Raw genomic sequence first — 72,089 nt, 5'->3', positions numbered from 1 at the left:
TCTTGCCTGACTTAGGGCATTGTAAATGGCCCTTAGTTCCAGAATATTTATGTGTAGGGAAGCTTCCTGACTCGACCATTGTCCTTGGAAGTTTCTTCCCTGAGTGACTGCCCCCCAACCTCGGAGGCTTGCATCCGTGGTCACCAGGACCCAGTCCTGTATGCCAAATTTGCGGCCCTCGAGTAGATGAGCACTCTGCAGCCACCACAGCAGAGACACCCTGGCCCTCGGGGACAGGGTGATCAGCCGATGCATCTGAAGATGCGATCCGGACCACTTGTCTAACAGATCCCACTGAAAGATCCGTGCATGGAATCTGCCGAATGGAATTGCCTCGTAAGAAGCTGCCATCTTTCCCAGGACTCGCGTGCAGTGATGCACCGACACCTGTTTTGGTTTTAGGAGGTCTCTGACCAGAGATGACAACTCCTTGGCCTTCTCCTCCGGGAGAAACACCTTCTTCTGTTCTGTGTCCAGAATCATACCCAGGAACAGCAGACGCGTCGTAGGAACCAGCTGCGACTTCGGGATATTCAGAATCCAGCCGTGCTGTTGTAGCACTTCCTGAGATAGTGCTACTCCGACAACAACTGCTCCCTGGACCTCGCCTTTATAAGGAGATCGTCCAAGTACGGGATAATTATAACTCCCTTCTTTCGAAGGAGTATCATCATTTCGGCCATTACTTTGGTAAATACCCTCGGTGCCGTGGACAGACCAAACGGCAACGTCTGGAATTGGTAATGGCAGTCCTGTACCACAAAACGGAGGTACACCTGGTGAGGTGGGTAAATGGGGACATGTAGGTAAGCATCCTTGATGTCCAGTTATACCATGTAATCCCCCTCTTCCAGGCTTGCAATAACCGCCCTGAGCGATTCCATTTTGAACTTGAACTTCCTTATATAAGTGTTCAAGGATTTCAAATTTAGAATGGGTCTCACCGAACCGTCTGGTTTCGGTACCACAAACATTGTGGAATAGTAACCCCGTCCCTGTTGAAGGAGGGGAACTTTTATTATCACCTGCTGGAGGTACAGCTTGTGAATTGCCGCCAGTACTACCTCCCTGTCCTGGGGAGTAGCTGGCAAGGCTGATTTGAGGTAACGGCGAGGGGGAGACGTCTCGAATTCCAGCTTGTATCCCTGAGATACCACTTGTAGAACCCAGAGATCCACCCGTGAGCGAACCCACTGGTCGCTGAATTTCCGGAGACGGGCACCCACCGCACCTGGCTCCACCAGTGGAGCCCCAGCGGCATGCGGTGGACTTAGTGGAAGCAGGGGAGGATTTTTGTTCTTGGGAACTGGCTGTATGGTGCAGCGTTTTCCCTCTACCCCTGCCTCTGGGCAGAAAGGACGCTCCTTTAACCCGCTTGCCTTTCTGGGGCCGAAAGGACTGTACCTAATAATACGGTGCTTTCTTAGGCTGTGAGGGAACCTGAGGTAAAAATGTCGACTTCCCAGCTGTTGCTGTGGAAACGAGGTCCGAGAGACCATCCCCAAACAATTCCTCACCCTTGTAAGGCAAGTCCTCCATGTGCCTTTTAGAATCCGCATCACCTGTCCACTGCCGAGTCCATAATACTCTCCTGGCAGAAATGGATATTGAATTAATTCTAGATGCCAGCCGGCAAATATCCCTCTGTGCATCTCTCATATATAAGACGACGTCTTTAATATGCTCTATGGTTAGCAAAATCGTATCCCTGTCGAGGGTATCAATATTTTCCGACAGGGTATCGGACCAAGCTGCTGCAGCACTACACATCCAAGCTGAAGCAATTGCAGGTCTCAGTATAGTACCTGAGTGTGTATATACAGACTTCAGGATAGCCTCCTGCTTTCTATCCGCAGGCTCCTTTAAGGCGGCCGTATCCTGAGACGGCAGTGCCACCTTTTTTGACAAGCGTGTGAGCGCCTTATCCACCCTCGGGGATGTCTCCCAACGGGAAAGGGTACGCCATCAGTAACTTTTTAGAAATCACTAGTTTCTTATCGGGGGAAGCCCACGCTTCTTCACACACTTCATTCAACTCATCTGATGGGGGAAAAACCACTGGTTGCTTTTTCTCCCCAAACATAATACCCTTTTTTGTGGTACCTGGGTTAATGTCAGAAATGTGCAACACATTTTTCATTGCCGTAATCATGCAACGGATGGCCCTAGTGGAATGTACATTAGTCTCGTCCTCGTCGACACTGGAGTCAGACTCTGTGTCGACATTTGTGTCTGCCATCTGAGGTAGCGGGCGTTTTTGAGCCCCTGATGGCCTTTGAGACGCCTGGGCAGGCACTGGCTGAGAAGCCGGCTGTCCCACAGCTGTTATGTCATCGAACCTTTTATGCAAGGAGTTGACACTGTCGTGTAAAACCTTCCACACATCCATCCACTCATGTGTCGCCCCGCAGGGGGTGACATCACATTTATCGGCACCTGCTCCGCCTCCACATAAGCCTCCTCATAAAAAATGTCGACACAGCCGTACCGACACACCGCACACACACAGGGAATGCTCTGACTGAGGACAGGACCCCACAAAGTCCTTTGGGGAGACAGAGAGAGAGTATGCCAGCACACACCACAGCGCTATATAATCAGGGATTTATACTAACACAAAGTGATTTTTCCCTATAGCTGCTTTACATGTACAGTTTGCGCCTAAATTTAGTGCCCCCCCTCTCTTTTTTACCCTTTGAGCCTGGAAACTGCAGGGGAGAGCCTGGGGAGCTGTCTTCCAGCGGAGCTGTGAAGAGGAAATGGCGCCAGTGTGCTGAGGGAGATAGCCCTGCCCCCTTCTTGGCGGACTTCTCCCGCTCTTATATTAATATTATGGCAGGGGATTTTTGCACATATATAGTTGTTTAGACTATATTATGTGCTGTTTGCCAATGTAAGGTACTCTAATTGCAGCCCAGGGCGCCCCCCCCCCCCCTCCCAGCGCCCTGCACCCATCAGTGACCGGAGTATGTGGTGTGCATAGGGAGCAATGGCGCACAGCTGCAGTGCTGTGCGCTACCTTAATGAAGACCGGAGTCTTCAGCCGCCGATTTCCAGGATGATCTTCTTGCTTCTGGCTCTGCAAGGGGGACGACGGCGCAGCTCCGGGACCGGACGACCGAGGCTGGGCCTGTGTTCGATCCCTCTGGAGCTAATGGTGTCCAGTAGCCTAGAAGCCCAAGCTAGCTGCAAGCAGGTAGGTTCGCTTCTCTCCCCTAAGTCCCTCGTAGCAGTGAGTCTGTTGCCAGCAGATCTCACTAAAAATGAAAAACCTAACAAATACTTTCTTTACTAGAAGCTCAGGAGAGCCCCTAGTGTGCAACCAGCTCGAGCCGGGCACAGATTCTAACTGAGGTCTGGAGGAGGGGCATAGAGGGAGGAGCCAGTGCACACCAGATAGGACCTAATCTTTCTTTTAGAGTGCCCAGTCTCCTGCGGAGCCCGTCTATTCCCCATGGTCCTTACGGAGTACCCAGCATCCACTAGGACGTCAGAGAAATTAGCATTCTGGTCCACATCACGCAAAATGAGAGATATCCAATGGGAGGGTAACAAGCTTTTCATATTCCAGGACTATTCAGTGGAATTGACCCGGGCCCGCAAAGCTTTTTCCCCCATTTGCACTCAACTTGTTTCAGAGGGTCGCAAGTTTGGCCTGCTCTACCCCGCTCGCTTGCGCATTTATGAGGGTACCTCCCACAAAGATTTTCTGTCGCCTGCTGACGCGATGGCCTACCTCCGTAATGTATCCAGAGAAGACAACGCGGACATTTCTGATCTCCCCTCAGCGGCAACTTGACCTTGTACTACTGATTATCCCCCTGCAGACTAGTCATTCCTTTCGCATGGACTGCCCTGGTTCGTTTTGTTATGGCAACAATTACGCACGGACACTACTGTAGCCGCCGCTACTCCGCAATTGCTCTGCCTGTTCTTAGATTCTGTTTTGACCGATTTTCTATTTCTTTTTTAAATGTTCTCACATACGTGCTTATTTTACAGATGCTCATTGGGTTATTTTTTTTTTTTTTACGTTGGCTGGGATATACCCCATTATGCTGAATTTTAATGGTTATATCGCCTTATCCATTACATTAGACACAGGCCTTCTACTACATGCTGCTCACTGCATCTCGCTTATAATATGATGTTTTTTGGAGCATTTGGTTATATAGCTTATTTACTAGGAGTTTCTGGGTGGGATTTGTTTACGTACATCGCGGTGGGGGGGGGCTCCTCCTTTACTGTTGGTGCACACCACTTAATGCCAGGGTGCGGGACCGCTACCGCTGGTGTGCGCCCATGCTCGTTGACCGGAGGTCACTGGTCACAGAAGTATTGGCTATTTATTGAAGTATCACCTTTTCAATTGTATGGCCTGTTATTTACTACTGCTTTCTATTTCTTCTTTTCTCCTCTTGTTTTATCTCTTCCCTCCTCCCTCTTTCCCACCCCCCCTCCTCAGGAAGGTGATTATGTTCATGCCTCTTATGCGGATAGCATACAATTCCTCTGTTTTGCCTTTTCCTCTGAATTATGCCTGATCTGATGGTGGGATCTTGGAATGTCGGGTGCTTTAATTCCCCAGCAAAGAGACTGAAAATACTCCTGTATCTGGGTAAACAGCGAATAGACCTGGCATTCCTCCAAGAAACGCACCTAACTCCAGAGGAAACGGCAAAATTGAATGCTCTGAACTGGCGGGTTTTGGGTTTCAGCTCTTTCAATTCTAAGGCTAGAGGGGTTGTTATATTGATGAAACGTTCTATACCCACTGAAGTCCTGTCCACTGTTATTGATCCTGAGGGTCGTTACGTGATAATGTCTGTTAAGATTAATGGTAGAGTTTATACACTATGTAACGTATATGCACCCAATGTTTATTCCAAGAGATTCTTTCAATCTTTACTCGCCAAATTGACCCCCCTTCTCACAGACCCCTTAATACTCTGCGGAGATTTGAACCTGATCTCCTCCTCCTATTTAGACCGATCCCATACACCGACAAGACCTCTCTCACTGCCCAAATTTGGGGTCCCTCTATTAGCGGACAGCCTACGGTAGATATTTGGATATTTGGTAGATAGACGGTAGATATTTGGAGAGCCTTACATCCCACAGAGAAGGAATACACGTGCCTCTCTGCGGCCCACCACACGCTATCTAGGATAGACTATATTTTATTATCCCATTCTCTATTACCGAATGTATCAGATTCGCAAATTGAGGCAATTTCCTTATCGGATCATGCCCTAGTTACTGCAACACTTCATTTTCCAGACATATCCCCCTCTCCTAGACTGTGGAGATTCCCCTCCTATCTCGCACACTCCCTGAAATTTCAACAAAGATTGGAATCCTCTTGGGAGGCCTTTAAAACTTACAATGCATCCCACTTGGATGAAGATCCAATTTTATTCTGGATGACTGCAAAATCGGTCCTCCGGGGAGACATCATATCCTATGTCTCAGCCACCAATAAGAAATATGCCTCTCAGTATTTAGAGTTTCAGAGACCCCTGTCGGCAGCCTATCAGCAATACAAGTCTTTTCCGACTCCTCAAAATCGCCTCATATACATTGAAGCCAAAGCACACTTTGATGAATTCATGTCTTCCATGGGTAATAGATATTCCTTCTCGGTGAACTATCGGTTTTACAAATTTGGCAATAAAACGGGCAAGTTGTTGACGACGCTCCTCACTGGTACCCGTCCTCCCATGGTAACTCATCCTTTGCATACCCCCGCTGGCACTTTAACTACTAATAATCAGGAGATCTCTGATGTTATGAAATCCTTTTACGAGGACTTATATTCTTCTTCCTCAGGATCCTCCCTCTCCACTCCTCCCACCCAGTCGCCATGGCCCAATGACTTTTGGGATAATCTTTCTGTTCCCCAGCTTCATTCTTCCATGGTTTCATCATTGCTAGTTCCTATCTCGTTAGAGGAAGTCCGGAGTGTCATTGGACAGTTTGGCAGGGACAAGGCACCGGGCCCTGATGGCTTTAGTGCCGATTTTTATAAAATTCTTCTATCCCGAATAGGAGATACCCTGGTGTCTGTCCTTAATGCGATTTTGTCTTCTGACACTCTTCCCAAACATTTCAACACTGCCATTCTCAAAGTCCTCCCCAAACCTGCTAGAGACTTATCCCAACCGGGATCATATCGTCCAATTTCGCTGTTAAATCTTGATTACAAGCTACTCACTAAAATCTTAGCTAACCGGATTAAATTATTACTCCCTCATATCATACATAAGGATCAAACTGGGTTCATCTGGGGCAGACACTCGGAGATCAATGTACGGAGAGAACTATCTGCCATTTATGCTTCCTCTTCCTCTTCAACTACCCTTTCCTCTCATCCAGTTATTCTCTCACTCGACGCAGAAAAAGCGTTCGATATGGTGGACTGGGACCATCTTTTTTCCACGCTCCTACACTTTGGCTTCCCTGCAGATTTTGTAAATCTTTTAAAACTTCTCTACACGGCTCCACAAACCCAGATATCCTGTAATGGAGTTCTCCCTTTGAGATCCAGAGGGGTACCAGACAGGGCTGCCCTTTATCGCCCTTACTATTTGCAATAGCACTGGAGCCCCTGGCGATAGCCTTACGCCAATCGAGTGTAATTAAGGGAATTAAAATTGGAGATGTTGACCTCCGCCTTGCCCTCTTTGCCGATATGTTATTATTTGTTTCAGATCCGTCGACCTCTATCCCAGAGTTCCTTGGATTGATACAGGCATTCGGAATTAGGGCAGGGTATAGGATTGTGGCCAAGTCAGAACTTTTACACTTAGGTCCCTCCTCCCGTACCATTCCCACACTTCTCCCATCTCTTTCATTCAAAATTGCCCACACAAAGATTACATACCAAGGGATTCAAATCCCAGCGAACCTTTCCAGACTATATGAGGAAAATTTCACTCCTGTCCTGGCACGTATCACCACACTATTGGATGGTTGGAAATTGTTGCCCCTGTCCCTGTTAGGGAGAATAGCTGTGTTACAGAGTAAAGTTTTTCCAAAAATATTTTATCTCATGCAGATGCTCCCAGTCCACCTTACTAAGCATGACATTCAATATTTACGGAAGGTTATGTCGAGGTTCTTATGGAAAGGCAAAAAAGCATTCATCGCTTTAGATAAATTGATGGCCCCTAAGTCCGCAGTGGATTCGGTGTTCCTGATTACGCGTCCTACTCAATGGCGTCTTTATTTAGATGTGCTGCTGACTGGCTGTTTGACAGGGAACTCTTTACAGACTCTGCTTTAGATGAGGCCCTATTCACTCCTTACTCCCCGGGGCATTGCTCCTGTCCAAACCCTCACTGGTCCCGAACCACATCCTCACCAACCCCCTTTTTCGTGATATCTATTATAACTGGCGCTCTTTACACAAGAAATTTAAATGTAATCCCGAGAAATCCATATGCACTCCGCTATGGGGTAATCCTGCTTTTCCCCCATCTCTCATTAACTCAAATTACCGGCTCTGGAAAGAGAAAGGACTCTCAAACTCTTCCAAAGTATTTGACCCAGGAGGCTCTATGTATTCCTTCTCATCACTCCAAGAGAAATTTGACCTACCTCATTCTCATTTTTTCATGTACCTCCAGACACGACACTATTTAGGCTCAGTCAATCACATGTTTACTAATCCACATGAAGCCCCTCCTTCTTCTAACCCACTACTGCTCTCGCTTAATACACATAGAACGGGCCCGACACGCATTAGACAAATATATTTTATTCTGACATCTAGTACAACAGAGTGTAGATGGGATAGACTACTTACCCAATGGCGTAAGGATATACCTAGCCTGACTAGTCATCACCAACTCAGTGATCATTATGTTTCTACCCTTAAAGCCCTGGCTTCACCTTACTTACAGGAGGTTCACCTCCGTACCCTACAGAGAGCCTATATTTCCCCGAGTCAACATGCTAGGTTCCACCCCACGGAAACTGGGGAATGCCCCAAATGTCATGTACGTACGGCTTCCTTCTACCATATGTTTTGGGAGTGTGGTCTGATCAGACGTTTTTGGAACAAACTTCTGGCCTACATTAATAACCTCCTGAATATATGTGTAACAGCAACCCCCTATCTTGTTTGTGTGCAAATTTTTCTGACTGGAATTTAGGACCTGGGAAACGGCGAATTATACCGTTTCTCACTATTTTGGTAACGGTCTCAAAGAAAATTATCCTCTCTCACTGGTTATTGTCCTCTTCCCCTACACTGGTGGAAGTTCATGGTAAACTTTTACAGATACTATATTACGACAGGAAATCAGTTCAAGTCAATATAGAGGTGGGGGTTAAAACTTTCTACAAGAAGCGGGGTCTCTATATAGAGTCGCGGGATCAGTCCACACAGGCCCAGATATTTAAGGTCTTTGAACATACCGAATGGTTCCTCCATAGGAAAATGTTAGAAGCGCCTACTTCATGATCATCCGTGTCGTTTTATGCTGTTAAGACCTAAAGTTGAACTCCTCCACACCCTGCCCGGAGAATGATACATTTACTGCTATCTTTCCTCACTTTTATTGTTAGGAGCATCTTTACCCTCCTTCCCTATTTACCCTAGTGTACGTCCCTGCCCTCCTCTTCTTCTTTCTCTTTCTAAACTCTCCTTTCTCTTATTTTATTATTAAAATTGGTTTTCGATGATGTTTCTAATGTTTAGTTTCAGGGAATACCTTCTTGTGGGTTACTATTGTACAAATATTGAGTACCTGAACTGTGGGTATATGTGCCTTCTTCTACCTCCATATTCCTGTAACTTCGAGTGTTGTTCTTATTAATATTACCCTATGCTTTATGACTTGTTCTTGGAGTACAGGATTTAACGATTTTCATATCATTAATGACTACAGGATTTTAGAGTATGATGTAGTTACTGGAGTATTACCTCTGTTCCCATACTCAGATGAGATCGAATGTTCACTTTCTGATATAGCTTGATGTACCCACCTATATGATCTAATTGTTTACTTCATCAAATGCTGACGATTTGTTCATGTTTTGCCTTATATTCTATGAAAATCAAAATAAACAGATTTAAAAAAAAAAAAAAAGAGAAGGCTTCATCTGTATATCGTGGATTTGGAGTTAGATTTTAAATATATTTATTATATAGAGGTCACTATTATGCTAGTAGGTTTATGTTTATAGCTTTTTGACAAAGGATTTTTTTTATATATTTAAATGTTTTCTTAAACCACACCCACATTAGATAAACCATTGTTGCAAACGTTTTGTTGCACAAATTTTTCCATTGCAGTTTACTGGTAGAAAAGCAGGGGCCACATGCTTGTGTTTGCCCCCTCCCCCCAAGCTAAAAGTTTCCAGCCCCTGACTTTCAGGGCATGTGATAGCCACCATGGCTTTTTTGTTGTCCAGAAATTCCATTAACTTAATAGCGCCGCACCCACGGCTAACCCTACACATTTTGTACACACACCAGCCAGTGTCTCACCAGCCACTGACCTCACCGCATGCCACTGATAGAAAAGTATATATTATATACTGGTAGTCCCCACAATGCAGCACACTGATCCGATATTTGCAGCACACTGAGCACAGATATGGAGCGTTTTCAGGCAGAGAACGTAGATATTTTCAGCACACTGAGCACAGATTATTTGCAGCAGACTGAGCACAGATATTTTCAGCACACTGAGCACAGATTCTGAGCTTTTCAGGGAGAGATCGCAGCCACGTCCTCTCCGTTCAATCTCCAAAGCACGAGTGAAAATGTGGGCGACGCGCGGCTCCTTATATAGAATACGAATCTCGCGAGAATCCGACAGCGGGATGATGACGTTCGGGCACGTTCTGATTAACCGAGCAAGGCGGGAAGATCCGAGGCTGCCTCGGAACCGTGTAAAATAGGTGAAGTTCGGGGGGGTTCGGGTCCCGAGGAACCGAACCCGCTCATCTCTAGTTTAAATACAGTATAGGGCAACATTTTTATTATATTGTATCTAAGCAAGTAAAAACACACACAGTAATCAAGTTATGGAAACAGCAACGTTTTTCTGCTGGGAAATGTCTAAATGTAACAATAATAACTTAATAGTAATTTTTTATTAGATGAAAATATTTATTGTTTAATACAGAATTATGGGTGGCTGGTTTGCATTTAAAATTCCACAGAGAAAGATTTTAACAGTGAAAATAGCCAAAGTTATTGGAAGACTTCCAACAAAACCCAACAAAACACATTGCTGTCATTTGTATTAGACTTCAGGGTTTACAGAGCAATTCTGTGGACACAGTTTTCCAATAAGCACCTCACAAAAAACGTAAGACTTTGATTCACAGTTGGCACAAGATGGAGGATAAAGGGTATATTTGTATGTGCTCACTAACTTTACAGTGGAACAGGTGAAGAGACGTAGTATTACTACATTTATATGACGTCTGAGTGGGCACACACCTGCTGGTCTATGAGGGATTTGTTCCCAATGCTGCCACAATTTAATTTATTAATATTTATGTTTTAAATTATGAGTCTTTACTGTGTTGGACTATTTTCAACAAGTGACTCTACACTCCCTCTGTATTAAAGACTTGACTGAAGGCTTAGTATTGTAGCTGCACATAGGGGGTCATTCCGAGTTGATCGCTAGCTGCTTTCGGTCGCTGCGCAGTGATCAGGCAAAAAATCGACACTTCTGCGCATGCGTATGTGGCGCAATGCGCCCGCGCGAAGTACTTTTACAAAGGCCAATGTAGTTTCACACAGGGTCTAGCGAAGCTTTTCAGTCGCACTGCTGACCGCAGAGTGATTGACATGAAGTGGGCATTTCTGGGCGTCAACTGACCGTTTTCAGGGAGTGTCCGAAAAAACGCAGGCGTGCCAGGAAAGACACAGGCATGGCTGGGCGAATGCAGGGCTTGTTCGTGACGTCAAAACAGGAACTGAATAGTCTGAAGTGATCGCAAGCGCTGAGTAGGTCTGAAGCTACTCTGAAACTGCACAAAATTATTTTGTAACCGCTCTGCGATCCTTTCGTTCGCACTTCTGCTAAGCTAAAATACACTCCCAGTGGGAGGCGGCATAGCGTTTGCACGGCTGCAAAAAAACTGCTAGCAAGCGAACAACTCGGAATGACCACCATAGTCTATACATAAACCCCACCCTTGACCCTGACGTGGTCTTTAACTTATGCCCCTTTTATCTCCTACCCTTTGATTCCAAGTTCTTTAACCACTTAACGGACAATTTCCCTCCCCCAAGAAAACCCCAGAAATTGTTGGGTTTTTTAATGAGTGAATTAGGTGAAGAACATGAATCTTATCCAAAATAATTTTAGTTAAAAAAAAATTCTGGTGGCTTCCGCCATCGCCACTCTGCTCCTAGTGCCGCCTTGGCGGTTTACATGAGCCACTGCGGTGATGTTGTCTGACTGAATCAGAACCGGTTGGTCGCGAAGCAGGGTCTCCGCTTGACGTAGGGCGTTGTATATGGCCCTTAATTCCAGGATGTTGATGTGAAGGCAAGTCTCTTGACTTGACCACAGATCTTGGAAATTTCTTCCCTGTGTGACTGCACCCCAACCTCGGAGGCTTGCGTCCGTGGTCACCAGGACCCAGTCCTGAATGCCGAATCTGCGGCCCTCGAGAAGGTGAGCGCTCTGCAGCCACCACAGGAGTGACACCCTGGCCCTGGGGGATAGGGTGATTAACCGATGCATCTGAAGATGTGATCCGGACCACTTGTCCAGTAAGTACCATTGAAAAGTCCTCGCATGGAACCTGCCGAAGGGAATGGCCTCGTATGATGCCACCATCTTTCCCAGGACACGAGTGCAGTGATGCACTGACACCTGTTTTGGTTTTAATAGGTTCCTGACCAGTGTCATGAGTTCCTGAGCTTTCTCCATCGGGAGATAAACCCTTTTCTGGTCTGTGTCCAGAATCATGCCCAGGAAAGGCAGACGAGTCGTAGGAACCAACTGCGACTTTGGAATATTTAGAATCCAGCCGTGTTGCCGTAACACTTCCAGAGAAAGTGCTACGCTGATCAGCAACTGCTCTCTTGATCTCGCTTTTATGAGGAGATCGTCCAAGTATGGGATAATTGTGACTCCTTGCTTCCGCAGGAGCACCATAATTTCCGCCATTACCTTGGTAAATATTCTCGGTGCCGTGGAGAGACCAAACGGCAACGTCTGAAATTGGTAATGACAATCCTGTACCACAAATCTGAGGTACGCCTGATGAGGTGGATAAATGGGGACATGAAGGTATGCATCCTTTATGTCCAGAGACACCATAAAATCCCCCCCTTCCAGGCTTGCGATGACCGCTCTCAGCGATTCCATCTTGAACTTGAACCTTTTCAGGTATATGTTCAGGGATTTTAAATTCAATATGGGTCTGACCGAACCGTTCGGTTTCGGGACTACAAACATGGTCGAATAATAACCCCTTCCTTGTTGAAGGAGGGGAACCTTGACCACCACCTGTTGAAGATACAATTTGTGAATTGCAGTTAACACTATTTCCCTCTCGTGGGGGGAAGCTGGCAGGGCCGATTTGAGGTATCGGTGAGGGGGCATCTCCTCGAATTCCAGCTTGTATCCCTGAGACACAATCTCTATTGCCCAGAGATCCAACTGGGAGTGAACCCACTTGTGGCTGAAATTTCGAAGACGTGCCCCCACCGGGCCTAGCTCCGCTTGCGGAGCCCCAGCGTCATGCGGTGGATTTTGTAGAGGCTGCGGAGGACTTCTGTTCCTGGGAACTAGCTGTGTTGTGCAGCTTCTTTCCTCTGCCCCTGCCTCTGGCAAGAAAGGACACACCTTGGACTTTCTTGTTTTTCTGTGATCGAAAGGACTGCATTTGATAATACGGTGCTCTCTTAGGCTGTGAGGAAACATATGGCAAAAAAATTGACTTTCCAGCAGTAGCTGTGGAGACCAGGTCCGAGAGACCCTCCCCAAACAATTCCTCACCCTTGTAAGGTATAACCTCCATATGCCTTTTTGAGTCGGCATCACCTGTCCATTGCAGAGTCCACAGGACCCTTCTGGCAGAAATTGACTTAGCATTTATTCTAGAACCCAGTAGACTAATGTCTCTTTGAGCATCTCTCATATATAGGGCAGCGTCTTTAATATGCCCCAAGGTTAACAATATAGTATCCTTGTCTAAGGTATCAATTTCCTCAGACACGGTATCCGCCCATGCTGCTACAGCACTACACACCCAGGCCGACGCGATCGCCAGCCTCAGTAAGGTACCTGAATGTGTATAAATGGACTTCAGGGTAACCTCCTGTTTGCGATCCGCAGCATCTTTGAGGGTAGCCGTATCCTGTGACGGCAGGGCTACCTTCTTGGATAAGCGTGTTAAAGCTTTGTCCACCTTAGGGGAGGATTTCCCAGCGTAACCTGTCCGTTGGCGGGAAAGGATACGCCATAAGAATCCTTTTGGAAATCTGCAGTTTTTTATCTGGAGATTCCCAAGCCTTTTCGCATAACTCATTTAGCTCGTGTGAGGGGGGAAAGGTTACCTCCGGTATCTTTTCCCCATACATATGTACCCTCTTGTCAGGGACTGGGATTTCCTCTGTGATGCGCAACACATCCTTAATTGCTATAATCATATAACGGATGGATTTAGCCAATTTTGGCTGTAACTTTGCATCATCGTAATCGACACTGGAGTCAGAATCCATGTCGGTATCTGTGTCAACAATTTGGGATAGTGGGCGCTTCTGAGACCCTGACGGCCTCTGTGACATAGGACCAGGCACGGGTTGGGACCCTGACTGTCCTGAGGCTTCAGCTTTTTCTAACCTTTTATGCAAGGAATTAACATTATCATTTAAAACTTTCCACATATCCATCCAATCAGGTGTCGGCGCCGTCGGCGGAGACACCACATTCACTTGCTCCCGCTCTGTTTTCCACATAGCCTTCCTCATCAGACATGTCGACACAAGCGTACCGACACCCCACACACACAGGGAATGCCCTTTTTGAGGACAGTTCCCCCACAAGGCCCTTAGGAGAGACAGAGAGAGAGTATGCCAGCACACACCCCAGCGCTATCAACCCAGGAATAACACAGTAACTTAATGTTAACCCAGTAGCTGCTGTTTTATATTGATTTTTGCGCCTAATTATGTGCCCCCCCATCTTTTTACCCTCTTCTACCGTGTATCTGCAGGGGAGAGCCTGGGGAGCTTCCTCTCAGCGGAGCTGTGGAGAAAAAAATAAGAATTTACTTACCGATAATTCTATTTCTCATAGTCCGTAGTGGATGCTGGGGACTCCGAAAGGACCATGGGGAATAGCGGCTCCGCAGGAGACTGGGCACATCTAAAGAAAGCTTTAGGACTAACTGGTGTGCACTGGATCCTCCCCCTATGACCCTCCTCCAAGCCTCAGTTAGGATACTGTGCCCGGACGAGCGTACACAATAAGGAAGGATTTTGAATCCCGGGTAAGACTCATACCAGCCACACCAATCACACCGTACAACTTGTGATCTGAACCCAGTTAACAGCATGATAACAGAAGGAGCCTCTGAAAAGATGGCTCACAACAACAATAACCCGATTTTTGTAACAATAACTATGTACAAGTAATGCAGACAATCCGCACTTGGGATGGGCGCCCAGCATCCACTACGGACTATGAGAAATAGAATTATCGGTAAGTAAATTCTTATTTTCTCTAACGTCCTAGTGGATGCTGGGGACTCCGAAAGGACCATGGGGATTATACCAAAGCTCCCAAACGGGCGGGAGAGTGCGGATGACTCTGCAGCACCGAATGAGAGAACTCCAGGTCCTCCTCAGCCAGGGTATCAAATTTGTAGAATTTAGCAAACGTGTTTGCCCCTGACCAAGTAGCTGCTCGGCAAAGTTGTAAAGCCGAGACCCCTCGGGCAGCCGCTCAAGATGAGCCCACTTTCCGTGTGGAATGGGCTTTTACAGATTTTGGCTGTGGCAGGCCTGCCACAGAATGTGCAAGCTGAATTGTACTACAAATCCAACGAGCAATCGTCTGCTTAGAAGCAGGAGCACCCAGCTTGTTGGGTGCATACAGGATAAACAGCGAGTCAGATTTTCTGACTCCAGCCGTCCTGGAAACATATTTTCAGGACCCTGACAACATCCAGCAACTTGGATTCCTCCAAGTCCCTAGTAGCCGCAGGCACCACAATAGGTTGGTTCAGGTGAAAACGCTGGAACCACCTTAGGGAGAAACTGAGGACGAGTACTCAATTCCCCCTGTCCGAATGGAAGATCAGATAAGGGCTTTTACAGGATAAAGCCGCCAATTCTGACACGCGCCTGGCCCAGGCCAGGGCCAACAGCATGACCACTTTCCATGTGAGATATTTTAACTCCACAGATTTAAGTGGTTCAAACCAATGTGACTTTTGGAACCCAAACTACATTGAGATCCCAAATTGCCACTGGAGGCACAAAAGGAGGCTGTATATGCAGTACCCCTTTTACAAACGTCTAAACTTCAGGGACTGAAGCTAGTTCTTTTTTTGGAAGAAAATTGACAGGGCCGAAATCTGAACCTTAATGGACCCCAATTTCAGGCCCATAGACTCTCCTGTTTGCAGGAAATGTAGGAATCGACCCAGTTGAATTTCCTCCGTCGGGCCTTACTGGCCTCGCACTACGCAACATATTTTCGCCAATTGCGGTGATAATGTTTTTGTGGTTACATCCTTCCTGGCTTTGATCAGGATAGGGATGACTTCATCCGGAATGCCTTTTTTCCTTCAGGATCCGGTGTTCAACCGCCATGCCGTCAAACGCAGCCGCGGTAAGTCTTGGAACAGACAGGGTCCTTGCTGGAGCAGGTCCCTTCTTAGAGGTAGAGGCCACGGATCCTCCGTGAGCCTCTCTTGAAGTTCCGGTTACCAAGTCCTTCTTGGCCAATCCGGAGCCACGAATATAGTGCTTTCTCCTCTCCATCTTATCAATCTCAGTACCTTGGGTATGAGAGGCAGAGGAGGGAACACATACACTGACTGGTACACCCACTGTGTTACCAGAGCGTCTACAACTATTGCCTGAGGGTCTCTTGACCTGGCGCAATACCTGTCGAGTTTTTTAATCATGTGGACGACTTCTGGGTGAAGTCCCCACTCTCCCGGGTGGAGGTCGTGCTGAGGAAGTCTGCTTCCCAGTTGTCCACTCCCGGAATGAATACTGTTGACAGTGCTATCACATGATTTTCCGCCCAGCGAAGAATCCTTGCAGCTTCTGCCATTGCCCTCCTGCTTCTTGTGCCACCCTGTCTGTTTACGTGGGTGACTGCCATGATGTTGTCCGACTGGATCAACACCGGCTGACCTTGAAGCAGAGGTCTCGCTAAGCTTAGAGCATTGTAAATGGCCCTTAGCTTCAGGATATTTATGTGAAGTGATGTATCCAGGCTTGACCCTAAGCCCTAGATATTCCTTCCCTGTGTGACTGCTCCCCAGCCTCGCAGGCTGGCATCCGTGGTCACCAGGACCCAGTCCTGAATGCCGAATCTGCGGCCCTCTAGAAGATGAGCACTCTGCAACCACTACAGGATGGATACCCTTGTCCTTGGCGACAGGGTTATCCGCTGATGCATCTGAAAATGCGACCCGGACCATTTGTCCAGTAGGTTCCACTGGAAAGTTCTTGCGTGGAATCTAACGAATGGGATTGCTTCGTAGGAAGCCACCATTTTTACCCAGAACCCTTGTGCATTGATGCACTGAGACTTGGTTCGGTTTTAGGAGGTTCCTGATTAGCTCGGATAACTCCCTGGCTTTCTCTTCCGGGAGAAACACCTTTTTTCTGGACTGTGTCCAGGATCATCCCTAGGAAACAGAAGACAAGTCGTCGGAACCAGCTGCGATTTTGGAATATTGAGAATCCAATCGTGCTGCCGCAACACTACCTGAGATAGTGCTACACCGACCTCCAACTGTTCCCTGGATCTTACCCGTATCAGGGAATCGTCCAAGTAAGGGATAACTAAAATTCCCTTCCTTCGAAGGGATATCATTTCGTCCATTACCTTGGTAAATAAAGACCCGGGGTGCCGTGGACCATCCCTACGGCAGCGTCTGAACTGATAGTGACAGTTCTGTACCATAACCTGAGATACCCTTGGTGAGAAGGGTAAATTTTGACATGAAGGTAAGCATCCTTGATGTCCCGAGACATCATGTAGTCCCCTTCTTCCAGGTTCGCAATCACTGCTCTGAGTGACTCAATCTTGAATTTGAACCTCTGTATGTAAGTGTTCAAAGATTTTAGATTTTAGATTTAGAATCGGTCTCACCGAGCCGTCTGGCTTCGGTACCACAATAGTGTGGAATAATACCCCGTTCCCTGTTGCAGGAGGGGTACCTCGATTATCACCTGCTGGGAATACAGCTTGTGAATGGCTTCCAAAACTGCCTCCCTGTCAGAGGGAGACGTCGGTAAAGCCGACTTTTGGAAACGGCGAGGGGGAGACGTCTCGAATTCCAATATGTACCCCTGAGATATTACCTGAAGGATCCAGGGGTCTACTTGCGAGTGAGCCCACTGCGCACTGAAATTCATTGAGAACGGGCCCCCACCGTGCCTGGGAACTGGCTGATCTCTACAGCCTTTTTCCTCTCCCTCTGTCACGAGCAGAAAAGAGGAACCTTTTGTCCGCTTGCCAAAAAAGGACTGCGCCTGATAATACGGCGTCTTATTTTGAGAGGCGACCTGGGGTACCAACGTGGATTTCCCAGCTGTTGCCGTGGCCACCAGGTCTAAAAGACCGACCCCAAATGTCCCCTTTCAAAGGCAATACTTCCAAATGCCGTTTGGAATCCGCATCACCTGACCATTTTACTGATAGACTTGGACAACGCACTTATACTTGATGCCAGTCGGCAATTATTCCGCTGTGCATCATGCATATATAGAAATGCATCTTTTAAATGCTCTATAGGCAATAATATACTATCCTTATCTAGGATATCAATATTTCCAGTCAGGGAATCCGACCATGCCAACCCAGCACTGCACCTCCAGGCTGAGGCGATAGCTGGTCGCAGTATAACACCAGTATGTGTGTAAATACCTTTTTGGATACCCTCCTGCTTTCTATCAGCAGGATCCTTAAGGGCGGCCATCTCATGAGAGGGTAGAGCCCTTGTTCTTACAAGCGTGTGAGCGCCTTATCCCCCCTAGGGGGTGTTTCCCAACGCACCCTAACCTCTGACGGGAAAGGGTATGCAGCCAATACTTTTTAAGAAATTTGTTATCGGGGGGAAACCCACGCATCATCACACACCTCATTTTATTTCTCAGATTTAGGAAAACTACAGGTAGTTTTTCCCTCACCGAACATAATACCCCTTTTTGGTGGTACTCGTATTATCGGAAATGTATAAAAAAATTTCCATTGTCTCAATCATGTAACGTGTGGCCCTACTGGAAATCACGGTTGTCTCTTCACCGTCGACACAGGAGTCAGTATCCGTGTCGGCGTCTGTATCTGCCATCTGAGGTAACGGCCGCTTTAGAGCCCCTGACGGCCTATGAGACGTCTGGACAGGCACAAGCTGAGTAGCCGGCTGTCTCATGTCAACCACTGTTTTTTTTTTTATATAGAGCTGACACTGTCACGTAATTTTCAACAGTACATCCACTCAGGTGTCGACCCCCTAGGGGGTGACATCACTGTTACAGACACTCTGCTCCGTCTCCACATCATTTTTCTCCTCATACATGTCGACACAAACGTACCGACACACAGCACACACACAGGGAATGCTCTGATAGAGGACAGGACCCCACTAGCCCTTTGGGGAGACAGAGGGAGAGTATGCCAGCACACACCAGAGCGCTATATATATACAGGGATAACATTATATAAGTGTTTTTCCCCTTATAGCTGCTGTATGTTTTAATACTGCGCCTAATTAGTGCCCCCCTCTCTTTTTTCTGTAGTGTAGTGACTGCAGGGAAGAGCAGGGAGCTTCCCTCCAACTGAGCTGTGAGGGAAAATGGCGCCAGTGTGCTGAGATAGGCTCCGCCCCCTTTACGGCGGCCTTATCTCCTGGTTTTTTGTATATTCTGGCAGGGGTTAAATGCATCCATATAGCCCAGGAGCTATATGTGATGTATTTTTTTTTCATGTAAGGTATGTTTTATTGCGTCTCAGGGCGCCCCCCCCAGCGCCCTGCACCCTCAGTGACCGGAGTGTGAAGTGTGCTGAGAGCAATGGCGCACAGCTGCAGTGCTGTGCGCTACCTTATGAAGACAGGAAAGTCTTCTGCCGCCGATTTATGGACCTCTTCTTGCTTCAGCATCTGTAAGGGGGCCGGCGGCGCGGCTCCGGGACCCATCCATGGCTGGGCCTGTGATCGTCCCTCTGGAGCTAATGTCCAGTAGCCAAGAAGCCCAATCCACTCTGCACGCAGGTGAGTTCGCTTCTTCTCCCCTTAGTCCCTCGATGCAGTGAACCTGTTGCCAGCAGGTCTCACTGAAAATAACAAACCTAAACTAAAACTTTCACTAAGAAGCTCGGGAGAGCCCCTAGTGTGCACCCTTCTCGTCGGGCACAGAAATCTAACTGAGGCTTGGAGGAGGGTCATAGGGGGAGGAGCCAGTGCACACCAGTTAGTCCTAAAGCTTTCTTTAGATGTGCCCAGTCTCCTGCGGAGCCGCTATTCCCCATGGTCCTTTCGGAGTCCCCAGCATCCACTAGGACGTTAGAGAAATGGTGCTGGTGAGTGCTGAGGAAGAAGCTCCGCCCCCTCGGCGGCGGGCTTCTGTCCCGCTTGAATATGCAATTTTTGGTGGGGGCTCATACATATATACAGTGCCCAGCTGTATATATGTTAAACTTTTGCCAAAAGAGGTCCCAAATGCTGCCCAGGGCGCCCCCCCCTGCGCCCTGCACCCTTTCAGTGACCGGAGTATGTGAGGTGTGTGGGAGCAATGGCGCACAGCTGCAGTGCTGTGCGCTACCTCAGTGAAGACTGGAGTCTTCTGCCGCCGATTTTGAAGTCTTCTTGCTTCTTTCACCCGGCTTCTGTCTTCCGGCTCTGCGAGGGGGACGGCGGCGCGGCTCTGGGATCGGACGACGAGGGTGAGATCCTGTGTACGATCCCTCTGGAGCTAATGGTGTCCAGTAGCCTAAGAAGCAGGACCTATCTTCAGAGAGTAGGGCTGCTTCTCTCCCCTCAGTCCCACGCTGCAGGGAGTCTGTTGCCAGCAGATCTCTCTGAAAATAAAAAACCTAACAAAACACTTTCTAATAGCAAGCTCAGGAGAGCTCACTAAGTAGCACCCAGCTCGTCCGGGCACAGATTCAAACTGAGGTCTGGAGGAGGGACATAGAGGGAGGAGCCAGAGCACACCAGAATCTAAATTCTTTCTTAAAGTGCCCATGTCTCATGCGGCGCCCGTCTATTCCCCATGGTCCTTACGGAGTCCCCAGCATCCACTAGGACGTTAGAGAAAGAGTATTTGTTTACAATCGTGTAAAGTGGGCGTTACTTTTTACACCCAAGACAGCTGCCAGGTACACATGGGGGGGGGCTGGGGGTGCCTTTGGGGCTTGTTTTACACTTTCTCAGCGGCTGCCATTGTCTGCAGCCGCTGGGTGGTGGGGGGGGTCATGCCATGCTGACTGATCAGCAATGATCGGCAGCACTGCAACACTGGAGGAGGGTGCAGGGAGGCAGAGGGGGTGTGGTTCATCAAATCGACAGTGTCTAGGTCAACAATGTTTAGGTCGACCACTATAGGTCGACAGTCACTAGGTCGACATGGATGGAAGGTCGACAGGGTTTCTAGGTCGACAGGTCTAAAGGTCGACATGAGGATTTTTTCTTATTTTTTTTGGTGTCGTTTTCTTTGTAGAGTGACCGGGATCCCAAATTAGTGCACCGCGTTCGCTCGCCATGCTTCGGGCATGGTGCCTTCGCTCCGCTACCGCTTCGCTCGGCACACTTAACCGTTCCAATCGTAGTCCACGTGGATCGTTAAGTATGAAAAAATGTAAAAAAATAAAAAATGTGAAAAACTCATGTCGACCTTTAGACCTGTCGACCTAGCACATGTCGACCTAGAAACCCTGTCGACCTTCCATCCATGTCGACCTTCCATCCATGTCGACCTAGTGACTGTCGACCTAAACATTGTCGACCTAGACACTGTCGATCTTCAGACCGGATCCCGGCAGAGGGACCTCCCGGTCCCTCTGTCAGCAGCAGCGGAGGGAAGTTTTTCTTCCCTGCCGCTGCTAACACTCTCTATCTGACTGGTCGCATGCTGTGTGACCAGGTCAGATAGAGCACTTGCTGGTATGGTCGTATCTGATGCAACCATGTCAGGCAAGTGGTTAAACAGATTGACTACAAAGAGCTTACCAGCTTTCTTTCCTCCCTCCTTGACCTACAGGTAAAGCCATGCTAATCGTGGCTCAGTCTGTGCACGCCTATTGCTGGGTCCGGGGCGCACGCGTGTCCGTGATGCACACGTACCCCATTCACTAGAATGGGAGTGTCTCAGTGCGCTCCCGGCATGACGTGAACACTAGGCAGGGGCAAACGCAGGATTTTCGTGGGGGGGTTTCCGTACATATATGTATGTGTATGTGTGTGTGTCTGTGTGTGTCTGTGTGTGTCTGTGTGTGTCTGTGTCTGTGTGTGTCTGTGTGTGTCTGTGTGTGTCTGTGTGTGTCTGTGTGTGTCTGTGTATATATATATATATATATATATATATATATATACACATACACACACACCTCTGTACATGTACATACATACATATACACAGCATGCATATATACATACACGCATAGCATCCTTACAAAAAATAAGATTTTACTTACCGATAAATCTATTTCTCGTAGTCCGTAGTGGATGCTGGGGACTCCGTCAGGACCATGGGGATTAGCGGCTCCGCAGGAGACAGGGCACAAAAATAAAGCTTTAGGATCAGGTGGTGTGCACTGGATCCTCCCCCTATGACCCTCCTCCAAGCCTCAGTTAGGATACTGTGCCCGGACGAGCGTACACAATAAGGAAGGATTTTGAATCCCGGGTAAGACTCATACCAGCCACACCAATCACACCGTACAACTTGTGATCAGAACCCAGTTAACAGTATGACAACGTAGGAGCCTCTGAACAGACGGCTCACAACAAGAACAACCCGATTTTTTTGTAACAATAACTATGTACAAGTATTGCAGACAATCCGCACTTGGGATGGGCGCCCAGCATCCACTACGGACTACGAGAAATAGATTTATCGGTAAGTAAAATCTTATTTTCTCTAACGTCCTAGTGGATGCTGGGGACTCCGTCAGGACCATGGGGATTATACCAAAGCTCCCAAACGGGCGGGAGAGTGCGGATGACTCTGCAGCACCGAATGAGAGAACTCCAGGTCCTCTTTAGCCAGGGTATCAAATTTGTAGAATTTTACAAACGTGTTCTCCCCCGACCACGTAGCTGCTCGGCAGAGTTGTAATGCCGAGACCCCTCGGGCAGCCGCCCAAGATGAGCCCACCTTCCTTGTGGAATGGGCCTTGACAGATTTAGGCTGTGGCAGGCCTGCCACAGAATGTGCAAGTTGAATTGTGCTACAAATCCAACGAGCAATCGTCTGCTTAGAAGCAGGAGCACCCAGCTTGTTGGGTGCATACAGTATAAACAGCGAGTCAGATTTTCTGACTCCAGCCGTCCTTGAAATATATATTTTCAATGCCCTGACAACGTCCAGCAACTTGGAATCCTCCAAATCGCTAGTAGCCGCAGGCACCACAATAGGCTGGTTCAGGTGAAAAGCTGACACCACCTTAGGCAGAAAATGAGGACGCGTCCGCAGTTCTGCCCTGTCCGAATGGAAAATCAGATATGGGCTTTTATACGATAAAGCCGCCAATTCTGACACTCTCCTGGCTGAAGCCAGGGCCAGTAGCATGGTTACTTTCCATGTAAGATATTTCAAATCCGCCGATTTGAGTGGCTCAAACCAATGGGATTTGAGAAAATCCAAAACTACATTAAGGTCCCACGGAGCCACTGGGGGCACAACCGGGGGCTGTATATGTAGTACTCCTTTTACAAAAGTCTGGACTTCAGGAACTGAAGCCAATTCTTTCTGGAAGAAAATCGACAGGGCCGAAATTTGAACCTTAATGGACCCCAACTTGAGGCCCATAGACAATCCTGTTTGCAGGAAATGTAGGAATCGACCCAATTGAAATTCCTCCGTGGGGGCCTTCCTGGCCTCACACCACGCAACATATTTTCTCCAAATGCGGTGATAATGTTGTGCAGTCACCTCCTTCCTGGCTTTAACCAGTGTAGGAATGACCTCTTCTGGAATGCCTTTTTCCCTTAGAATTCGGCGTTCAACCGCCACGCCGTCAAACGCAGCCGCGGTAAGTCTTGGAATAGACACGGTCCCTGCTGAATCAGGTCCCGTCTTAGAGGTAGAGGCCACGGATTTTCCGTGAGCATCTCCTGAAGTTCCGGGTACCAAGTTTTTCTTGGCCAATCCGGAGCCACGAGTATCGTTCTTACTCCCCTTTGCCGTATAATTCTCAGTACTTTGGGTATGAGAGGCAGAGGAGGAAACACATACACTGACTGGAACACCCACGGTGTTACCAGAGCGTCCACAGCTATTGCCTGAGGGTCTCTTGACCTGGCGCAATACCTGTCCAGTTTTTTGTTGAGGCGAGACGCCATCATATCCACCTTTGGTTTTTCCCAACGGTTCACAATCATGTGGAAGACTTCTGGATGAAGTCCCCACTCTCCCGGGTGTAGATCGTGTCTGCTGAGGAAGTCTGCTTCCCAGTTGTTCACTCCCGGAATGAACACTGCTGACAGTGCTATCACATGATCTTCCGCCCAGCGAAGAATCCTTGCAGCTTCTGCCATTGCTCTCCTGCTTCTTGTGCCGCCCTGTCTGTTTACGTGGGCGACTGCCGTGATGTTGTCCGACTGGATCAACACCGGCTGACCCTGAAGCAGGGGTTTTGCCAGGCTTAGAGCATTGTAAATCGCTCTTAGCTCCAGTATATTTATGTGAAGAGACATCTCCAGGCTTGACCATACTCCCTGGAAGTTTCTTCCCTGTGTGACCGCTCCCCAGCCTCTCAGACTGGCATCCGTGGTCACCAGGACCCAGTCCTGTATGCCGAATCTGCGGCCTTCTAACAGATGAGCACTCTGCAACCACCACAGAAGAGACACCCTTGTCCGTGGCGATAAGGTTATCCGCTGATGCATCTGCAGATGCGATCCGGACCATTTGTCCAGCAGATCCCACTGAAAAGTTCGTGCGTGGAATCTGCCGAATGGGATTGCTTCGTAAGAAGCCACCATCTTTCCCAGGACTCTTGTGCATTGATGCACAGACACTTTTCCTGGTTTTAGGAGGTTCCTGACAAGTTCGGATAACTCCTTGGCTTTCTCCTCCGGAAGAAACACCTTTTTCTGAACCGTGTCCAGAATCATTCCCAGGAACAGCAGACGTGTTGTCGGGGTCAACTGAGATTTTGGAAAATTCAGAATCCACCCGTGTTGTTGCAGCACTACTTGGGTTAGTGCTACTCCGTCCTCCAGCTGTTCTCTGGACCTTGCCCTTATCAGGAGATCGTCCAAGTAAGGGATAATTAATACGCCTCTTCTTCGCAGAAGAATCATCATTTCGGCCATTACCTTGGTAAAGACCCGAGGTGCCGTGGACAATCCAAACGGCAGCGTCTGAAACTGATAATGACAGTTTTGCACCACGAACCTGAGGTACCCTTGATGTGAAGGGCAAATTGGGACATGCAGGTAAGCATCTTTTATGTCCAGGGACACCATAAAGTCCCCTTCTTCCAGATTCGCTATCACTGCTCTGAGTGATTCCATCTTGAACTTGAATTTTTGTATGTACAGGTTCAAAGATTTCAGATTTAGAATAGGTCTTACCGAGCCGTCCGGCTTCGGTACCACAAATAGCGTGGAGTAATACCCCTTTTCCTGTTGTAGGAGGGGTACCTTGACTATCACCTGCTGAGAAAACAGCTTGTGAATGGCTTCCAATACCGTCGCCCTGTCTGAGGGAGACGTTGGCAAAGCAGACTTTAGGAACCGGCGAGGGGGAGACTTCTCGAATTCCAACCTGTAACCCTGAGATACTACCTGCAGGATCCAGGGGTCCACCTGTGAGCAAGCCCACTGCGCGCTGAAATTCCTGAGTCGACCCCCCACCGTTCCTGAGTCCGCTTGTAAAGCCCCAGCGTCATGCTGAGGGCTTTGCAGAACCCGCGGAGGGCTTCTGTTCCTGGGAAGGAGCTGCTTGCTGCCCTCTCTTACCCTTTCCTCTGCCTCGGGGCAGATATGACTGTCCTTTTGCCCGCTTCTTATAGGACCGAAAGGACTGCGGCTGAAAAGACGGTGTCTTTTTCTGTTGGGAGGGGGTCTGAGGTAAAAAGGTGGATTTCCCGGCAGTTGCCGTGGCCACCAAATCCGATAGACCGACGCCAAATAATTCCTCCCCTTTATACGGCAATACTTCCATATGCCGTTTGGAATCCGCATCACCTGACCACTGTCGTGTCCATAAACTTCTTCTGGCAGATATGGACATCGCACTTACTCTCGATGCCAGAGTGCAAATATCCCTCTGAGCATCTCGCATATAAAGAAAAGCATCCTTTAATTGCTCTAAAGTCTGTAAAATACTGTCCCTTTCCAGGGTATCAATATTTTCAGTCAGGGAATCCGACCAGACCACCCCAGCACTGCACATCCAGGCTGAGGCGATGGCTGGTCGCAGTATAACACCAGTATGTGTGTATATACTTTTTAGGGTAGTTTCCAGCCTCCTATCAGCTGGATCCTTGAGGGCGGCCGTATCAGGAGACGGTAACGCCACTTGTTTTGATAAGCGTGTGAGCGCCTTATCCACCTTAGGGGGTGTTTCCCAGCGCGCCCTAACCTCTGGCGGGAAAGGGTATAATGCCAATAACTTTTTTGAAATTAGCACTTTTCTATCTGGGTTAACCCACGCTTCATCACATACATCATTCAATTCCTCTGATTCAGGAAAAACTACAGGTAGTTTTTTCACCCCCCACATAATACCCCTTTTTGTGGTACTTGTAGTATCAGAGATATGCAAAGCCTCCTTCATTGCCGTGATCATATAACGTGTGGCCCTACTGGAAAATACGTTTGTTTCTTCACCGTCGACACTAGATTCAGTGTCCGTGTCTGGGTCTGTGTCGACCGACTGAGGTAAAGGGCGTTTTACAGCCCCTGACGGTGTCTGAGACGCCTGGGCAGGTACTAACTGGCTTTCCGGCCGTCTCATGTCGTCAACTGATTTTTGTAATGTGCTGACATTATCACGTAATTCCATAAACAAAGCCATCCATTCCGGTGTCGACTCCCTGGGGGGTGACATCACCATTACCGGCAATTGCTCTGCCTCCACACCAACATCGTCCTCATACATGTCGACACACACGTACCGACACACAGCAGACACACAGGGAATGCTCTATTGAAGACAGGACCCCACTAGCCCTTTGGGGAGACAGAGGGAGAGTTTGCCAGCACACACCCAAGCGCTATAATATATATGGGAACAACCCTATATAAGTGTTGTATCCTTATAGCAGCTTAAATATAGTAATATCGCCAAAAAAAGTGCCCCCCCTCTCTGTTTTACCCTGTTTCTGTAGTGCAGTGCAGGGGAGAGTCCTGGGAGCCTTCCTCACAGCGGAGCTGAGCAGGAAAATGGCGCTGTGTGCTGAGGAGAATAAGCCCCGCCCCCTATTTCGGCGGGCTCTTCTCCAGAGTTTGTGAGATCTGGCAGGGGTTAAATACATCCATATAGCCTCAAGGGCTATATGTGATGTATTTTTTTAGCCATAAAAAGGTATTATACATTGCTGCCCAGGGCGCCCCCCCAGCGCCCTGCACCCTCCGTGACCGCTGTGTGAAGTGTGCTGACAACAATGGCGCACAGCTGCAGTGCTGTGCGCTACCTCAGGAAGACTGAAAAGTCTTCTGCCGCCTGCTTCTGGACCTCTTCCATCTTCGGCATCTGCAAGGGGGGTCGGCGGCGCGGCTCCGGGACCGGACTCCATGGCTGGGCCTGTGTTCGATCCCTCTGGAGCTAATGGTGTCCAGTAGCCTAAGAAGCCAATCCATCCTGCACGCAGGTGAGTTGACCTCTCTCCCCTAAGTCCCTCGATGCAGTGAGCCTGTTGCCAGCAGGACTCACTGAAAATAAAAAACCTAAAAACTTTTTCTAAGCAGCTCTTTAGGAGAGCCACCTAGATTGCACCCTGCTCGGACGGGCACAAAAACCTAACTGAGGCTTGGAGGAGGGTCATAGGGGGAGGAGCCAGTGCACACCACCTGATCCTAAAGCTTTATTTTTGTGCCCTGTCTCCTGCGGAGCCGCTAATCCCCATGGTCCTGACGGAGTCCCCAGCATCCACTAGGACGTTAGAGAAACATATATACATAAATACACAGATCAAACATACATACTGCAGACACACACCCAGAGCATGCGTACGTACGTACACACACATGTACACACACACACACACAAAGCATACAGGCATGCATACACCAAGAGAGCATAAATACACACAGCATGCACACATACAGTATAGTATCCATACACACAGCATATACACATATAGTATACACACACAAATAGTATATATACATACAAACATATAGCGGATACATACACACACACATAGGATAGATAGATAGATACATACATACATACATACAGCATATACACACACACATAGGATACATACACACACACATAGGATACATACATACATACATACATACATACAGCATATACACACACACATAGGATACATACACACAGCATATACACACACACACATAGGATACATACACAGCATATACACACATTGGATACATAAACATAGGATACATACACACACATGGGATACATACACATAGGATACATGCATACAGCATATACACACACATAGGATACATACACACACATAGGATACATAAACATAGGATACATACACACACATAGGATACATACAGCATATACAGACATATAGGATACATATACATAGGATATATACACACAGCATATACACACACATAGGATTCATACACACACACACATAAGATACATACATACACATAGGATACACACACAAGGGATACATACACATAGGATACCTACATACAGCATATATAGACACATAGGATAGCTACACACAGCATATACACACACATAGGATACATAAACATAGGATACATACACACACATAGGATACATACAGCATATACAGACATATAGGATACATATACATAGGCTATATACACACAGCATATACACACACATAGGATACAAACACACACACATAAGATACATACATACAACATATACAGACACATAGGATACACACACAAGGGATACATACACATAGGATACCTTGATACAGCATATATAGACACATAGGATAGCTACACACACACATAGGATACCTACATACAGCATATAAATACATAGCATAATCCTCCCCCTCACCCTCAAACACCAGGACAGTCACAGTGGGTGCCTCACCTGTCCAGCATAACTAATCCCACCCTGCACATGAAACACACAGCTCCCGTGCACTGCACAGATTTACTGCCTCACCCGGCCAGCCAGACTGGTCACATGGGAGAACTGCCTGGGAGGAGCTGTTGCTTCCTCTGCAGCTAGCTCCCCCTACACTCAGCCAGCCTGCCTCCGAGTCCATCCACACTCAGTCAGTGAAGGCAGCTCAGCTGCCGGCAGCTCTGAAATAAGAAAAAAAAAATGTCAGCTCCTACCTACGATGGATCGGCGTGCAGGGGGGGTTTCTAGGTACTCGGAAACCCCCCCTGCGTGCGCGTATGCTGGGGGTGATTCTGACTTGATCGTAGCTGTGCCAAATTTATCGTAGCTGTGCAAAACGGCGGCCAAACACCGATGTGCTGTCCCCTCCCGCCCGCCCAGTGATTGACAGGCAGAAGAGGCGATCAATACGTAACGACAGCCGTCAGCTGTCAGTCATGCGCTGGCACACTGCGGCGCTGGTGCATGCGCAGTTCTGACCTGATCGCTGCACTGCAAAGAACTGCAGTGAGCTATCAGGTCAGAATTACCCCCTCTGTCTGGTCAATATTCCAATACGTGTTTTACTGGAACCTTAACTTGATAGTTCATACACAGATACAGCCCAGAAAGGTCCTCTTCTTATAAAGTGATCCACTGATGTGCAAATATGGTACAGCTATAATGGTTACCATAAGATTACCATACGGATCATTTTATAAGAAATCATTTTTATAAGAAAAACTCTGTCTGGCCAGCTGTTCCATCTCTGGACGGCTACTTCCCCTGCATGGTCTGGCTTCCCTCCTGACTGTGGCTTCTCCTATCCCAGCGGTAACAGGAGGACGCAGCTCCCATTAAGCCGTCCATTGATTTTATTAACGGCCTCGCCGTCCACCCCCCTACCTTCTTTTCTCCCCAATAAACACGCGGACAACTGAATTGCGATTTAAAAGGTCACAGCCAAATTTATTGATTGGATTAGAATTGGTACTCTATAAGTGGGTGGCGAGAAAGCAGTGCATACCCCCGGCTACAGCCTCCATATTAATTTCTCCTCAATTAAACAACGGGGCGGAACCTAAGTCCCGCCCTTGCGCAAGTTAGCTGAGCGGTACCACTTCCCCTCATCGGCATAGCACCGGTCCACCCTTAAGATGACGACCGTGTCGGCCCTTGAGGCCACGACAAATTCGCCGAGTATCTGGGGAAGTGCCGGCCAACCGACGTTGCGCTACTACAGACCGCCGAGGAGCACTGCTTGCCGCGCCTGCTGGACCTCTTTTGCCAGACCATAATTAAAGACCGAATTGGCCTGACGTTGCCACCACCGGACGTAAACTTCAATTCAAATTCCAGTTACCTCACCTTCGCCCTGGTGATAGCGAAAACTCTGGATTGCCTGTCGGTGCCACCACCGAAATTAAAAAATGTTCAATTCCTAAATACCAGGGCCAAATTGCCCTACCAACTGGGCGGGAGGGTGGGTGCCTTCTTGTATCCTTGATCAGCCTGAAAGAGGGAGCCTGCCTGGCACTCCTGCTCTTTTGTACCTCCCAGGTAACTCTCCTCCCCCTCTTACCTATAGGATGCTGCTATGCTACCTGCTCTATCCCCCCCCCCCTCCCCTCCCCTCCCCTTTTCTCTCCTTCCTTGCCCTAGGCTCCTTCTTTAAAAAACCCAGGACGCTTATTTATTCTCGGGCCTAGTTTGTCCCTCGAATTCTTTAAGCCGTCCATTGATTTTATTAACGGCCTCGCCGTCCACCCCCCTACCTTCTTTTCTCCCCAATAAACACGCGGACAACTGAATTGCGATTTAAAAGGTCACAGCCAAATTTATTGATTGGATTAGAATTGGTACTCTATAAGTGGGTGGCGAGAAAGCAGTGCATACCCCCGGCTACAGCCTCCATATTAATTTCTCCTCAATTAAACAACGGGGCGGAACCTAAGTCCCGCCCTTGCGCAAGTTAGCTGAGCGGTACCACTTCCCCTCATCGGCATAGCACCGGTCCACCCTTAAGATGACGACCGTGTCGGCCCTTGAGGCCACGACAAATTCGCCGAGTATCTGGGGAAGTGCCGGCCAACCGACGTTGCGCTACTACAGACCGCCGAGGAGCACTGCTTGCCGCCATAGCCTGGTTCCTAGAACCCAGGCCCGCCACCCCTTGCTACCTCATGCCTTCCACTGACGCTTTCTGCTATGTTGCCCAAGAATATAGCTAAACCTTCCTCTGTCAGGTGTACCCTGCCTTGCCTGAATAGTCCCTCCTCTCCGAACCTCAACAACGGGTGCCTGGCGATCGTATCGCCTTCTCCCGTTAAGAGACGGGCTACCGCCCTGTTCACCTTTCTTCTGACCCTTTGTAACCCCGTGCCCCCCTGTGCCCTTGGGACTATCTCGGACCATGTGATCCGTGTATTAGGCCACCGGCCCTTCAACCCTTGTATGCCGGCTTGAATTGCCGTAATCGGCTCGCTCCCCTAGCTTTTTCCTAGATCGCTGCCCCCTAGACCTTTTGCCCTCCTGAAAAGTAGAATTACAAATAACCGTTACCCCCTGTTGTATGCGGACCTATGGTGCGAACTTTCGCGCGACCCATATGAAGGTGAAAACCACAAAACCTCTTTTTGTTTGAGGGCAAAATTGGAAAAAGTCCTTCATTCCCCCATTTATGGCGGGCAGCTTAAGGCCTTGGGTTTCGCGAAAGACGCCGAGCTGCCTTCTAGTCTTGCTTTTCCGCGCGTAAGTGTACCTTGTACGCTCCTGATTTCCCCCTGGCCAGATTTTTGGTCTCGCCCGCTGGCAACCCCTTACGTGCCACTACTGCCATGTCTTGTCAGTTGATAATTACACTTTCAAATGGCCTGACGATGCCTCCACCGAAAAAAAAAAAAAAAAACCAATTTCTACATCCTAACGGTGCCAATAAAAAATTTCTACATCCTAACGGTGCCGAAATTAAAAACACAACAATTCTACATCCTAACGGGTTCAATCCGGTTAGGTATACTCATCATATAGCGCCCTATGATCTATACCTAGCAACTGACATATGACATAAGACACCCGAGAGTGCATACAAACTCCACAAAGAATGCTCTTAACTGGATTGAACCCATGACCTAAGCACTGTGAGGCCGTAATACTACCCATTGCCACATACTGGTGCGTTTACGCTGACTTGATATTCATGCCTTGCGCCAGACTATAGTTGTCCTACGTTATCCCGTCTACCGCTAAGGCACATGCAGCCTTGACCCCTACTTTATGCAGAGATGAGGTATTATTCAGCCCTTAAACCTTCGCTTTGCGCCTGGACCTTTTGCTTTCCTTTTCCTTCTGTCCTGTCTACCTTATTATGATACCATAAGTGACCATCATATTGCACGTTCACTAAAGTAGCTTTGATGGGTTTTTACTGTGATCGCTACCGCTACTTGTTGCATTTTGTATGACCGTTCGGTTCTGGAACAAACTTATTCAGCGCTTAAAGGCATAGCTAGTAAATGTAATATGAATTAAGAACTGGGATTGAACCCATGACCTCAGCGCTGTGAGGCCGTAATGCTAACCATTGCCCCATAAATGGTGCGTTTCTGCTATTCTGCTACCTAAGTGAACATAATACTGCGTATTCCCCAAAGCCGCTTTGATGGTTTTTCTATTGAGATCGCTATCGCTACTTGCTTTGTCTCCCAGGCCTGCCTTTTGTATGACACTCAGGTTATATAACAAGCGGTTATCATTATAACTATATACCACATAATACAATGCCAGGGGATTAAACCATGCGTTTAGCACAGTGGAAGTTGTACTGCGTAGCGCTGGGCTGTACCGCGCTATGCAAATCGTGGTCTGTCTATTTTTTATTTATTTTTATTTATTCATTATTATTATTATTATTATTATTATTTTTGGTTTTTGTTACTGCCTCGTTATGCTCTGTGTACCCATGCATTTTTCTAATGTATGGACTGTGCAAGGCATTGCAAATCGCCTGTGACGCCTTCCTACTAACTGCAATACAATAATAATGGAGCTAAGGCCACGGGTAATACTGAAAAAATTTGCTAGTATGAACGTTATGGTGCGTGACTGTCCCCCACTGATCTGTATTATACTGTTCTTATATACCTACTATCAATGCAATAGTACATGCTCACGGCAATGCGATGACTGTTCTGCCTTATATTATATAATTCATCGCTATTCCCCTCTATAATGTGCAAAATACCCCCCGGCCATTCGATCCGGTATTAAGCTTTATATTAGCCCGCTAGTATACCTATGATGCTGAAATATGCTCTTGCCGCCATGCCCTCAGTAATCATTACGCTGTATACCTAGTACGACCCGTACCCTGTAATATACCCATGCGGCAATGACATCGCTGATTTGCTTTATCTCGTATACTTCCCCTTTCACACTGCCGCCCGTACCCGGTATTTTGCCATTTTAACTGGCTTCCTAAACGGGTCAAAACTGCGATGTGAAAAGGGGTCCCCTTCAATTTACCGCTTTCAACTACAGGTATTTTGAACGGTAAAAGAAGGGTCCTCCCCGTTTCAGTCCCATTTCACTGTGCAGTGTGAAAGGGTCTGAAACGGTATTTGCAAGCCCCAGCAGGTCATAGGCTGTCTCCATGTGTGATGTCAGCAGCCACAACCAGGAAACAGCTTGGAAAACACCGGAGACCCATGTGAGAGTGGCTTTATAAACTTTTATACTGCAAAGCCACTATAAAATGTCTCATTGGAGTGATGAAGAGGTGAGGGAGCTGCTTTAGGATCAGAGGGGATGAGGAAATCTGCAGACAAATTACTGGGACAGTCAAGAATACCCTCATATATAAAAACATAGCAAAATGCTTCAAGCTGCTGGGTTCCATCGTACTACTATCCAAATTTATTAATAATTAATTAATTAATACTTATTAATAATGTGTGGTTAGAAAAGTCCATTTATAGCGACAACCACTGTTTTCTATTGGTGAAACGGGTTCAGTGTGAAAGGTACCAAAAAAAAATTAATGAAATGGTAATATACTGGTTACAACATGAGATGTGAAAGGGGTTTAACTGCTCAAACCCGTTTTAAGAACCGTTTCAAATACCGTTTCAAAAGCAGGTTTTGCGATGTGAGCAGCATTGCTAGTACCTATTCTACCCTGCAATATATACACGCCGTTGCACTTCTGCGATCCTTGCATCACTCGCATATTATAACCTTATCATACTTTATACGCTGTAATTTAATACTGACTGCAATGTAACCACTGACCCATGTTATACTGTCTACTATGACACTATTACACCCTATGCGCTGCCATAACCCCCACAACCCTGTAATTCTACCCAGCCCCCCACTGCCCTTTTATTTCCTTTATTTATGTATTTTTATTTTTACACCCCCTCCCTCGTATACCTTACACTGGTCACCCTGCTGGGAGGGGTTATGTGCAGGGGAGAAGATGAAAGGGAACCACCACCATTGTTGGAGGAGGGGAGATAAGATAACCCCCAGCCAGATAGCGTCTGCTGGACATGCTATCAGTAATTAAGAAGGGGGGAAGCTATTGTATTACTGTGAGAGCAAAGATTTTATGCGGGAAGCCTTAGCAACGGGGAAGGGGGGGGGGGGGTTGCTTAGATGTGGTGTTTGCTATCCCTGCAGCAGCTGAATGTCCCATGCGTTTGTCTTTTAAAACCAACTCCAAGGCTGGAGTGATTATCTTATGTTTTCTTACCAGACAGTCGCTTTAACCCACTAAGCCATAGCGCAGAAGCCATACCCCTAGCCTGTAAATACATGATACTTATCTGGGTGGTCCCTCTGCGTGCCTCCTAAGGAATCATTAGATTGCAAAGTTTCGCGTGGGCTCCCCCTGAAGCTAAGCCGTAGGGAGAAGCGAGACGAGTAGCCTGATCATCTGTAAGTAAGTACAGTAAGTGAGAGGGAAAAGTACCATATTACAAAGTAACATGACCGAAAAGGGAACATTCATGGAAATAATTAATTAACTAACAACCCAATAACTTGAATTAATAAATAGGCTGGCTGATTGATATGGGTATTGGTACTGGCTAGCGCCCGTGCAGCCTGGCGGATATGGCGGGGCTGATACCCGGTGGAGTGGGCTGCGGCGGGCCAGCAGCTTGCCCACTGCGGATAATGGGCTGTGGGGAAGTGCTGTCCCGCATGCCACCCGAGGGGGGGGGGGGGGGGGAGCGCTGCAAGCTGCTGCCCCCATCCCACTTGCTCTGGCTGTGCAAAATGAGTGTTTAGCAACTATTTTTCTATATAAACATTACTCAATTACCGACATAGGAGTATACACAGATAAAATGTAAGCTAACATGGTGCTGTTATAAAGAATGAGAAACTGTGACCTGTAAAATGTGGATTACTCCAAATGATCTTTACATTTTTTATTGTATCATATTTACTTACCACTTTGCTCTTATTATTTTTATTGTATCATATTTATTTACCACTTTGTTCTTATTTTGATTAAAGATTTAGAACACATTCTGCTGTACCGTTTACCTTTAATTTTTAGTTAAAAACATGAAAATACTAATAAAAGTATTTTAAAAAGGAAAGCATGTTAAGTTTCTTAGTGAGAAGTAGAGTATTCCACCCACAGCAATCACGGGCTCCTGCGGTGGTGTCTGTCCCGCCGGAGCCGCTATCTGTGCCTGCTGTCGCTGCTGGGCGCGCACCTGCGTGTGTCGGTACGCGCCGCTACTGTGCAGCGTCGCTGGGGGTGTGAGTGCGGGCTCTGGCGGCGGCCTGTTAAGTTTCTTAGGACCTGACCCGCCGTAGACGGGGATTGTAGCTGCTGCTGTGGCTGGGCGGCGCCGAGCGTGACGCGATCGCTCGGCGCCGGAAGGAGGGGGGGGGTGCGGCCTGCGGCTGGCTACGGGCTGGCTCGCCGGAGCCTGCTTCCGGGCCGCCGCGCGCCAGCCACGTGCGTAGGGGTGACGCGGTCGGCGGTCTCGCCGATCCCGTCCGGGGCCCTCGGGAGTGAGCAGCGTGCTGTGAACCGTGCGCTGCCTGGTCCGCCTGGATGAGGCGCCGGGGGCATTCCTCCTGGGTCTGGGCATTCTGGTGTGCGGGCGCTAGATGACTGGGCTGCGTTTGGTGCAGTGAGTATATTTTGTGGTGAACTGTAAGGAGGGGGGTCTAGATTTTGGGCTGCAGTGTGTGTATAACTGAAGTGTATGAGAGGGGGCTTATAATAAAATTGTACTTATTCCTTTCCCTTGATTCCAGGAGCTGTGAGGTGGGTGCCTTCTTGTATCCTTGATCAGCCTGAAAGAGGGAGCCTGCCTGGCACTCCTGCTCTTTTGTACCTCCCAGGTAACTCTCCTCCCCCTCTTACCTATAGGATGCTGCTATGCTACCTGCTCTATCCCCCCCCCCCCTCCCCTCCCCTCCCCTTTTCTCTCCTTCCTTGCCCTAGGCTCCTTCTTTAAAAAACCCAGGACGCTTATTTATTCTCGGGCCTAGTTTGTCCCTCGAATTCTTTTCTCACACTGCTCTGTTTGAAAATTAAAGGGCCAGTTGTGTCTAAACGTGACAATGTGTTTGGTGCCAAATTTGAATCCCCACCTATATAAGGAAGTTCCTGGACACTCTCCTCTGCCAGAGTATAGGCTCCCAAACCTTACTCCAATGTTATAGCCTCAGTGCTCCCTCTGCATATTATAATGAAGTTCTGTTCCCGGCTCCTGCCAACACTGGGGGTAATTCCAAGTTGATCGCAGCAGGAAATTTTTTAGCAGTTGGGCAAAACCATGTGCACTGCAGGGGGGCAGATATAACATGTGCAGAGAGATTTAGATTTGGGTGGGTTATTTTGTTTCTGTGCAGGGTAAATACTGTCTGCTTTATTTTTACACTGCAATTTAGATTGCAGATTGAACACACCACACCCAAATCTAACTCTCTCTGCACATGTTATATCTGCCCCCCCTGCACTGCACATGGTTTTGCCCAACTGCTAAAAAATTTCCTGCTGCGATCAACTTGGAATTACCCCCACTGTGTACTGTTCCTGGTTCCTGTTACTTGTGTGTTTTGTTCCCGGTTCCTGCCACCCCTGTGTACTGTTCCTGGTTCTTGCCACCCCTGTGTACTGTTCCTAGTTCCTGCCACCCCTGTGTACTGTTTCTGGTTCCTGCTACCCCTGTGTACTGTTCCTGTTTCCTGCCACCCCTGTGTACTGTTCCTGGTTCCTGGCTCCCCTGTATACTGTTCCTGGTTCCTGCCACCCCTGTGTACTGTTTCTGGTTCCTGCTACCCCTGTGTACTGTTCCTGGCTCTGCCACCCCTGTGTACTGTTCCTGTTTCCTGCCACCCCTGTGTACTGTTCCTGGCTCCCCTGTATACTGTTCCTGGTTCCTGTCACCCCTGTATACTGTTCCTAGTTCCTGCCACCCCTGTGTACTGTTTCTGGTTCTTGCCACCCCTGTGTACTGTTCCTAGTTCCTGCCACCCCTGTGTACTGTTTCTGGTTCCTGCCACCCCTGTGCACTGTTCCCGGTTCCTGCCACCCCTGAGTACTGTTCATTGGTTCCTGCCACCCCTGTGTACTGTTCCTGATTAGTGCCAACACTGTGTAGTGTTCCTGGTTCCTGTTACTTGTGTGTTTTGTTCCCAGTTCCTACTACCCCTGTGTACTGTTCCTGGTTCTGCCACCCCTGTGTACTGTTCCTGGTTCTGCCACCCCTGTGTGCTGTTCCTGTTTCCTGCCACCCCTGTGTACTGTTCCTGGCTCCCCTGTGTACTGTTCCTGGTTCCTGCCACCCCTGTATACTGTTCCTGGTTCCTGCCACCCCTGTGTAGTGTTCCTGTTTCCTGCCACCCCTGTGTACTGTTCCTGGCTCCCCTGTATACTGTTCCTGGTTCCTGCCACCCCTGTATACTGTTCCTAGTTCCTGCCACCCCTGTGTACTGTTTCTGGTTCTTGCCACCCCTGTGTACTGTTCCTAGTTCCTGCCACCCCTGTGTACTGTTTCTGGTTCCTGCCACCCCTGTGCACTGTTCCCGGTTCCTGCCACCCCTGAGTACTGTTCATTGGTTCCTGCCACCCCTGTGTACTGTTCCTGATTAGTGCCAACACTGTGTAGTGTTCCTGGTTCCTGTTACTTGTGTGTTTTGTTCCCAGTTCCTACTACCCCTGTGTACTGTTCCTGGTTCTGCCACCCCTGTGTACTGTTCCTGGTTCTGCCACCCCTGTGTGCTGTTCCTGTTTCCTGCCACCCCTGTGTACTGTTCCTGGCTCCCCTGTGTACTGTTCCTGGTTCCTGCCACCCCTGTATACTGTTCCTGGTTCCTGCCACCCCTGTGTAGTGTTCCTGTTTCTTGCTACTTCTGTATTCTGTTCCTGGCTCCCGACATCCCTGTGTACTGTTCCTGGTTCTTGCTACTTCTGTATTCTGTTCCAGGCTCCCGACACCCCTGTGTACTGTTCCTGGTTCTGCCACCCCTGTGTACTGTTCCTAGTTCTTGCTACTTCTGTATTCTGTTTTTGGCTCCCGACACCCCTGTGCACTGATCCTGGTTCTGCCACCCCTGTGTAGTGTTCCTGGTTCCAGGCACCCATGTGTACTGTTCCTGGTTCTGCCACCCCTGTGTACTGTTCCTGTTTCCTGCCACCCCTGTGTACTGTTCCTAGTTCTTGCTACTTCTGTATTCTGTTCCTGGCTCCCGACACCCCTGTGTACTGATCCTGGTTCTGCCACCCCTGTGTACTGTTCCTGTTTCCTGCCACCCCTATGTTCTGATCCTGGTTCTGCCACCCCTGTGTACTGTTCCTGTTTCCTGCCACCCCTGTGTACTGTTCTTGTTTCCTGCCACCCCTGTGTAATGTTCCTGGTTCCTGCCACCCCTGTGTACTGTTCCTGCCACCCCTGTGTAGTGTTCCTGGTTCCAGACACCCATGTGTACTGTTCCTGGTTCTTGCTAATTCTGTATTCTGTTCCTGGCTCCCGCCACCCCTATGTACTGTTCCTGGTTCCAGGTACTCCTGTGTTCTGTTTGTGTTTCCTGTGAAGCAAAGCCAAAACCTCCTTGCGGGTGTTCCTGGTGAAAACTAGAGATGAGCGCCTGAAATTTTTCGGGTTTTGTGTTTTGGTTTTGGGTTCGGTTCCGCGGCCGTGTTTTGGGTTCGACCGCGTTTTGGCAAAACCTCACCGAATTTTTTTTGTCGGATTCGGGTGTGTTTTGGATTCGGGTGTTTTTTTCAAAAAACCCTAAAAAACAGCTTAAATCATAGAATTTGGGGGTCATTTTGATCCCATATTATTATTAACCTCAAAAACCATAATTTCCACTCATTTTCAGTCTATTCTGAATACCTCACACCTCACAATATTATTTTTAGTCCTAAAATTTGCACCGAGGTCGCTGGATGACTAAGCTAAGCGACCCTAGTGGCCGACACAAACACCTGGCCCATCTAGGAGTGGCACTGCAGTGTCACGCAGGATGGCCCTTCCAAAAAACACTCCCCAAACAGCACATGACGCAAAGAAAAAAAGAGGTGCAATGAGGTAGCTGTGTGACTAAGCTCAGCGACCCAAGTGCCCGACACAAACACCTGGCCCATCTAGGAGTGGCACTGCAGTGTCACGCAGGATGTCCCTTTCAAAAAACCCTCCCCAAACAGCACATGACGCAAAGAAAAAAAGAGGCGCAATGAGGTAGCTGTGTGAGTAAGATTAGCGACCCTAGTGGCCGACACAAACACCGGGCCCATCTAGGAGTGGCACTGCAGTGTCACGCAGGATGTCCCTTCCAAAAAACCCTCCCCAAACAGCACATGACGCAAAGAAAAATAAAAGAAAAAAGAGGTGCAAGATGGAATTGTCCTTGGGTCCTCCCACCCACCCTTATGTTGTATAAACAGGACATGCACACTTTAACCAACCCATCATTTCAGTGACAGGGTCTGCCACACGACTGTGACTGATATGACGGGTTGGTTTGGACCCCCACCAAAAAAGAAGCAATTAATCTCTCCTTGCACAAACTGGCTCTACAGAGGCAAGATGTCCACCTCATCATCATCCTCCGATATATCACCGTGTACATCCCCCTCCTCACAGATTATCAATTCGTCCCCACTGGAATCCACCATCTCAGCTCCCTGTGTACTTTGTGGAGGCAATTGCTGCTGGTCAATGTCTCCGCGGAGGAATTGATTATAATTCATTTTAATGAACATCATCTTCTCCACATTTTCTGGATGTAACCTCGTACGCCGATTGCTGACAAGGTGAGCGGCGGCACTAAACACTCTTTCGGAGTACACACTTGTGGGAGGGCAACTTAGGTAGAATAAAGCCAGTTTGTGCAAGGGCCTCCAAATTGCCTCTTTTTCCTGCCAGTATAAGTACGGACTGTGTGACGTGCCTACTTGGATGCGGTCACTCATATAATCCTCCACCATTCTTTCAATGTTGAGAGAATCATATGCAGTGACAGTAGACGACATGTCCGTAATCGTTGTCAGGTCCTTCAGTCCGGACCAGATGTCAGCATCAGCAGTCGCTCCAGACTGCCCTGCATCACCGCCAGCGGGTGGGCTCGGAATTCTGAGCCTTTTCCTCGCACCCCCAGTTGCGGGAGAATGTGAAGGAGGAGATGTTGACAGGTCGCGTTCCGCTTGACTTGACAATTTTGTCACCAGCAGGTCTTTGCACCCCAGCAGACTTGTGTCTGCCGGAAAGAGAGATCCAAGGTAGGTTTTAAATCTAGGATCGAGCACGGTGGCCAAAATGTAGTGCTCTGATTTCAACAGATTGACCACCCGTGAATCCTTGTTAAGCGAATTAAGGGCTGCATCCACAAGTCCCACATGCCTAGCGGAATCGCTCCCTTTTAGCTCCTTCTTCAATGCCTCCAGCTTCTTCTGCAAAAGCCTGATGAGGGGAATGACCTGACTCAGGCTGGCAGTGTCTGAACTGACTTCACGTGTGGCAAGTTCAAAGGGCATCAGAACCTTGCACAACGTTGAAATCATTCTCCACTGCACTTGAGACAGGTGCATTCCACCTCCTATATCGTGCTCAATTGTATAGGCTTGAATGGCCTTTTGCTGCTCCTCCAACCTCTGAAGCATATAGAGGGTTGAATTCCACCTCGTTACCACTTCTTGCTTCAGATGATGGCAGGGCAGGTTCAGTAGTTTTTGGTGGTGCTCCAGTCTTCTGTACGTGGTGCCTGTACGCCGAAAGTGTCCCGCAATTCTTCTGGCCACCGACAGCATCTCTTACACGCCCCTGTCGTTTTTTAAAAAATTCTGCACCACCAAATTCAAGGTATGTGCAAAACATGGGACGTGCTGGAATTTGCCCATATTTAATGCACACACAATATTGCTGGCGTTGTCCGATGCCACAAATCCACAGGAGAGTCCAATTGGGGTAAGCCATTCTGCGATGATCTTCCTCAGTTGCCGTAAGAGGTTTTCAGCTGTGTGCGTATTCTGGAAAGCGGTGATACAAAGCGTAGCCTGCCTAGGAAAGAGTTGGCGTTTGCGAGATGCTGCTACTGGTGCCGCCGCTGCTGTTCTTGCGGCGGGAGTCCATACATCTACCCAGTGGGCTGTCACAGTCATATAGTCCTGACCCTGCCCTGCTCCACTTGTCCACATGTCCGTGGTTAAGTGGACATTGGGTACAACTGCATTTTTTAGGACACTGGTGAGTCTTTTTCTGACGTCCGTGTACATTCTCGGTATCGCCTGCCTACAGAAGTGGAACCTAGATGGTATTTGGTAACGGGGGCACACTGCCTCAATAAATTGTCTAGTTCCCTGTGAACTAACGGCGGATACCGGACGCACGTCTAACACCAACATAGTTGTCAAGGACTCAGTTATCCGCTTTGCAACAGGATGACTGCTGTGATATTTCATCTTCCTCGCAAAGGACTGTTGGACAGTCAATTGCTTACTGGAAGTAGTACAAGTGGGCTTACGACTTCCCCTCTGGGATGACCATCGACTCCCAGCAGCAACAACAGCAGCGCCAGCAGCAGTAGGCGTTACACGCAAGGATGCATCGGAGGAATCCCAGGCAGGAGAGGACTCGTCAGAATTGCCAGTGACATGGCCTGCAGGACTATTGGCATTCCTGGGGAAGGAGGAAATTGACACTGAGGGAGTTGGTGGGGTGGTTTGCGTGAGCTTGGTTACAAGAGGAAGGGATTTACTGGTCAGTGGACTGCTTCCGCTGTCGGCCCAAGTTTTTGAACTTGTCACTGACTTATTATGAATGCGCTGCAGGTGACGTATAAGGGAGGATGTTCCGAGGTGGTTAACGTCCTTACCCCTACTTATTACAGCTTGACAAAGGGAACACACGGCTTGACACCTGTTGTCCGCATTTCTGTTGAAATACTTCCACACCGAAGAGCTGATTTTTTTGGTATTTTCACCAGGCATGTCAACGGCCCTATTCCTCCCACGGACAACAGGTGTCTCCCCGGGTGCCTGACTTAAACAAACCACCTCACCATCAGAATCCTCCTGGTCAATTTCCTCCCCAGCGCCAGCAACACCCATATCCTCCTCATCCTGGTGTACTTCAACACTGACATCTTCAATCTGACTATCAGGAACTGGACTGCGGGTGCTCCTTCCAGCACTTGCAGGGGGCGTGCAAATGGTGGAAGGCGCATGCTCTTCACGTCCAGTGTTGGGAAGGTCAGGCATCGCAACCGACACAATTGGACTCTCCTTGTGGATTTGGGATTTCGAAGAACGCACAGTTCTTTGCGGTGCTACTGCTTTTGCCAGCTTGAGTCTTTTCATTTTTCTAGCGAGAGGCTGAGTGCCTCCATCCTCATGTGAAGCTGAACCACTAGCCATGAACATAGGCCAGGGCCTCAGCCGTTCCTTGCCACTCCGTGTGGTAAATGACATATTGGCAAGTTTACGCTTCTCCTCCGACAATTTTATTTTAGGTTTTGGAGTCCTTTTTTTACTGATATTTGGTGTTTTGGATTTGACATGCTCTGTACTATGACATTGGGCATCGGCCTTGGCAGACGACGTTGCTGGCATTTCATCGTCTCGGCCATGACTAGTGGCAGCAGCTTCAGCACGAGGTGGAAGTGGATCTTGATCTTTCCCTAATTTTGGAACCTCAACATTTTTGTTCTCCATATTTTAATAGGCACAACTAAAAGGCACCTCAGGTAAACAATGGAGATGGATGGATACTAGTATACAATTATGGATGGACTGCCGAGTGCCGACACAGAGGTAGCTACAGCCGTGGACTACCGTACTGTACTGTGTCTGCTGCTAATATAGACTGGTTGATAAAGAGATGTAGTAGTAGTATGTATGTATAAAGAAGAAAGAAAAAAAAACCACGGGTAGGTGGTATACAATTATGGACGGACTGCCGAGTGCCGACACAGAGGTAGCTACAGCCGTGGACTACCGTACTGTACTGTGTCTGCTGCTAATATAGACTGGTTGATAAAGAGATGTAGTAGTAGTATGTATGTATAAAGAAGAAAGAAAAAAAAACCACGGGTAGGTGGTATACAATTATGGACGGACTGCCCAGTGCCGACACAGAGGTAGCTACAGCCGTGGACTACCGTACTGTACTGTGTCTGCTGCTAATATAGACTGGTTGATAAAGAGATGTAGTAGTAGTATGTATGTATAAAGAAGAAAGAAAAAAAAAACCACGGGTAGGTGGTATACAATTATGGACGGACTGCCCAGTGCAGACACAGAGGTAGCTACAGCCGTGGACTACCGTACTGTACTGTGTCTGCTGCTAATATAGACTGGTTGATAAAGAGATGTAGTAGTAGTATGTATGTATAAAGAAGAAAGAAAAAAAAACCACGGGTAGGTGGTATACAATTATGGACGGACTGCCCAGTGCCGACACAGAGGTAGCTACAGCCGTGGACTACCGTACTGTACTGTGTCTGCTGCTAATATAGACTGGTTGATAAAGAGATGTAGTAGTAGTATGTATGTATAAAGAAGAAAGAAAAAAAAACCACGGGTAGGTGGTATACAATTATGGACGGACTGCCCAGTGCCGACACAGAGGTAGCTACAGCCGTGGACTACCGTACTGTACTGTGTCTGCTGCTAATATAGACTGGTTGATAAAGAGATGTAGTAGTAGTAGTATGTATGTATAAAGAAGAAAGAAAAAAAAACCACGGGTAGGTGGTATACAATTATGGACGGACTGCCCAGTGCCGACACAGAGGTAGCTACAGCCGTGGACTACCGTACTGTACTGTGTCTGCTGCTAATATAGACTGGTTGATAAAGAGATGTAGTAGTAGTATGTATGTATAAAGAAGAAAGAAAAAAAAACCACGGGTAGGTGGTATACAATTATGGACGGACTGCCCAGTGCCGACACAGAGGTAGCTACAGCCGTGGACTACCGTACTGTACTGTGTCTGCTGCTAATATAGACTGGTTGATAAAGAGATGTAGTAGTAGTAGTATGTATGTATAAAGAAGAAAGAAAGAAAAACCACGGGTAGGTGGTATACAATTATGGACGGACTGCCGAGTGCCGACACAGAGGTAGCTACAGCCGTGGACTACCGTATTGTACTGTGTCTGCTGCTAATATAGACTGGTTGATAAAGAGATGTAGTAGTAGTATGTATGTATAAAGAAGAAAGAAAAAAAAACCACGGGTAGGTGGTATACAATTATGGACGGACTGCCGAGTGCCGACACAGAGGTAGCTACAGCTGTGAACTACCGTACTGTGTCTGCTGCGACTGAATGATAAATAATGATATAAAAAATATATATATATCACTACTGCAGCCGGACAGGTATATATTATATAATGACGGACCTGCTGGACACTGTCTGTCAGCAGAATGAGTTTTTTATAGAATAAAAAAAAAAACACCACACAAGTGAAGTCACACGACGAGTGTTTAACTTTTTCAGGCAATCACAATATAGTATACTATACTACTAACTATACTGGTGGTCAGTGTGGTCAGGTCACTGGTCAGTCACACTGGCAGTGGCACTCCTGCAGCAAAAGTGTGCACTGTTTAATTTTAATAATAATATGTACTCCTGGCTCCTGCTATAACCTATAACTGGCACTGCAGTGCTCCCCAGTCTCCCCCACAATTATAAGATGTGTGAGCTGAGCACAGTCAGATACGAGTGTTTAACTTTTTCAGGCAATCACAATATAGTATACTATACTACTAACTATACTGGTGGTCAGTGTGGTCAGGTCACTGGTCAGTCACACTGGCAGTGGCACTCCTGCAGCAAAAGTGTGCACTGTTTAATTTTAATAATAATATGTACTCCTGGCTCCTGCTATAACCTATAACTGGCACTGCAGTGCTCCCCAGTCTCCCCCACAATTATAAGATGTGTGAGCTGAGCACAGTCAGATATATACATAGATGATGCAGCACACTGGGCTGAGCAGTGCACACAGATATGGTATGTGACTGAGTCACTGTGTATCGTTTTTTTCAGGCAGAGAACGGATATATTAAATAAAACTGCACTGTCTGGTGGTCACTGTGGTCAGTCACTAGTAAACTCTGCACTCTCTACAGTTCTACAGTACTCCTAAGCTCCAGTAAATCAGGTCAATCTCTCTCTCTCTCTCTTCTAATCTAAATGGAGAGGACGCCAGCCACGTCCTCTCCCTATCAATCTCAATGCACGTGTGAAAATGGCAGCGACGCGCGGCTCCTTATATAGAATCCGAGTCTCGCGAGAATCCGACAGCGTCATGATGACGTTCGGGCGCGCTCGGGTTAACCGAGCAAGGCGGGAAGATCCGAGTCGCTCGGACCCGTGAAAAAAACCATGAAGTTCGTGCGGGTTCGGATTCAGAGAAACCGAACCCGCTCATCTCTAGTGAAAACCACTGGCATGTTAGACGTTGCACATTTGTTCTGAGTCTCAGCCAATCCTAAACTACGGGTCAGTATCCTCTACATTTGTGAGTTGTAACATCGGGGTTGCGTTAAAGGCTGCTGCTTTGTCAGGTCATTTCACTTTGAGAGAGGGAATCCTTTTTTGTAGTTAGAGCCGTACAGGCTAAGTTTTTCTTTTGTATTTTATTTCTTATTATGCTGCACATAAAACTAGCTGGGGCTACTTGTACCAAGGCCCTGGACTAATGTGCTGTATGGCTGCTGTCTGAAAGTGCATCCATCTTCCCCCAGGGATGGCATCCTTATCCTGATCTTACCCTGGGATGTTGTGCAGCGCTGCTGCCGGGGAGCTTTGCTGTGTGAGGAAAAAGCCGCTGTGATTGGGAGCCGGGTGGTGAGTGAGAGCCGCAGCCACCAGTGAGATGCTGCCGGGAAATGAGCGAACAAGAAGCGGACAGCCTGTACAGTACACGTGCTGCATTGCCATGTGTGGGGTTAAGGAGAGCTGCCGCCGGGTGCCAGGAGTGAGGCCGAGGTCCACAGCCATTGACAGGAGTTACGCTGTGAAGCTGTTACGAAGGTGGACAGCCAAGGAGAAGACATTGGAGAAGATATATGGAGCACTGGGGAGAGTGCCGATATGAGGGCAGTATGGGGGCAAGAAGTAGCTGTTAAACCTGCATTCGACTAAGCTACACTATGCTGAGTCGATTCATCGCACAGAGGGTCACCAAGCTCCCGTGGGGGGCCACCCCGATACGTGGGAAGTAGACCAGCACTGTGGGAGGTCCAGACACTGGTGGTCATTCCGAGTTGTTCGCTCGCTGCCGTTTTTCGCAACGCAGCGAATAGGTGGAAAATGCGCATGGTACGCAGTGCGCATGTGCTAAGTTATTTAACACAAAACTTAGTAGATTTGCTGGTGTTCGTGCGGCGCTTTGCAGTCGCACTGCTGATCGGTGAGTGATTGACAGGAAAGGGGCGTTTTTGGGAGGTAAATGAGCGTTTTCCGGGAGTGTGCTACAAAACGCAGGCGTGCCAGGGAAAAACGCGGGAGTGGCTGGAGAAACGGGGGAGTGGCTGGCCGAATGCAGGGCGTGTTTGTGACGTCAAACCAGGAACTAAACGGACCGAGCTGATCGCAATCTGTGAGTAGGTCTGGAGCTATTCAGAAACTGCAGGGAATTACTTAGTAGCAGTTCTGCTAATCTTTCGTTCACTATTCTGCTAAGCTAAGATACACTCCCAGAGGGCGGCGGCCTAGCGTGTGCAATGCTGCTAAAATCTGCTAGCGAGCGAACAACTCGGAATGACCACCAGTGTCCGGACACGCAAGTATCATCACTGTTAAACATTGTTATACTGTACACTGTTTCTGTATCTACACCTATACTGATTGTAGTACTATAGTAGGATTGTAGTACTGTGTCTTGGATAGGTCTCTATATATAAAAGGGACAAACATCAATTACCGGTTAACTGCGGGTTAAAGGAAGTTAGTTGATCCATATAGAATGAGTGAGAACACGATTAATAATCTCACCCAGTGCATATCTTGTCAGATGTATGCATACCTTGAGCAATTGTTCCAGGGTAAGTACCTCTGCACAAGATGTGAGCAGATGGTCTCTTTGGAATAGTGATGAGCGCCTGAAATTTTTCGGGTTTTGTGTTTTGGTTTTGGGTTCGGTTCCGCGGCCGTGTTTTGGGTTCGACCGCGTTTTGGCAAAACCTCACCGAATTTTTTTTGTCGGATTCGGGTGTGTTTTGGATTCGGGTGTTTTTTTCAAAAAACCCTAAAAAACAGCTTAAATCATAGAATTTGGGGGTCATTTTGATCCCAAAGTATTATTAACCTCAAAAACCATAATTTCCACTCATTTTCAGTCTATTCTGAATACCTCACACCTCACAATATTATTTTTAGTCCTAAAATTTGCACCGAGGTCGCTGTGTGAGTAAGATAAGCGACCCTAGTGGCCGACACAAACACCTGGCCCATCTAGGAGTGGCACTGCAGTGTCACGCAGGATGTCCCTTCCAAAAAACCCTCCCCAAACAGCACATGACGCAAAGAAAAAAAGAGGCGCAATGAGGTAGCTGTGTGAGTAAGATTAGCGACCCTAGTGGCCGACACAAACACCGGGCCCATCTAGGAGTGGCACTGCAGTGTCACGCAGGATGTCCCTTCCAAAAAACCCTCCCCAAACAGCACATGACGCAAAGAAAAAAAGAGGCGCAATGAGGTAGCTGACTGTGTGAGTAAGATAAGCGACCCTAGTGGCCGACACAAACACCGGGCCCATCTAGGAGTGGCACTGCAGTGTCACGCAGGATGGCCCTTCCAAAAAACCCTCCCCAAACAGCACATGACGCAAAGAAAAAAAGAGGCGCAATGAGGTAGCTGACTGTGTGAGTAAGATAAGCGACCCTAGTGGCCGACACAAACACCGGGCCCATCTAGGAGCGGCACTGCAGTGTCACGCAGGATGTCCCTTCCAAAAAACCCTCCCCAAACAGCACATGACGCAAAGAAAAAAAGAGGCGCAATGAGGTTGCTGTGTGAGTAAGATTAGCGACCCTAGTGGCCGACACAAATACCGGGCCCATCTAGGAGTGGCACTGCAGTGTCACGCAGGATGTCCCTTCCAAAAAACCCTCCCCAAACAGCACATGACGCAAAGAAAAAAAGAGGCGCAATGAGGTAGCTGACTGTGTGAGTAAGATAAGCGACCCTAGTGGCCGACACAAACACCGGGCCCATCTAGGAGTGGCACTGCAGTGTCACGCAGGATGGCCCTTCCAAAAAACCCTCCCCAAACAGCACATGACGCAAAGAAAAAAAGAGGCGCAATGAGGTAGCTGACTGTGTGAGTAAGATAAGCGACCCTAGTGGCCGACACAAACACCGGGCCCATCTAGGAGTGGCACTGCAGTGTCACGCAGGATGGCCCTTCCAAAAAACCCTCCCCAAACAGCACATGACGCAAAGAAAAAAAGAGGCGCAATGAGGTAGCTGACTGTGTGAGTAAGATAAGCGACCCTAGTGGCCGACACAAACACCGGGCCCATCTAGGAGTGGCACTGCAGTGTCACGCAGGATGTCCCTTCCAAAAAACCCTCCCCAAACAGCACATGACGCAAAGAAAAAAAGAGGCGCAATGAGGTAGCTGTGTGAGTAAGATTAGCGACCCTAGTGGCCGACACAAACACCGGGCCCATCTAGGAGTGGCACTGCAGTGTCACGCAGGATGTCCCTTCCAAAAAACCCTCCCCAAACAGCACATGACGCAAAGAAAAAAAGAGGCGCAATGAGGTAGCTGACTGTGTGAGTAAGATAAGCGACCCTAGTGGCCGACACAAACACCGGGCCCATCTAGGAGTGGCACTGCAGTGTCACGTAGGATGGCCCTTCCAAAAAACCCTCCCCAAACAGCACATGACGCAAAGAAAAAAAGAGGCGCAATGAGGTAGCTGACTGTGTGAGTAAGATAAGCGACCCTAGTGGCCGACACAAACACCGGGCCCATCTAGGAGTGGCACTGCAGTGTCACGTAGGATGGCCCTTCCAAAAAACCCTCCCCAAACAGCACATGACGCAAAGAAAAATAAAAGAAAAAAGAGGTGCAAGATGGAATTGTCCTTGGGCCCTCCCACCCACCCTTATGTTGTATAAACAAAACAGGACATGCACACTTTAACCAACCCATCATTTCAGTGACAGGGTCTGCCACACGACTGTGACTGATATGACGGGTTGGTTTGGACCCCCACCAAAAAAGAAGCAATTAATCTCTCCTTGCACAAACTGGCTCTACAGAGGCAAGATGTCCACCTCATCATCATCCTCCGATATATCACCGTGTACATCCCCCTACTCACAGATTATCAATTCGTCCCCACTGGAATCCACCATCTCAGCTCCCTGTGTACTTTGTGGAGGCAATTGCTGCTGGTCAATGTCTCCGCGGAGGAATTGATTATAATTCATTTTAATGAACATCATCTTCTCCACATTTTCTGGATGTAACCTCGTACGCCGATTGCTGACAAGGTGAGCGGCGGCACTAAACACTCTTTCGGAGTACACACTTGTGGGAGGGCAACTTAGGTAGAATAAAGCCAGTTTGTGCAAGGGCCTCCAAATTGCCTCTTTTTCCTGCCAGTATAAGTACGGACTGTGTGACGTGCCTACTTGGATGCGGTCACTCATATAATCCTCCACCATTCTTTCAATGGGGAGAGAATCATATGCAGTGATAGTAGACGACATGTCCGTAATCGTTGTCAGGTCCTTCAGTCCGGACCAGATGTCAGCATCAGCAGTCGCTCCAGACTGCCCTGCATCACCGCCAGCGGGTGGGCTCGGAATTCTGAGCCTTTTCCTCGCACCCCCAGTTGCGGGAGAATGTGAAGGAGGAGATGTTGACAGGTCGCGTTCCGCTTGACTTGACAATTTTCTCACCAGCAGGTCTTTCAACCCCAGCAGACTTGTGTCTGCCGGAAAGAGAGATCCAAGGTAGGCTTTAAATCTAGGATCGAGCATGGTGGCCAAAATGCAGTGCTCTGATTTCAACAGATTGACCACCCGTGAATCCTTGTTAAGCGAATTAAGGGCTCCATCCACAAGTCCCACATGCCTAGCGGAATCGCTCTGTGTTAGCTCCTCCTTCAATGTCTCCAGCTTCTTCTGCAAAAGCCTGATGAGGGGAATGACCTGACTCAGGCTGGCAGTGTCTGAACTGACTTCACGTGTGGCAAGTTCAAAGGGCATCAGAACCTTGCACAACGTTGAAATCATTCTCCACTGCGCTTGAGACAGGTGCATTCCACCTCCTATATCGTGCTCAATTGTATAGGCTTGAATGGCCTTTTGCTGCTCCTCCAACCTCTGAAGCATATAGAGGGTTGAATTCCACCTCGTTACCACTTCTTGCTTCAGATGATGGCAGGGCAGGTTCAGTAGTTTTTGGTGGTGCTCCAGTCTTCTGTACGTGGTGCCTGTACGCCGAAAGTGTCCCGCAATTCTTCTGGCCACCGACAGCATCTCTTGCACGCCCCTGTCGTTTTTTAAATAATTCTGCACCACCAAATTCAAGGTATGTGCAAAACATGGGACGTGCTGGAATTTGCCCATATTTAATGCACACACAATATTGCTGGCGTTGTCCGATGCCACAAATCCACAGGAGAGTCCAATTGGGGTAAGCCATTCCGCGATGATCTTCCTCAGTTGCCGTAAGAGGTTTTCAGCTGTGTGCGTATTCTGGAAACCGGTGATACAAAGCGTAGCCTGCCTAGGAAAGAGTTGGCGTTTGCGAGATGCTGCTACTGGTGCCGCCGCTGCTGTTCTTGCGGCGGGAGTCCATACATCTACCCAGTGGGCTGTCACAGTCATATAGTCCTGACCCTGCCCTGCTCCACTTGTCCACATGTCCGTGGTTAAGTGGACATTGGGTACAGCTGCATTTTTTAGGACACTGGTGACTCTTTTTCTGAGGTCTGTGTACATTTTCGGTATCGCCTGCCTAGAGAAATGGAACCTAGATGGTATTTGGTACCGGGGACACAGTACCTCCAACAAGTCTCTAGTTGGCTCTGCAGTAATGATGGATACCGGAACCACGTTTCTCACCACCCAGGATGCCAAGGCCTCAGTTATCCGCTTTGCAGTAGGATGACTGCTGTGATATTTCATCTTCCTCGCAAAGGACTGTTGGACAGTCAATTGCTTGGTGGAAGTAGTAAAAGTGGTCTTACGACTTCCCCTCTGGGATGACCATTGACTCCCAGCAGCAACAACAGCAGCGCCAGCAGCAGTAGGCGTTACACGCAAGGATGCATCGGAGGAATCCCGGGCAGGAGAGGAATCGTCAGAATTGCCAGTGACATGGCCTGCAGGACTATTGGCATTCCTGGGGAAGGAGGAAATTGACACTGAGGGAGTTGGTGGGGTGGTTTGCGTGAGCTTGGTTACAAGAGGAAGGGATTTACTGGTCAGTGGACTGCTTCCGCTGTCACCCAAAGTTTTTGAACTTGTCACTGACTTATTATGAATGCGCTGCAGGTGACGTATAAGGGAGGATGTTCCGAGGTGGTTAACGTCCTTACCCCTACTTATTACAGCTTGACAAAGGGAACACACGGCTTGACACCTGTTGTCCGCATTTCTGTTGTAATAGTTCCACACCGAAGAGCTGATTTTTTTGGTATTTTCACCAGGCATGTCAACGGCCATATTCCTCCCACGGACAACAGGTGTCTCCCCGGGTGCCTGACTTAAACAAACCACCTCACCATCAGAATCCTCCTGGTCAATTTCCTCCCCAGCGCCAGCAACACCCATATCCTCCTCATCCTGGTGTACTTCAACACTGACATCTTCAATCTGACTATCAGGAACTGGACTGCGGGTGCTCCTTCCAGCACTTGCAGGGGGCGTGCAAATGGTGGAAGGCGCATGCTCTTCACGTCCAGTGTTGGGAAGGTCAGGCATCGCAACCGACACAATTGGACTCTCCTTGTGGATTTGGGATTTCGAAGAACGCACAGTTCTTTGCGGTGCTACTGCTTTTGCCAGCTTGAGTCTTTTCATTTTTCTAGCGAGAGGCTGAGTGCCTCCATCCTCATGTGAAGCTGAACCACTAGCCATGAACATAGGCCAGGGCCTCAGCCGTTCCTTGCCACTCCGTGTGGTAAATGGCATATTGGCAAGTTTACGCTTCTCCTCCGACAATTTTATTTTAGGTTTTGGAGTCCTTTTTTTACTGATATTTGGTGTTTTGGATTTGACATGCTCTGTACTATGACATTGGGCATCGGCCTTGGCAGACGACGTTGCTGGCATTTCATCGTCTCGGCCATGACTAGTGGCAGCAGCTTCAGCACGAGGTGGAAGTGGATCTTGATCTTTCCCTAATTTTGGAACCTCAACATTTTTGTTCTCCATATTTTAATAGGCACAACTAAAAGGCACCTCAGGTAAACAATGGAGATGGATGGATACTAGTATACAATTATGGACGGACTGCCGAGTGCCGACACAGAGGTAGCTACAGCCGTGGACTACCGTACTGTGTCTGCTGCTAATATAGACTGGTTGATAAAGAGATGTAGTATGTATGTATAAAGAAGAAAGAAAAAAAAACCACGGGTAGGTGGTATACAATTATGGACGGACTGCCGAGTGCCGACACAGAGGTAGCTACAGCCGTGGACTACCGTACTGTACTGTGTCTGCTGCTAATATAGACTGGTTGATAAAGAGATGTAGTATGTATGTATAAAGAAGAAAGAAAAAAAAACCACGGGTAGGTGGTATACAATTATGGACGGACTGCCGAGTGCCGACACAGAGGTAGCTACAGCCGTGGACTACCGTACTGTACTGTGTCTGCTGCTAATATAGACTGGATAATAATGAGATGTAGTATGTATAAAGAAGAAAGAAAAAAAAAACACGGGTAGGTGGTATACAATTATGGATGGACTGCCGAGTGCCGACACAGAGGTAGCTACAGCCGTGGACTACCGTACTGTGTCTGCTGCTAATATAGACTGGTTGATAAAGAGATGCAGTATGTATGTATAAAGAAGAAAGAAAAAAAACCACGGGTAGGTGGTATACAATTATAGATGGACTGCCGAGTGCCGACACAGAGGTAGCTACAGCCGTGGACTACTGTACTGTGTCTGCTGCTAATATAGACTGGTTGATAAAGAGATGTAGTATGTATGTATAAAGAAGAAAGAAAGAAAAAACACGGATAGGTGGTATACAATTATGGATGGACTGCCGAGTGCCGACACAGAGGTAGCTACAGCCGTGGACTACCGTACTGTACTGTGTCTGCTGCTAATATAGACTGGTTGATAAAGAGATGTAGTATGTATGTATAAAGAAGAAAGAAAAAAAAACCACGGGTAGGTGGTATACAATTATGGACGGACTGCCGAGTGCCGACACAGAGGTAGCTACAGCCGTGGACTACCGTACTGTACTGTGTCTGCTGCTAATATAGACTGGATGATAATGAGATGTAGTATGTATAAAGAAGAAAGAAAAAAAAACCACGGGTAGGTGGTATACAATTATGGATGGACTGCCGAGTGCCGACACAGAGGTAGCTACAGCCGTGGACTACCGTACTGTACTGTGTCTGCTGCTAATATAGACTGGTTGATAATGAGATGTAGTATGTATGTATAAAGAAGAAAGAAAAAAAAACCACGGGTAGGTGGTATACAATTATGGACGGACTGCCGAGTGCCGACACAGAGGTAGCTACAGCCGTGGACTACCGTACTGTACTGTGTCTGCTGCTAATATAGACTGGTTGATAATGAGATGTAGTATGTATGTATAAAGAAGAAAGAAAAAAAAACCACGGGTAGGTGGTATACAATTATGGACGGACTGCCGAGTGCCGACACAGAGGTAGCTACAGCCGTGGACTACCGTACTGTACTGTGTCTGCTGCTAATATAGACTGGATGATAATGAGATGTAGTATGTATAAAGAAGAAAGAAAAAAAAACCACGGGTAGGTGGTATACAATTATGGATGGACTGCCGAGTGCCGACACAGAGGTAGCTACAGCCGTGAACTACCGTACTGTGTCTGCTGCGACTGGATGATAAATAATGATATAAAAAATATATATATATCACTACTGCAGCCGGACAGGTATATATTATATAATGACGGACCTGCTGGACACTGTCTGTCAGCAGAATGAGTTTTTTATAGAATTAAAAAAAAAACACCACACAAGTCACACGACGAGTGTTTAACTTTTTCAGGCAATCACAATATAGTATACTACTAACTATACTGGTGGTCAGTGTGGTCAGGTCACTGGTCAGTCACACTGGCAGTGGCACTCCTGCAGCAAAAGTGTGCACTGTTTAATTTTAATAATATGTACTCCTGGCTCCTGCTATAACCTATAACTGGCACTGCTCCCCAGTCTCCCCCACAATTATAAGCTGTGTGAGCACAGTCAGATATATACATAGATGATGCAGCACACTGGGCTGAGCAGTGCACACAGATATGGTATGTGACTGAGTCACTGTGTATCGTTTTTTTCAGGCAGAGAACGGATTATATTAAATAAAACTGCACTGTCTGGTGGTCACTGTGGTCAGTCACTAGTAAACTCTGCACTCTCTACAGTACTCCTAAGCTCCAGTAAATCAAGTGTCTCTGTCTCAAATCAATCTCACTCTCTCTCTTCTAATCTAAATGGAGAGGACGCCAGCCACGTCCTCTCCCTATCAATCTCAATGCACGTGTGAAAATGGCGGCGACGCGCGGCTCCTTATATAGAATCCGAGTCTCGCGATAGAATCCGAGCCTCGCGAGAATCCGACAGCGTCATGATGACGTTCGGGCGCGCTCGGGTTAACCGAGCAAGGCGGGAAGATCCGAGTCGCTCGGACCCGTGAGAAAAAACATGAAGTTCGGGCGGGTTCGGATTCAGAGGAACCGAACCCGCTCATCTCTACTTTGGAAGCCCAGGTAACTGATCTAAACCAGACCATTGCAACATTGAGGGATATTGCCAATCTTGAGCAAAGTTTGCAGCTCACTGTGGATGGGGGAGCAGGGTGGGTCAGACGAAGAGAAACAGGTAATTAGTTGAGTTACAGTTAGAAGGGGTAGAGGAGGGGAAAAGAGGCAAGCCAGTACTGAGCTGCAAATTCCCAGGAGATTTGTCTGATTGGATGAAGATACTGTGGATGGCAGTGCAGATTTGGCGGAACTAGCAGAGACTGTTTTCTCTAGCAACAAGAGGAACGGACCCTCCGGCACAGAGGGGAAAGTTGTTAGCAAGGTACCTAGTCAGATTGTGGTGGTAGGGGATTCAATCATTAGAAAGACATATAGGATAATCTGCTACCGGGACCGCGATCGTCATACAGTATGTTGTCTTCCGGGTGCTCGGGTATGACACATTGCAGGTCAGATAGCCAGGTAGATGGGATGTTGTCATGACTGTAGTTTTGTGAACCCGGTGTATAGGTGAAGTCTGTGCGGGTAACTGGAGGACTACGGGTATATTTGGCTGGTCTGTGGGAATCAGTGAAATTAAGTAGTAAGGAGCAATCACTGACCAGGAGTCCAACCCGGGCGTCAGCAGAGGGAGCTGTATCCTGACCATTGGATCACCAGGGACTTGTTGTTGATAGGATGGTGAATGTATTTGTAAGAACGATCTGGATCAATGATGGACGGGATACGGCTGGATACACCGCTGGACCGGATTGTCACAGGACTAGGTGTTTGTGTACCCAAAGTTAACTATGAATTAGATTCTCTGGAGTTACGTAGTTCTGGGAGAAGAGCTGAAATACGTTGAACTGTGCTGGTTACCGGTGAGACTGGAATCGTGCTAGTTACCGGAACACTATTTACTGGACTGGTTAACGATATAACTGGTAACGCAACTGTAATCCGTCCTGGTACCGGATCTAACTGTAAAAGCAACTGTAATCCGGCCTTGTACCAGATATAACAGGTAACGCAATTTTAATCTGGGCTGGGTCTGGCTATAACTGGTAACACAACTGTAATCCGGACTGGGGACAGGGTAGCAAAAGAGCAGAGGTTTACAGGACCTAAGGTAATTAAGGTTACCTCTTAGGGAGCTCAGCTACTAAGCTCACACTGAGCTGTGTGACTCAAGGAACTGACAGCTTCTGTAACACAGGTCTCTACTTATATCTCTTGGTCCTTGGTGATTGGTGACTGGTGATTGGAGTCAGGTGATTCAGGCTGGCACAGGATTGGATAGCTCATGGTCAGGTGATAAGACCATGTCATGTCAGTACTCCAAGTTAAGCTCTGATGTGGAGTGAGGCCTAGCAGGCCAAAAAAACACTGAAGCCTAAACTTCTAAAAATGAACAGTGGATGCTGACTTTTAGGCCTAAACTCCAGATTTCTGAACACAGTGAAGAATCGAATGCTGCTCACAGCTGATTACTGATTACTCAGAGGAATTCCTACTCAGGTGTATATCAAGGGTAAGCAACACAGATTTGCAATCTTTATGCTGAGCTGAAGCAAATGCAGGTTACAGGATATGCTGAGGTAAGCCACAGAATATGAGAAATACAGTCAGGTTCATGACAGTACCCTCCTCTTCAAGGGTGGACTCCAGACACCCAATTGAATCTCAGAGGAGCTTGAAAAATTCATATAGAAGAATTTAGGACCTTCGTCGATGTCTCTTCTTCTTAAGAGGACATCTGGATTTGACCAGGGAGAGCGGAATTTCTTGTAAAGAAAAAACTTGCTCAGAAAACACAGGACCTCCCAGGAAAGGAGTAGCATCGTAAACTGGATCAAAATCAGAGTCTGAGTCCAAGTCTAATAGAAAATACATATCTTTCTTATTGCGAACTTGATTGACTGGAGAATCCTGGAAGTAACATGAAGCGGAAGGTTCACAATACTTAGTAGATACGCAGTTTGGAGATGACAGGGAAGTGGACTGGAGTTTTAAATTCTCTGGCGGAGAACCTAGTATCAGGCTATGATTAACTCCTAGATGACTAGTCTTAATGATCAGATTCTTATAGGAGGAGATACTTGGATTATCCTTGGTAGGAAAGTACAAACCTTTTTGTAGCAGACTGTGGTGAAGAAGAACTGGAATTCTTTTTGGAGCATGATTACTTAGTAGAGTCGACTTTTGAGGGTTTGGGACTAAATTATTTGATCAGTGCATTACTAAAAGTCCGTAAATCATGGAGCACAGGATCATTACTCTCGAAAAGCTTGTTAGCCCACTTCAAAGCTCTTCATCTGAATACCAGTAACAGACAACGAGTAACGTTGAAATCAGTTACTGCACCCGAAGGACCTGACTCCATCAGAGTGAGACATCGACCAATATCCTTTCTGAAGCTGCCTGGCTGAAATCCTTAACTGAGACTGAGAAATCACTTGAAATTTCCTTTTGGTTAGAGACGCTAAGCTGCGACACTCGCATCTGTGACTGAGGCAAATGACTCTGGTGACTGGACTGAGAAAGCAACATCAGAATCCCTCTCAGCAATATTAGCCTGAAGTCCGATCAGCAGATGGAACAATAGGTTGCTCAGAAAAACTTAGGGACAAAGCTGAGGAAGCTGTACTTGGATTGATGTCCAGCTCTGTAGCACTAGAATGCTCAACAGTTACTGAATGGATACATTTACTTGGAATGGCTAAAATTGGAGAAGGTTTTAGACCTACGGACGGAACCGGATTAGGTCCAGAGGTTTTGGATTCGGCTGGAACCAGGATGGACTGACCAGGCTGGACCTGGAGTATTGCTGGACCGGATGGAACTGGGATGGACTGGCCAGGCTGGACCTGGCGTATTGCTAGACCGGATGGAACCGGGATGGACTGACCAGGCTGGACCTGGAGTATAACTGGACCGTCTGGAACCGGGATGGACTAACTAGGCTGGACCTGGGGTATTGCTGGACTGGATGGAACTGGGGCGGACTGACCAGGCTGGATATGCTGAGGTAAGACATAAAATATAAGAAATACAGTCAGGTTCATGACAGATGTCCTTAAAAACAATTATAGGGATCTAGGTCGCAAACCTAAGGCAAGGACATCTAATGTAATTTTCTCTCACGCACTAGCCCAGGGAGGCACAGGGAGATTAGGGAGGTAAATGTGTAGCTAAGAGATTGGTTTAGGAAGAAGATATTTCATTTCCTGGAACATTGGGCAGACTTCTCGTCAGCCGCCATCTTTTTTGTTGTGATAGATTGCACCTAAACGAGGAGGGGGAGGGGGGGATGGGGGCAGCGTTGCTTAGGTGAAGGATGGCTAGAGGGTTGGAGGAGATTTTAAACTAGGTGTCTGTGGAGAGAGATTAGAAAGAATTTACAGGATAATCAGGGAGAGCAGTAAAGGGGGATGTATTAAGTATATTGGGGGTGGAGGGGGGGGGTGAAAACAGCAATGGACTGGGGGAGGTCCTAATCCCTGGGGATTTTAATTATCTGGATATAAATTGTAACAATGAATCATGTGATACAGCTAAGGGAAACAGGTTTTTAAATATGCTAAAAGATCACTACTTGTCTCAAGTAATTGAGGAACCAACTAGAATTAGGACTATACTGGACCTGGTATCCGGACACTAGGTCGACCCCTATTGGTCGACATTGAGAAGGGCGACACAGGAAATATGTCGATACTGCCATTATGCCGACATGGACAAGGTCGACATGGAAAAAAGTCAACATGAGTTTTTCACTTTTTTCCCCCCATTATTTGAAATTTTTCAAACTTTAAAATCCATGTGGACTACAATTGGGAATGGAAACCTGTACGGAACGGAAGCATGGCGAGCGAAGCTAGCCATGCTAGGGGACACGGTACACTAATTGGGGTTCCCCATCACTTTACGAAGATAACAACACCAACATAAACATAGAAAACTCACGTCGACCTTTTTCCATGTTGAGTTAATGGCCGTGTCGACCTATTTCATGTGTCGACCTAGTCACTGTCGACCAATAGGTGTCGACCTAATGTGTGTCGACCTAGACACTGTCGACCCTGAGTCCCATACTCCTGGACCTAGAGCCTAATTCAGTAAGGAATGCAATTTCTGCTAATTAGCAAAATTTGCAATCCTTTTGTTAGCATGCTGGGGGCCGCCCATCATAGGGCAAAGCTGCACAGCATGCTGACCGCCGTCTCCCCCCCTTCAACAAGCAGAAATTGCGAACGCATCGACATTATTTACATATATATATAAAGGGACAATACATGGAGCTAACAGGCGATTCGTTTATTGGGCCTAATTCAGACCTGTTCGCTCGCTAGGGTTTTTTTGCAGTCCTGCGTTCGCCGCCCATAGGGGAGTGTAATTTCGCTTTGCAAGTGTGCGAACGCATGTGTAGCAGAGCTGTACAAACAGATTTTGTGCAGTCTGTGCGCAGCCCAGGACTTACTCAGCCGCAGCGATCACTTCAGCCTGCCCAGGACCGGAATTGACGTCAGGAACCCTCCCTGCAAACGCATGGACATGCCTGCGTTTTTCCAACCACTCCCAGAAAATGGTCAGTTGACACCCACAAACGGCTTCTTCCTGTCAATCTCCTTGCGAATGGATTCTTCACACAAACCCAACGCTGAGCAGCGATCCGCTTTGTACCCGTGCGACACGCCTGCGCATTGTGGTGCATACGCATGCGCAGTTTAGACCCGATCGCCCGCTGTACAAAAACGCAGCCTAGCGATCAGGTTTGAATTAGGCCCATTGAGAGATCTCTACACAGGACACGCGGACATTCTCTGAGGTTAGAGGAGAGAAAATTTCATACCCAATGAAGAAAGGGGTTCTTCACAGTAAGGGCAGTAAGGATTTGGAATTCTCTGCTAGAAAAAGGTAGTAATGGTGGACTCAGTCAATATGTTTAAAAATGGATTAGCTATATTTCTAACTGAAAAAGATATCCAAGGATATGGCATTTAAAATGAATGTATTTTAGTAACAGCATGGATTATAGTTATCAATTAGACTAAAAGCATAACGTCACTTGGGTCATTATAGTTTAACTATAGGTACATAGAAAATAGTGTAAGTGTAAGAAATATAGGCTCTCATTCCGAGTTGATCGCTCGCTAGCTACTTTTAGCAGCTGTGCAAACGCATAGTCGCCGCCAATGGGGGAGTGTATTTTCGCTTTGCAAGTGTGCGAACATCTTTGCAGCGGAGCTCTGCAAAAACATTTTGTGCAGTTTCAGAGTAGGTCTGGACTTACTCAGTCCTTGCGATCATTTCAGTCTTTTTGTTCCCGGAATTGACGTCAGACACAACCGCCCTGCAAACGCCAGGACAGGCCTGTGTTTTGCCAAACACTCCCAGAAAACGGTCAGTTGACACCCACAAACGCCCTCTTTCTGTCAATCTCATTGCGATCGGCTGTCCGAACGGAATCGTCGTAGAAGCAATCGCTTGGTAATGAACCACTGTGTACTCGTACGATGCGCCTTCGCATTGCAGGGCATACGTATGCGCAGATTAGCCCCGTTCTGCCATGATCGCTGCGCTGCGAAAATCCGTAGCGAGCGATCAACTCGGAATGACCCCCATAATACAAGTTGAACTCGATGGACAATTTATCTTTTGTCAACCTCATTAACTATGGGGGTAATTCAGAGTTGATCACAGCAGCAAATAAGTTAGCAGGTGGGCAAAACCATGTGCACTGCAGGTATATATATGCAGGCAGATATAACATTTGCAGAGAGAGTTAGATTTGGGTGGGTTATATTGTTTCTGTGCAGGGTAAATACTGCCGGGATCAGTACTAATTGCCGCCGGTCGGAATCCCGGCGGTCGAAATACCGACGCCGGAATCCCGACCACACAATCCCGACAGGGGTGGTGAGCGGAACGAAGCCCCTTGCGGGCTCGCTTCGCTCGCCACGCTGCGGGCACGGTGCCTCGCTACGCTCGGCACACTATTATATTCTCCCTCTATGGGTGTCGTGGACACCCACGGAGGGAGAATATGTCGGGATTGTGGCGGTCGGGATTCCAGCGTCGGTATTTCGACCGCCGGGATTCTGTCCGGCGGCATCCTGACCGCATCCCATACTGCCTGCTTTATTTTTATACTGCAATTTAGATTTCAGTTTGAACACACCCCACCCAAATCTAACTCCCTCTGCATATGTTATATCTGCCCCCCCCCCCCTGCACTGCACATGGTTTTGCCCAACTGCTAACAAATTTGCTGCTGCAATCAACTCTGAATTACCCCCTATGTCAGTGGATTCCAAACTTTTTTGAATCACGGCGCCCTAGAATATCAGAATTTTTTTCATGGCACCCCTAGGCCAAAAATTTCTTATTGAGAAATTTAGAAAGAAATATTACATTAAGTAGATTGCGTTTATATGTCATCCTTAGGGTCAGTTGTGTGGTGAGGTACAAGATTTGCTTCTATTTGGCCACATATTTTATGACTGGCAGCCACCAGCACTGGTTTTGCCTATTATATTGACCATGAATAATTTGAATTGGTCCTGGACCACCAACCCAGGGCACCCCTGCAAGTGTCCCGAGGCACCCCAGGGAGCCAGGCCCACAGTTTGGGAACCTCTACCCTATGTTACTATGTTACTGTCTTGCCACAATATGTATTATATTTTCACTAATTCATTCTCAGCTAAGGGCTCCCTAAAATAATACAACTATTGATGAGCCATGATTATATAAAGAGTTTTTTTTGTCGGGGGCAATAATGTTTAAAAAAAATAATAACATTTACAATTATGCGGACAAAATATTTTTATGTTAATTGATTCCATATTAATTAATTCATGAAAGAAGCACCAATTTTATTACAAACTTTAAGTACTTGAAAAGGAAAAGAGAAAAAAGGGGTTGTATCTATAAGGTGCACATGTAAAATATTACAACATCACTTTTACTTACATAATCTTTTAAATAAATCCTGTCTTGTGGGTACATACATCAACAGTGAAATATAGAGGTTAAAACCATAAACAAACAAACATAAATTGTGCTGGAAATTAGAATGTGTGGAAAGAAAAGAAAAAAATGTTGGCTTTATGTGTTTTTCTTAATTGACTGGTAAGTATACACTCACAATCAGCTGTCTCCACTCACCATCAGCTGTCTCAAAACAACATAGAAATCCATCTAACCTCATAAATATCACGTCTCCCATCCCCCTCCAAGTCACTAAAATGTGCCTTATTGAATGCATGCTCTGTTTGTAACAAATTAACATCCATCCATGACCTATTTATTTCTCACAACTTTAATCTGCTGGCTATTACAGAAACATGGCTCACACAATCAGACATGGCCTCCCCTGCAGCACTGTCACACGGTGGTTTCCCCTTCACACATACATCCAGGCCTGGTATTAGTAAAGGTGGTGGGGTTGGAATATTACTGTCCCAATTTTTCACATACAGTTCTACCTCAGGTTCCATCAATCTCATTCACATCATGTGAAGTTCACTCTATTAGGATTTTCACCCCCTTCTCTCTGCGTGTTGCAGCTATCTATCGCCCTCCTGGACACCCCAAACAACATTTCTAGAAGATTTCTCTGCCTGGCTCCCACACTTCTTATCCTCTGAAATCTCCACCATCATTATTGGAGATTTCAATATAGCTCTTGATAGTCCACAATCTGTTCATGCCTCCAAACTCCTCTCTCTCTAACCTCCTCTCTTGGCCTCACCCAATGGTCTGACTCCTCTACTCACCAGGAGGGCCACTGCCTTGATCTAGTGTTCCCCAGGCTCTACTCTGTTTCTGAATTCATTAACACTCGTTTCCCTCTCGCTGATCACAACTTGATCACCTTCTCAATCTCTTCTATTACTCTAAGTTCTATGACACTAAAACGAAGCAAGCCTCCTCTACCAGCAGAAATACTAACAATAGAAATTTTCAACAACTTTCCACTTCTCTGCAACAACTGCTCTCTACATTTACCACACCTGACACTGCTGTACCCCACCTGCACCAGACCCTAGAGAGTGCCCTTGATGAAGTGGCTCCAGCTACCCATCACATTCTACGTAGACTTAGATGCCAACCGTGGCACTCTAAATCAACAAGACATGTAAAGTAGAACGTCAGTGGTGTAAACTCAGAATTCAAGTGACTTTCTCACTTATAAGACCATCTACCACCCCTATCGTCAGGCCCTGGACACTGCCAAACAAACATATTTCCAATCTCTCATCTCTTCTCATGCCACCAACCCCAAGCGACTTTTTAATACATTTAAATCACTTCTTTACCCTCCCTCACCTACCCCACTAGCTACTATCCGTGCACAAGAACTTGCTTCCTACTTCAAGGATAAGATTGATAAAATCTGAGATTAAATTATATGCTCTAACTCAGCCAGTGACCTGCTCAATTCCCTACCTGAACCCTCTGGCACTTTCTCTTCATTTGATCCCACAAGTGAAAATGAAGTATCAACACTCTTTTCATCCTCCTACTCCACTACCTCTCATCTTGATCCTATACCCTCACAAGTCAGTAAAACTTTATCTCCTGTGCTTATCCCAACCTTAACTAAAATCTGTAATCGCGCTCTCTCTACTGGTATCTTTCCTTCTCTGTACAAGCATGCAGTTATTACTCCCATTCTAAAAAAAACACAACTCTGACCCAAACACACTCTGTAACTATTTCTCAGCTACCATGTCCCTCCAAGCTACTTGAGAGACTTGCCTACACTCGCCTCACACACTTTCTTAACTCCCACAACTTATTGGACCCACTTGAGTCAGGCTTTCATGCCCAACACTCCACAGAGATGGCACTGACCAAAGTAGTGAATTATCTGGTCACTGCTAGATCGAAAGGCCATTATACACTTCTTATTCTAGATCACTCTACTGCTTTTGACACTGTTGACCACTCTCTTCTCGTACAAACACTACAATCCCTAGGTTTTCAGGACACAGCACTTACTTAGTTCTCATCCAACCTATCTAATCGCTCTTTCAGTGTTCACTTCTCTGATTCTACCTCTTCTTCTCTACCTCTATCAGTTGGAGTACTGCAGGGCTCAGTCTTTCTGTTGTCAATCTATACCTCATCTCTTGGTAAACTAATCAGCTCCTTCGGATTTCAGTATCATTTGTACGCTGATGATACTCAAATCTACCTATCCTCCCCAGATTTATCACCATCTGTATTGGTTCGTGCCACTGAATGACTGTCTGCCATTTCATTTTGGATGTCATCCCGCCACCTCAAACTCAACACTTCCAAAACAGAATAAAAATTTTTCCCACCAGCTAAGAGTAGTTACCAACCTGCTATCTCCATAACTGTTGACAATGCGACTATCCACCCTACCTCACAAGCTCGCTGCCTAGGTGTCATTCTTGACTCTGAACTGTCCTTTGTTCCACATATTCAATCTGTCTCTAAATCATGTTATATGCACCTAAAAAACATATCCAAAATACTTCCTTATTTTACACAAGACACTGCAAAAACTCTAATCCATGCACTCATCATCTCCCGCATTGATTATTGTAATAGTCTCCTTACTGGTCTTCTCAAACATAGGCTCTCACCACTACAATCCATTTTAAATGCAGCTGCTGGGCTAATCTTCCTCGCTAGACATTCTTCTTCTGCTGACCCGCTCTGTCAGTCCATCCATTGGTTACCGGTATTCTACCTTGTTAAATATAAAATGCTTTTATTTACATACAAGGCTATTAACCAAACTGCACCATCATACATCTCTTCACTGATCTCAAAATATCTCCCTACAAGACCTCTCCGCTCTGCACAAGATCTGCGTCACATGTATTACTTGTTCCCACTTAAAATTACAGGACTTTATCCGGGCCTCACCCACTCTGAGGAATGCCCTCCCACGCACAATAAGACTCACCTCTAGTCTCCAAACCTTTAAACGTTTCCTGAAAACTCATCTCTTCAGACAAGCCTATCAAATTCCAGACCCACCCACATAACCTTCAATGCTTCCCTAACCAAATTACAGCCTCTCTGTACAGTCCACATAACCTCACATATATCGCCTTCCAACATTGCTGGGTGATCATATCATACAACCCATTAAGAACCAAGCAATCTGGTGGACCAGTATGCGATAGGTAGCATCTATCCTTGTGTATCAAAGCCTATTTCCCTATAGATTGTAAGCTTGCGAGCAGGGCCTTCCTACCTCTATGTCTGTCTGTTTTTGCCCAGTTTTGTTCTATAACTGTTGTTCTAATTGTAAAGCGCAACGGAATATGCTGCGATATATAAGAAACCACTAATAAATAAAATAAATAAGTATACGTATATACACAGGGGTAAATTTACTTACTTAATTTACTTAAGTTCTAAAAGTGAAAAGAGATGATGTTGCCCATAGCAACCTATTAGATTCTGTCTATCAATTCTCTATTGCATCCTAGAAAATGGTAGACAGAATCTGATTGGTTGCTATGGGCAACATCACCTCTTTTTCACTTTTAGAAGCTTTAGTAAATTTACCCCTAAGACGGATGAACTGCAACTAAGGGGGTAATTCCAAGTTGATCGCAGCAGGAAATTTTTTAGCAGTTGGGCAAAACCATGTGCACTGCAGGGGAGGCAGATATAACATGTGCAGAGAGAGATAGATTTGGGTGTGGTGAGTTAAATCTGCAATCTAAATTGCAGTGTAAAAGTAAAGCAGCCAGTAATTACCCTGCACAGAAACAAAATAACCCACCCAAATCTAACTCTCTCTGCACATGTTATATCTGCCCCCCTGCAGTGCACATGGTTTTGCCCAACTGCTAAAAAATTTCCTGCTGCGATCAACTTGGAATTACCCCCTATATTCCTAGGATGTTAGTTAATGTCATCATTCTGTATCTATTTATATACGTTCAGGGAAATCATCACAGTATGCAATAGGCTTATATGTTGACAAAATTAGGTGGCAACATACAAGCTTATTGCATATTGCTTATTTGATCAAATGCAGGAATTTTTTGCCTTGCAATGATTTAGTGAACGTATATAAATAAATATGATCTCATTGGCTCACATCCAAATATTATGTGAGATGCTTTCGCACCTCTGCAGGGGGGTAGGATCTGGCGTGCAAGGCGGACTAGCCCTGTCCTGGGCGTCCCCTCACATGTCAGAGATTTTGATCGTAGATGTGCGTTTTTTTCGCACATCTATGATCAGCTCTGAATTAGGCCCTATATACAGTACATATACTTACCAGTCAATTAAGAAAGACACATAGGGGGTCATTCCGAGTTGATCGCACATAGCAACTTTTTGCTGCTCGCGCGATCAACTAGACGCCACCTATGGGGGAGTGTATTTTAGCATAGCAAGGCTGCAATCGCTTGTGCAGCCCTGCCATGTTAAAAAAGTTTTGTGAAAAAGAAGACTAGACCTGCAGTTACTTACTCTGTGTGATGAATCCAGCGATGCAGGTCCCGGAATTGACGTCAGACATCCGCCCTCCAAACACCTCGACGCGCCTGCGTTTGGATCTCCACGCCCGGAAAATGGTGAGTAGACGCCCCGATCCGCCTCCCGCATGTCAATCTTCTTGCGATCCGCGCTGCGACCGCTGTCTTTGTTCTCGGCATCGTTGCCCATCAACTACTGTCGCTGAATAACGACGCGCCTGTGCATTGCATCCGCCGCGCATGCGCAGAACTGACCCGTTCTACCGCTGCGATGAACCGCAGCATGCGAACGGGTCGGAATGACCCCCATAGAGCGGACATTTTTGGAGTGATTCTTTGCTACTGCCCATTCACAAAATATCCTGGAAACCCTTACGGTGCATGTGTTACTCTGAGTGTATGCAAAAATGCGCTATTGCATAGTGGAGAGCTTTCTTTTAGAACTGGAGAGCAATGTGCATTTCTGGTAGATGACTGGGAGGTGGCCTCCAGGGATTGCAAATAATTCCATCTTATGGGCGTGTTATGGAAATGTCATGGGTGTGTCGCTGCAAGCAGCCTGTGTTCTCACCAGTGACAGACTGTGGCTATAAAACAGCCCTGGCATTCCACTCTATGGGCTAGATGCATCATCGCTTGGAAAGTGATAAAATGGAGAGTGAAAAAGTACCAGCCAAACAGCTCCTAACCTCCATGTCACAGGCTGTGTTTGAAAAATGGCAGGTAGGACCTGATTGGCTGGTAATTTTCACTCTCCATTTTATCACTTTCCAAGTGATGATGCATCTAGCTGTCCGTGTGTGACAAAGGGGAGTGTCCTCACCTCATGTGGGTGTGGTCATGCCTCACGGGGCATATCTCTGTGTGTGTCGGGCTGCCAAGCAGAGTGCTGGGAGGTGGAGCTGCTCACCCACCCTTTGTCTCTCTGTGTGCCAGGAGCTGAAGTCCAGTGAACTACTCTGCTGTATTTATTCATGAAAAGGACCTGAAGTCATATGAGGTCCATTGTGGGTTCTATTCCATTTATACAGTACTAGTGGATAAAGCGATCATAAGATAAATCTTATTTACACCTATAAATGCACCTTGGCTATATAGAGTCCATTGAGGCCCCATTGCATCTATAAATTTGGGGATAAAAATCCATTTGTTGGACAAAGTGGTTCTGGACAAAAATTATCCTTTACCGACCTTTTAGATGTACTCTGATACCCACCCCTGAAGAAGTCCTCAGGACGAAACACGTAAGGGTTTATCAGATCAAAGTCCATTGTCCAATTCGGTGAGGATCCTTCCTCAAGCTCACACCTGAATAAGGTGGAGGAGAGTTTCTGTAACATCTCTCCTGTATTGGTTGTGGTCCACTGATTTTATTTATGTATGTAAACAATTATTGTTTTTAAAATACTGAAATTATCCTTTAATTGAGAATAAATGTTTGGTATCTTTTAATGATTAGCCATATGACCTTCTTTGGGTAATTTTTAGATCGACAGTTCACAAAGAACTTTACATATACGAAAATGTTCAACTGTCTACACGAAATTTGTTCTACATATGGACATTCAAGTGTGTATATCTGATAATAGGATACAATCCCACTTCATTATGCACTAGCAGCACACTGGAATTTCTTTTTACATATGTGTATATGTGTATATATATATATATATATATATAAAACAAGTGGTGCCACATATAGTGCATAAAATATATAAGACCGACTGATTCTGTACAAATAAAATGCAGCATGGCAACACAGCATTGGATGACCCTTGTGACCATTGCTTGCGACTCACAATGGTAGCAGACCTCGGTATGTCTACGTAATGGGCCCCATACATAACCATCATATTGCTGCTATTTGCCAATGCCCAGGCCAGGGTTGGGGGAACTGGAAATATTAAACATGTTTAAAAATCCTGTTTGCCTGATCCCGACCATTTCAGTCGGGATTGGCAGACCTGGAATTTTTAACATGTTTAATTTTCCCGATTCCCAGGTGAGTTGCCGATCATCGATGCCCATCGAAAGCGAATCCAAACGGCAGTGCCAGTAGATCGGGAGAACGGGTTCCTGATGTATGGGGGCCATTAACTGAAGCTAACTCAGATTACCCATCGGATCCGGTCAGCCGGGTCCAGGAAGTCTGTGTCCTATGACTCAGACCTCGGGCCCGGTACGCCTAGGAAATGGGGGAAATATGCCCCCAGCCCCATTTTGTATAATGGTCCTGATCACCACCGTCACTCTCTTCCCCCCCCTCCCCCAAACACCACAAACATGCTGCGGCTAAAGGCGGGCTAAACAGACCACTAACCATTGGATTTGAATGTAAACCATCGGGTTTCTGTACAAATCCAAATCAGACCCTCAGTTTAAACAAAGAATACATCTCCTACTCTTGCCAAACGGATAGTGGGGGTAATTCAGAGTTGATCTCAGCAGCAAATTTGTTAGCAGTTGGGCAATACCATGTGCACTGTAGGTGTGGCAGATATAACATGTGCAGAGAGAGTTAGATTTGGGTGGGTTATATTGTTTCTGTGCATGGTAAATACTGGCTGCTTTATTTATACACTGCAATTTAGATTTCGGTTTGAACACACCCCACCCAAATCTAACTCTCTCTGCACATGTTATATCTGCCCCCCCCCTGCAGTGCACATGGGGCCTAATTCTGAGTTGATCGCAGCAGCAATTTTGTTAGCAGTTGGGCAAAACCATGTGCACTGCAGGAGGGGCAGATATAACATGTGCAGAGAGAGTTAGATTTGGGTGGGGTGTATTCAAACTGAAATCTAAATTGCAGTGTAAAAATAAACCAGCCAGTGTTTACCCTGCACAGAAACAAAATAACCCACCCAAATCTAACTCTCTCTGTAAATGTTATATCTGCCCCCCCCCCCCCCCCACCCTGCAGTGCACATGGTTTTGTCCAATTGCTAACAAACTTGCTGCTGCGATCAACTCAGAATTACCCCCATGGTTTTGCCCAACTGCTAACAAATTTGCTGCTGCGATTAACTCTGAATTAGGCCCCATGTGCACTGCAGGGGGGGGCAGATATAACATGTGCAGAGAGAGTTAGATTTGGGTGGGGTGTGTTCAAACCGAAATCTAAATTGCAGTGTATAAATAAAGCAGCCAGTATTTACCATGCACAGAAACAATATAACCCACCCAAATCTAACTCTCTCTGCACATGTTATATCTGCCACACCTACAGTGCACATGTGGCCTAATTCAGAGTTAATCGCAGCAGCAAAACCCAGTGGGTGATACTTGAGTGCAAATATCATCACCGTACATCTTTTAAAGGACCTGCAGGGTTTTCCCTGAATAAACTTTATCATTTATTTGATATTGTTTTTACTTTCTTAAACTGGGTACACACCTGGCTGACGATGAGCCGATCTGTCGATCTGTCTGACGATTGGTAATTGTATATATCTGCTGTTCTATTGAACAGCCGATATATAGCTCAGTGTGTACCCAGCTATAGTCTAGCCATGTTCATCAAATATTTTTGTTGTGCGCTTTTATTTTACTCTCCTCTTCTTTAAAGGTTTGGCATCTTGATGAATAAATGACAGCACTATTAATATTTAATGAATCTGAGGTTTGCCTCCAGCAAAGTAAGAGATGCCTGTGGGTGTGTTTTCTCTGCAAACGGGGAAACTGGGCAACAATTACTGTGCTTCTTCCAGCTGCTAGCCTGAGTTGGGAGATGTTTAGGAATTATTTCGGTCTGGAACCTCTAAAAAATAAAGCATAAGAAATTGAGTATAGAAACTTAAAAAAATTATACATTTTCTATTGATAATATGTTTTTCATATTATATTGTTATTGTAATGTCACTTTACTGGTTTTGGTTCTGGTTTTGTCGGGGTAAGTTGAATGAGACAACTGAAAATATTAATTGAAGAGTTTCTATTATTCAGGTACGCATACATAGAACCATTTTTACTTTGGTCGAAGAAAACCCAATGCAATTTAAAATAAAATCTCATTTAAACAGTAAAGGGAGCACCTACATTAAAATAAATGATTCTTAAACACTCTGAGAAGCAATTTTTCACTCTAGTTCTTTAAATGTAGTTAAATTAGGAATCTGACATCTAAACATTCCGAGTTGGTTCTTTTTTCCGTTTAAAAAAAAAATAAAAAAATTCAGAGTTGCAACTCCATTGACCACAACCTGGACATCTCCTTGAAAAATTGAAAAATGGAACAATTCCTGGAGGTTGTAGAGCCCATCGCTCTATATTTAGATATATAATTGGACCAATACTTTTGTACGCAGCTGACATTTCCGTACCCTTGCTCTTTAGTGTCCATATTACTTTTGCATTAGAAGTTGGGGGTTTGATGGGTCAACCAGTGAAAAGAGTGGAGCATTGCACCAGTGGAAAAGTGGCCCATAGCAACCAATCACCTATGAGGAAGCATTTATCAAGTACATTGTATAAAATGGTAGATTTTGATAGACTGCTTTGGGTAACTTTACTGGTCCACTTCTCTCTTTTATTGCTTAATACACCAACCCCTACGTTTATGATATGTGATCTGTCCAATTGACTGAACAATGGGGGTAATTCCAAGTTGATCGCAGCAGGATTTTTGATAGCAACTGGGCAAAACCATGTGCACTGCAGGGGAGGCAGATATAACATGTGCAGAAAGAGCTAGATTTGGGTGGGTTATATTGTTTCTGTGCAGGGTAAATACTGGCTGCTTTATTTTTACACTGCAATTTAGATTGCAGATTGAACACACCACACGCAAATCTAACTCTCTCTGCACATGTTATATCTGCCTCCCCTGCAGTGCACATGGTTTTGCCCAGTTGCTATCAAAAATCCTGCTGCGATCAACTTGGAATTACCCCCAAAGTATGAATTTGTTGCTGTTTCCTTCCCAGGGCAGTAGAGAGCCTGGCCGGGCCCAGGTACTTTTCTGGGGGCGTGGCCTAATTGTGGGAGGTGTGACCATGCCATCTTAGAAACAGCCAGTGGAAAATCCAGTATGGGTACATGCAATCAGTGTGATCCCTACCACCACCACCCGCACAGACAGCGGAGACTGCTGCTGCTCCTTCCTAAAGTAACAATACTCCCTGGCAATGCCATACAGTTTAACTTGTAGCCTGTCCACCCTTATCTGATAATACCCCCTCTGGGTAATACCAACTACCATGCCAATCTCTCCTGCTACTTACTCTAGCCAGGGCCAGATTAACAATAGGGCAGAGGCAGCCACAGCCCCAGGGTCGCCCATAAATAGTTTTCTCTTACATCCTAGAGGATGCTGGGGACTCCGTAAGGACCATGGGGTATAGACGGGCTCCGCAGGAGACATGGGCACTCTAAAGACTTTAGAATGGGTGTGCACTGGCTCCTCCCTCTATGCCCCTCCTCCAGACCTCAGTTAGATCCTGTGCCCAGAGGATACTGGGTGCACTGCAGGGGAGCTCTCCTGAGTTTCTCTGAAAAAGACTTTTGTTAGGTTTTTTA

Source organism: Pseudophryne corroboree, chromosome 4 (genome assembly GCF_028390025.1).
Source record: "Pseudophryne corroboree isolate aPseCor3 chromosome 4, aPseCor3.hap2, whole genome shotgun sequence".
Classification (NCBI taxonomy): domain Eukaryota; kingdom Metazoa; phylum Chordata; class Amphibia; order Anura; family Myobatrachidae; genus Pseudophryne; species Pseudophryne corroboree.
Note: the sequence above shows the minus strand (reverse complement) of the source record.